At 55.0% G+C, this 65,299-nt stretch overlaps 1 protein-coding gene across 1 annotated transcript; it reads right to left on the bottom strand.

Annotated features, from left to right (window-relative positions):
• Window positions 1–4,765: 4,765 nt before the first annotated feature.
• On the bottom strand, window positions 4,766–62,900 carry LOC133342103 (rho guanine nucleotide exchange factor 28-like). Its single transcript, XM_061551077.1, has 7 exons — window positions 62,883–62,900; window positions 19,012–19,056; window positions 17,783–17,930; window positions 9,470–9,796; window positions 8,852–9,005; window positions 7,017–7,203; window positions 4,766–4,930 (listed from the first exon to the last, which is right to left on the bottom strand). Exons 2-7 carry the CDS (start codon window positions 19,042–19,044, stop codon window positions 4,766–4,768), a joined length of 1,014 nt encoding a protein of 337 aa, XP_061407061.1. The 5' UTR covers window positions 19,045–19,056; window positions 62,883–62,900.
• Between the last annotated feature and the right edge of the window lie 2,399 nt (window positions 62,901–65,299).

Here is a 65,299-nt window from a genome sequence, read left to right as displayed (position 1 = left end):
GGGCGGCGCGGGCGGCGCGACGCGACGCGACGCGGCGCGGCGCGGCGCGGCGCGGCGCGGCGCGGCGCGGCGCGGCGCGGCGCGGCACGGCACGGCACGGCACGGCACGGCACGGCACGGCACGGCACGGCACGGCACGGCACGGCGCGGCGCGCGCGCGGCGCGGCGCGGCGCGGCGCGACGCGACGCGACGCGACGCGACGCGACGCGACGCGGCGAGGCGCGGCGCGGCGCGCGCGACGCGACGCGACGCGACGCGACGCGACGCGACGCGACGCGACGCGACGCGACGCGGACGCGACACGACACGACACGACACGGCACGGCGCGACGCGACGCGACGCGACGCGACGCGACGCGACGCGACACGACACGACACGGCACGGCACGACCGACACGACACGACACGACACGACACGACACGACACGACACGACACGACACGACACGACACGACACGACACGACACGACGCGACGCGACACGACACGACACGACACGGCACGACACGGCACGACACGGCACGACACGGCACGACGCCGGCAAGGAACGCCGACACGACCGCGGCCGCGTGGCAGCAGCCTATAGCGCCTGCCATTCACGCCGGTCGCCCGGCCAGGCACCGTCCGGGCTCCAGGCTGTTGGCGACACGGCTCCGGCGACCGTGCTAGTCACCGTGCCGGCGACCGTTGGGGTGCGGTTGGAACCGTCGGCGGCCCAACGGCGTACGGATGATGTTCGCTGGGTGTTCACGCGCTCGCTCACAGCACGCACCCCGCTGCGTGTAAGCCACCCCGCTGTGCCACCAACACACGCTCGCTCGCACACACCCACACACACACACACGCTCCCACACACCCACACACGCTCCCACACACCCACACACGCTCCCACACACGCTCCCACACACCCACACACGCTCCCACACACGCTGCCACACACTCCCACGCACTTCCACACACGTTCCCACACACTCCCACACCACCCACACACACTCCCCACACCCACACACGCTCCCACACACCCACACACGCTCCCACACACCCACACACGCTCCCACACACCCACACACGCTCCCACACACGCCTGCCACACACTCCCACGCACTTCCACACACGTTCCCACACACTCCACACACACCACACACACTCCCACACACCCACACACGCTCCCACACACCCACACACGCTCCCACACACCCACACACGCTCCCACACACGCTGCCCACACACTCCCACGCACTTCCACACACGTTCCCACACACTCCCACACACCCACACACACTCCCACACACCCACACACGCTCCCACACACCCACACACGCTCCCACATACCCACACACTCTCCCACACACTCCCACGCATGCGCGCCACCACCGTCACGCGCGTCCGGACGTTCACAGAAAGCGAGGAGCGTGGGGAGCGTGGCGACGCGGAGCGGCACGACGTCACCTTGAGCAGCACGGACGCTCCCCGGCGCGCTGAGCCCCGGCGTCTGGAAGAGGAGGAACCTCCTCCTCCGCCCTCCGCTGCTTGTCGTGCATCACCACCCGCCAGGTTCATCGCTCGATCGCGCCGGCAAAACCTCGCCACCCCCCCAACTCCCCATGTGAGCGAAACCGGCGCTCGCTCCCGACCGGGGCAAAGCGTCGCTACCGCACGGTCCGGGCGAGCCGGGCGAGCCGGGCGGCGGCGGTCGCGACTCCGCGTCCCTCCGCTCCGTCTCCCGACAAGGCGACGACGCTGACGACGCTGACGACGCTGACGACGCTGACGATGTAAACTCGTGTCAAGCGGCATCTCCCAACCGCTCCCCGGCACGTTGCCAAACTCCCCCGGCAAAGAGGAACCGCCGCCGACGATGATCAGATGGCACGGCGAGCGGCGCTGGCGGCGGCGTGGTGGTGGTGGTGGTGGTGGCGGTGGTGGTGGTTGTTCTGGTGGTGGTGGTGGTGGCGGTGAGGAGAAGAGAAAGACCCCGGAGAGCCGCACGGGAGGCGGCGCTCGCGCCGACGGCGTCTGTGACCTGAGCCGGGCGACGTTTAAAAACTCCAACACCTCACTCACCCGCTCACTCGCTCACTCACTCGCTCGCTCTCTCACTCACTCTGTTATTTACTCGCTCGCTCACTCGCTTGCTCACTCACTCACTCGCTCACTCACTCACTCGCTCTCTCACTCACTCACTCACTCGCTCTCTCACTCACTCACTCGCTTACTCGCCACCCACTCACTCGCTCGCTCACTCTCTCACTCGCTTACTCGCCCACCCACTCACTCGCTCGCTCACTCTCTCACTCGCTCGCTCACTCGCTCTCTCTCTCACTCACTCACTCTCTTACTCTATACCCGTTCACACTCTCACCGCCTCACTCTCTCTCTCTCGCTCACTCCGCCTAAGCAGCGGCGGTAGCGGTCGCGACGCTTCCTGCTCAATGGAGGCATTCACAACAGCTGGGCTGGGGCGGTGGCGGGTGGTGGTGGCGGTGGCGGCCCCGCAACTCGTCTCCCTCCCACACGAACCCAACCGCCCTCTCCCCCGAGCTCCCCCCCACCCCCCACCCCCCAACCCCCTCTCGCTCACAAGACGGCCCTTCACAAATCCTGCTGTTGCTGCTGCCGCGGCGAGGAAGCGGCCACGCGGCTCTGAGTGACAGGGGGGGGGGGGGGGGGGTTGGGGTGAACGTTGGAGGGTGACGGACGCTGGCGGGGCCCCCCCACCGGCCCCCCCCCCCACTCTGCGCGTCGCCCGATGGGCTCACCCACTTGAGCGGCTTTGGCGCGACGCGGGAGACACTTTAGTGGCGGAGCTCGATTCTCGCTCCCTCCCTGACGGCACGGCGACGACGACGACGACAACGCGGCTTCGAGTGCCTGACGCCCACCCACCCGCACGCACCGCCTTCCCGCACCACCATCCAGCACCACCATCCCGCACCACCATCCCGCACCACCATCCAGCACCACCATCCCGCACCACCATCCCGCACCACCATCCCCCACCACCATCCCCCACCACCATCCCCCACCACCATCCCGCACCACCATCCCCCACCACCTTCCCCCACCACCATCCCGCACCACCATCCCGCACCACCATCCCGCACCACCATCCCCCACCACCATCCCGCACCACCACCCCGCACCACCACCCCGCACCACCACCCCGCACCACCATCCCGCACCACCATCCCGCACCACCATCCCGCACCACCATCCCGCACCACCATCCCGCACCACCATCCCGCACCACCCACCACCATCCCGCACCACCATCCCGCACCACCATCCCGCACCACCATCCCGCACCCCATCCCCCCCCACCATCCCGCACCACCATCCCCCCCACCATCCCGCACCACCATCCAGCACCACCATCCCGCCACCACCATCCCCACCACCATCCCCCACCACCATCCCGCACCACCATCCCCCACCACCATCCCGCACCACCATCCCCCACCACCATCCCACACCCACCATCCCCCACCACCATCCCGCACCACCATCCAGCACCACCATCCCCCCACCACCAATCCCCGCACCACCATCCCCCACAACCATCCCGCACCACCATCCCGCACCACCATCCCCCACCACCATCCCGCACCACCACCCCGCACCACCACCCCGCACCACCATCCCGCACCATCCCGCACCACCATCCCGCACCACCATCCCGCACCATCCCGCACCACCATCCCGCACCACCCACCACCATCCCGCAACCACCATCCCGCACCACCATCCCGCACCACCATCCCACACCACCATCCCCCACCACCATCCCGCACCACCATCCCCCCACCACCATCCCGCACCACCATCCAGCACCACCATCCCGCACCACCATCCCCCACCACCATCCCACACCATCCCCCACCACCATCCCGCACCACCATCCCCCACCACCATCCCGCACCACCATCCAGCACCACCATCCCCCACCACCATCCCGCACCACCATCCAGCACCACCATCCCGCACCACCATCCCGCACCACCATCCCCCACCACCATCCCCCACCACCATCCGCACCACCATCCCCCACCACCATCCCGCACCACCATCCCCCACCACCATCCCGCACCACCATCCAGCACCACCATCCCCCACCACCATCCCCCACCACCATCCCGCACCACCATCCCCCACCACCATCCCGCACCACCATCCCCCACCACCATCCCGCACCACCATCCAGCACCACCATCCAGCACCACCATCCCGCACCACCATCCCGCACCACCATCCCCCACCACCATCCCCCACCACCATCCCGCACCACCATCCCCCACCACCATCCCCCACCACCATCCCGCACCACCATCCCCCACCACCATCCCGCACCACCATCCCGCACCACCATCCCCCACCACCATCCCCCACCACCATCCCGCACCACCATCCCCCACCACCATCCCGCACCACCATCCCCCACCACCATCCCGCACCACCATCCAGCACCACCATCCAGCACCACCATCCCGCACCACCATCCCGCACCACCATCCCCCACCACCATCCCGCACCACCATCCGGCACCACCATCCGGCACCACCATCCGGCACCACTTTTGGGCACCACCATCCGCCACCACTTTCTGGCACCACCTTCCGGATGACGCGGGTTTACAAAATCCGCCGGCTTCTGCCCACCGGGTCAGTCGCTCCCACTCCTCGCCCGCCCGCCCAGCAGGCCGGGCAATGGCTATTTATTTATTTATCATTCCGCTCGTTCGCCCAGAGAGAGAGCCTCGCGACGAGCCTCAAGACTCTCGTTCGGCAGACGAGGTGACATGGCGCTGCACGAGGCGGTGAGCGGCACAGGCGCACGCAGGCGCTGGCGCACGCAGGCAGACGGAGCCGTCGTTGACGCAGAGAGGGGCCTTGCCCGTGACACCTGGCAGCTCGGCAGCAATGCTGATGAGGCGCTGCGTGGCGAAACCAGTTTTGCCGGCACCGGATCAATGCCGCCGAAGTGACGCACTCCCCCAGCTGGGTCGCCCGGCTGATGGGATGCGTCCAATATTGAAGTTGAGTGTTTGTTTGTGCCGAGAGACGGGACCGGAGCCAAGGGGGTGGAGCGCCGACTCACCATTGATTATTTATTTATTTAGGTGAACTTCACTTCGTCGTTCTGCAGACTCGCTGCTCTGCCAGCACGGTTGGGAACTCCGGCCCAATGAAACCTGACCCACCCCCCACACCCCCCCTCACCCTCCCCCCCCCCCAGGGGGCTCACCCCCCCTCCCCTCCAGCGGGGGTAGCGTGGACGGGCCGAACGTGCGGCAACGCGGTGCCCGATCAGCGTGGCCGCCTACATCGAGACGAGCCGCTCCGTGCGTGCGTGCGTCGCTTATTTACCGTTGTTTGTTTGTTGTTGTTGTTTGTTGTTGTTTCGTTTAAAGATCATCTACCCGGGACGGCCGCGGACGAGACTCCCAGAGCCTCTCTCGTCCAGGAGGGGTTCCTGCCAGGCTTTCACAACAGGGGGCGATGTTGCTGATGTGTGTGTGGGTCTGTGTGTGTGGGTCTGTGTGTGTGGGTCTGTGTGGGTCAGTGTTGGTCTGTGGGTGTCTGTGTTGTCAGTGTTTTATCTGTGTGTGTGTGTGGGTCTGTGTGTGTGGGTCACTGTTTGTCTGTGTGTGTGGGTCTGTGTGGGTCAGTGTGGGTCTGTGTGGGTGTCTGTGTGGGTCACTGTTTGTCTGTGGGTGTGTGTGGGTCTGTGTGGGTCAGTGTTGGTCTGTGGGTGTCTGTGTTGTCAGTGTTTTCTCTGTGTGTGTGTGGGTCTATGTGGGTCATTGTTTGTCTGTGTGTGTGTGGGTCTGTGTAGGTCACTGTTTGTCTGTGTGTCTGTGTGGGTCAGTGTTTTTTCTGCGTGTTGGTCTGTGTTGGTGGGTGCCGGGGAGCGGTTGTGCGCTGCGGTACGAACCCGGCGACCCGAGTTTGATTCCCGCTCACGGCCAACAAAACCGGTGACGATTATCTGCACCGGCCCTGGGCCTCCCCTAGGTTGGCTCAGTCTCAAATGAGTGTGGTGTGTAAAGGCCGCCGGGCGTGGTGCTGGCTACGACCCACCGCCCTCTCGTATGCCGTGCCGGACTTCACCGGTGCTGCTACTCTACACGGGGGGATCTTTGTCACCAACTCATTCGCTCACCCACTCACTCACCTGCTCGCTCACTCACTCGCTCACCCGCTCACTCACTCACTCACCCACCCACTCACTCGCTCACCCACTCACTCACTCGTTCACTCATTCACTAACTCGCTCACCCATTCATTCACTCACCCACCCACTCACTCACTCACTCGCTCACCCACTCACTCACTCACCCGCCCCCTTTGTTTCAACTGCCACGACGGGTGCTACCGGCACCATCAGCCACCGGTGGTGGCAGAGTGAGACAGGGAGAGCGCGAGAGAGGGAGGGAGTGAGAGAGGGAGGGAGAGCGCGAGGGAGAACGGCTATATTTGGCACAATGTGGGCGACAAACACAGACCGAGACGTCTCCATCAGCTGGCACACGAGACGCGGAGACACGCGGTGCCAGCGGAGGGCAGCGTCAATCCCTCGGCGATAGCCGCCACTCGTTACTCCCCGCGCGCCAAACACCACCACCACCACCAGCAGCAGCAGCAGCAGCGTGGGGGCTGGAGCCACCACCACCACCACCGCCACCACCACCTCCACCACCACCACCACCGCCGCCATCGCAAGACACTGCCACCACCTCCGGCACCACCACCACCACCGCCGCCACCACCACCGCCGCCACCACTACCAACACCGCTACCACCACCACCACCGCCGCCACCACCGCCACACTCGTACTACGCCAGCTCTCAGCGCTCCGGGCCGCACAGTCTCCCCTCCACCGTTCCGTATTTGCGCCCGGCGACGGCGCGAGTGACCCCACAGCCGCCGGCGGCGGCACCACGACGGGGGGGGGTGGGGGCTGGGGGGTGTGGGGGGGTGGGGGCTGGGGGGTGTGGGGGGGTGGGAGGTGCTGTCACCTGCTGGGCCGTGCGCCGTGCCAGCACGTCGGCCAAGCGCCGGATGTCGGCCTCGGGCCCTCGCTGGGTCCCCCTGCGGCCGCCCTTCCTGCTGCTCAGCATCGCCACGTCCAGGTGGGGGTGAAAGGTCACCCAGGAGCCCTTTCCCAGGGCATGCTGGGAGCGTGGAACCCACGCGGCCTCGCAGCTGGGGGGGGGTGGGTGGGGGTGGTGAGTGGGGTGGTGAGTGGGGGGGTGAGTGGGGGGGTGGGTGGGGGTGGGTGGGGGTGGTGAGTGGGGGGGGTGAGTGGGGGGGTGGGGGCGGTGGGACTGCCGGCGGGTGTGAACACCCCGAGTGGACAGACCCCAGCATGTCAGGACGGTGGGGCGGGTGGCGACTTGCAGGGATACTGGAAGGGCTAAACAGACTGTCGGGGCGAGTGCTGTTAGCGAGCACTTATGAAGGCCGGCACGGCAGGCGAGGGGGTGGGTGGCCTGCACCACGCCCGGCCGCCTTTGTCTCCCCGGTGGCGGTGTTTGCACACCGCACCTGGTACTCATTTGAGGCCGAGTCGACCTAGGGGAGGCCCAGATGTTGGTGCCCGTGAGCGGGAGTCGAACTCGGCTCCGTGTGTGACCGGGAAGCAATCGGAAACCCTGGACAACGCGCGCAGGAATTCTGGGGGGTTGGTAGGGCGGGAGGTCACTGCCCCCGCCCAGCCCCGACCATCGGACACCACCCTGCCCCCCCCCCCCTCTGCTGCCCTGCCACATTGCGGTAACAAAAGGAATCGCTGTACCCGCACGTCTCCTCCGCGTTCCATCAACCCCCGCACACTCGCACAGACAAAGTGCACGTCTGTCTGTGCGTGAGATGACATCACCACCACTACCGCCATCATCATCGTCATCGTCGTCACCACCATCATCATCGTCACCGCCACCACTACCATCATTGTCACCACCACCATCACCATCATCATCACCATCATCATCATCGTCGTCACCACCACCATCATCGTCACCACCACCATCATCGTCACCACCACCACCATCATCACCATCATCATCACCATCATCATCATCACCATCATCATCATCGTCGTCACCACCATCATCATCATCGTCACCACCACCATCATCGTTACCACCACCACCACCATCATCACCATCATCATCACCATCATCATCATCACCATCATCATCATCGTCATCACCACCATCATCATCATCGTCACCAACACCATCATCGTCACCACCACCATCATCGTCACCACCATCACCACTACCATCATCGTCACCACCACCACCATCATCGTCGTCGTCGTCACCACCACGACCCATCATCGTCACCATCACCACCGTCATCATCATCATCGTCGCCACTACCACCACCATCATCATCACCATCATATCATCGTCAACACGATCATCACCACCACCACCATCATCATCGTCGACCACCACCATCATCACCACCAACACCACCACCATCATCAACACCGCCACCAACACCACCACCATCACCACCACTGTCATTACTACCACCACTACGCCCCCCCCCCAGCCCTTGTCAATTCCGTCCGGCGACGATGACCCCTTCACCGCCACCCCTGACCCCCACAGCGCCCCCCCACCCCCTCCCCCCCAACACGCCGGATGGATCAGAGTCTCCCCCACGGCGTGCGCGGGTTCGCGATGGCGCTCGCTTGAGCGAGCGTCACCGTGCCGCTCGCTAACGGGTTTGTCGAGGGGGGAAAGGTGTCCCGGCACAAGCCGGACGCACACGGCTCGCCCACGCCCTGCCGCCGGGAATCTACCCCGGCGGTTTGTCACCGGTGACGATTGCCGCTCACCGCTCGGCAGCGCCGGGGGGGCGTTCGCCGGCGGCGTCCCCGTTGGGGTCGCGACCCCCCGCCGTGTCCCCGGCGAGGGTGGCGGCTGGGAAGGCGGCGCGCAGGCAGGAGAGCACGCACGGCAGGGAGAGGCGGCGCGCGGTGGCCAGCAGCGCTGCCCGCACAGACACACACACACACATAGAAACACAGACACACACAAACACACACACATATAGAAACACACACAAAGATCCCCCGCCGTGTGGACTCAACAGGCTGTAGGGGCAAGCACCTATGAAGGTCGGAATGGCAGACAAGGGGGGGTGAGTAGCCAGCACAACGCCCGCACCAGGTTCTCATCTGAGGCTGAGTCGACCTAGGGTAGGCACAGAAACGGTTCAGATAATCATCACCGGTGTTGGCCGTGAGCAGGAATGGAACTGGGGCTTCTGGGTTCGTAACGCAGCGTAGCGCTAACCACTAAACCACCGCTCCCCACAGCACAACACACACGCACACACATCAACACATCACACACCCCCTCTGCCTGTCGCCCCAAACGTCAATAATCCTGCACTGACCCACACCACCGATCTCCGACCCTCACCACCGCCGCCACCGCCGCCGCCGCCTCACCGTGCCGCTTCTCGTCGGGCAGCGCCAGCTCCCCGCTGGCGCGCAGGTGCTGCAGGGCGGCCGCCACGGCCGGGTCGAGGCGCGCCAGCTGCTCCGCGTCCAGCCCCGCCAGCAGCGGCGAGTCGAGCCGCTCGCCCGGCCAGCGCGCCAGCTGAGCCGCCACGGCGCACGCCAGGTCGCGCGCAAACGCGAAGCGCGCCGTCGCCGCCGCCGGCGCCGCCGGCTGAGGGCACCCCGAGGCGCCGGCCCCGGTCAGTCGGCTGGGGCCGGCGGCGCCTCGCGGCCACGCCCACAGGGAGAGGCCCACGTACTCGCAGCGGTCGTGGCCTGCGGGCGGCAACGCGGGCCGCCAGGGCCCGGCACCACGGTGAGGACGGTGACGGGGCACGGCGACGGTAAACTTTGAAGGCGATGACGGGGAGCGACCGGCATCCGCATCCCAATGCGGTTGAAAGGGCACCCCCGGTGACAGCTGTCCCTGTGCGGCAGTCAGCCGCTAGGAGGCAACGATAGCTCTGCTGTGGAGCCTGCGGGGGTAACCCCAGCGGCAGGTGTCCCTGCAGGGAACAAGGTGAGCGGGCGCCGGTCTGCCGGTTGCTGCGCGCGGCGATCCCTCGCAGGCAGAGAGACCGAGGCAGCGAGGTACGGAGACGGGCAGGCAGAGGGACAAACAGAGACACGCAGAGAGACAAACGGAGACACGCACAGAGACAAACAGAGACACGCAGAGAGAGGCAGGCAGAGACACGCAGAGAGACAAACGGAGACACGCACAGAGACAACAGAGACACGCAGAGAGAGGCAGGCAGAGACACGCAGAGAGACAAACGGAGACACGCAGAGAGACAAACAGAGACACGCAGAGAGACAAACAGAGACACGCAGAGAGACAAACGGAGACACGCACAGAGACGGAGATACAGAGAGAGAGAGACAGGCAGACAGGCAGAGAAAGACAGAGACAAAGATCCCCCGTACAGGGTTCACGGGCCGCTGGGGCAAGTGCTGTTAGCGAGCACCTATGAAGGCCGGCACGGCACACGAGGGGGTGGGTTTGCAGCACGACCCCCGGCCGCCTTTGTCTCCCCAGTGGCGATGTTTACACACCGTACCAGCTACTCATTTGAGGCCGAGTCGACCTAGGGGCGAGGCCAGGAACAGTTCAAATAATTGTCACCAGTGTTGGCCGTGAACGGGAATCGGGACTCGGGTCGCCGGGTTCGCAGTCCGGGGCGCTCACCCTGACACCGCCAACAAAGTAAGAAACAGAGGCACAGGTAGATCAGCCGGAATAGAAACGGGGGGCACGCAGGCGGGGGGCACGCAGGCGGGGGGCACGCAGGCGGGGGGCACGCAGGCGGGGGGCGTGGGCTGGCGAGGAGGCCGCACGGGGAGGGGCGCCACCTGCGGCCTTTGTTTGCATTATGACTGCAGGTATTGTGGTCTATGCAAACATGACTCCTTGTAAAAAAAGGTGTCAGTGTTGTTGCCAGATAGAAGGGTACAAAACAATTATTATCTATGGGTAGTGTTGAGTCTATGGGTAGTGTTGAGTCTATGGGCAGTGTTGAGTCTGTGGGCAGTGTTGAGTCTATGGGTAGTGTTGAGTCTATGGGTAGTGTTGAGTCTATGGGTAGTGTTGAGTCTATGGGCAGTGTTGAGTCTGTGGGCAGTGACAGTCTATGGGCAGTGTTGAGTCTATGGGTAGTTGTTAGTCTATGGGCAGTGTTGAGTCTATGGGTAGTTGTTAGTCTATGGGTAGTTGTTAGTCTATGGGTAGTGTTGAGTCTATGGGTAGTTGTTAGTCTATGGGTAGTTGTTAGTCAATGGGTAGTTGTTAGTCTATGGGCAGTGTTGAGTCTATAGGTAGTTGTTAGTCTATGGGTAGTTGTTAGTCTATGGTAGTGTTGAGTCTATGGGTAGTTGTTAGTCTATGGGTAGTTGTTAGTCTATGGGCAGTGTTGAGTCTATGGGTAGTTGTTAGTCTATGGGTAGTTGTTAGTCTATGGGCAGTGTTGAGTCTATGGGTAGTTGTTAGTCTATGGGCAGTGTTAGTCTATGGGCAGTGTTGAGTCTATGGGTAGTTGTTAGTCTATGGGTAGTGTTGAGTCTATGGGTAGTTGTTAGTCTATGGGCAGTGTTGAGTCTATGGGTAGTGTAGTCTATGGGCAGTGTTAGTCTATGGGCAGTGTTAGTCTATGGGCAGTGTGAGTCTATGGGTAGTGTAGTCTATGGGCAGTGTTGAGTCTATGGGTAGTTGTTAGTCTATGGGCAGTGTTGAGTCTATGGGTAGTTGTTAGTCTATGGGCAGTGTGAGTCTATGGGTAGTTGTTAGTCTATGGGCAGTGTTGAGTCTATGGGTAGTTGTTAGTCTATGGCAGTGTTGAGTCTATGGGTAGTTGTTAGTCTATGGGCAGTGTTGAGTCTATGGGTAGTTGTTAGTCTATGGGCAGTGTTAGTCTATGGGCAGTGTTAGTCTATGGGCAGTGTTAGTCTATGGGCAGTACGCACTAAATGTTGAACTTCTTTCGCACCGTACGTAGCCAACCGTGCCAATCGGAGGTGCAGTGCAGGCCGCCGTGAGACCCGGTCACGGTTTTTATTTGATTTCAGTCAACATCTCAGTCTGGTCCATAACCTCATGTGGAGTTCAGGCTCCGTCCCAGGCTCTGGGTTTCTCGACACACACACACAGATAGAGTGAACTAACGCTCCTAAAACTTCTGGCCAACGCGGAAGAGTAGGCCACATGACCCTCTAGCGGGGATGCCCAGAGCTGCCACTCTCTCGCGACGCCGTGAAAACCATCTCGCTCTGCGTCTCCACTGGAGCTGTGAACCTGAACCATCTCACTCTGTGTCTCCACTGGAGCTGTGTAACCTGAACCATCTCACTCTGTGTCTCCACTGGAGCTGTGTAACCTGAACCATCTCACTCTGTGTCTCCACTGGAGCTGTGTAACCTGAACCATCTCACTCTGCGTCTCCACTGGAGCTGTGTAACCTGAACCATCTCACTCTGTGTCTCCACTGGAGCTGTGTAACCTGAACCATCTCACTCTGTGTCTCCACTGGAGCTGTGAACCTGAACCATCTCACTCTGTGTCTCCACTGGAGCTGTGTAACCTGAACCATCTCACTCTGTGTCTCCACTGGAGCTGTGTAACCTGAACCATCTCACTCTGTGTCTCCACTGGAGCTGTGTAACCTGAACCATCTCGCTCTGCGTCTCCACTGGAGCTGTGTAACCTGAACCATCTCACTCTGTGTCTCCACTGGAGCTGTGAACCTGAACCATCTCACTCTGTGTCTCCACTGGAGCTGTGTAACCTGAACCATCTCACTCTGTGTCTCCACTGGAGCTGTGTAACCTGAACCATCTCACTCTGCGTCTCCACTGGAGCTGTGTAACCTGAACCATCTCACTCTGTGTCTCCACTGGAGCTGTGTAACCTGAACCATCTCACTCTGTGTCTCCACTGGAGCTGGACAACCTGAACCATCTCACTCTGTGTCTCCACTGGAGCTGTGTAACCTGAACCATCTCACTCTGTGTCTCCACTGGAGCTGTGTAACCTGAACCACCTCACTCTGTGTCTCCACTGGAGCTGGTGACCTGAACCATCTCACTCTGTGTCTCCACTGGAGCTGTGGAACCTGAACCATCTCACTATGTGTCTCCACTGGAGCTGTGTGACCTGAACCATCTCACTCTGTGTCTCCACTGGAGCTGTGTGACCTGAACCATCTCACTCTGTGTCTCCACTGGAGCTGGACAACCTGAACCATCTCACTCTGTGTCTCCACTGGAGCTGGTGAACCTGAACCATCTCACTCTGTGTCTCCACTGGAGCTGTGTAACCTGAACCATCTCACTCTGTGTCTGCACTGGAGCTGGACAACCTGAACCATCTCACTCTGTGTCTCAACTGGAGCTGTGTAACCTGAACCATCTCACTCTGTGTCTCCACTGGAGCTGTGTAACCTGAACCATCTCACTCTGTGTCTCCACTGGAGCTGTGAACCTGAACCATCTCACTCTGTGTCTCCACTGGAGCTGGTGACCTGAACCATCTCACTCTGTGTCTCCACTGGAGCTGTGTGACCTGAACCATCTCACTCTGCGTCTCCACTGGAGCTGTGTAACCTGAACCACCTCACTCTGTGTCTCCACTGGAGCTGGTGAACCTGAACCATCTCACTCTGTGTCTCCACTGGAGCTGTGTAAGCTGAACCATCTCACTCTGTGTCTCCACTGGAGCTGTGGAACCTGAACCATCTCACTCTGTGTCTCCACTGGAGCTGTGTAACCTGAACCATCTCACTCTGTGTCTCCACTGGAGCTGTGTAACCTGAACCACCTCACTCTGTGTCTCCACTGGAGCTGGTGAACCTGAACCATCTCACTCTGTGTCTCCACTGGAGCTGTGTGACCTGAACCATCTCACTCTGTGTCTCCACTGGAGCTGTGTAACCTGAACCACCTCACTCTGTGTCTCCACTGGAGCTGGTGAACCTGAACCATCTCACTCTGTGTCTCCACTGGAGCTGTGTAACCTGAACCATCTCACTCTGTGTCTCCACTGGAGCTGTGTAACCTGAACCATCTCACTCTGTGTCTCCACTGGAGCTGTGTAACCTGAACCATCTCACTCTGTGTCTCAACTGGAGCTGTGTAACCTGAACCATCTCACTCTGCGTCTCCACTGGAGCTGGACAACCTGAACCATCTCACTCTGTGTCTCCACTGGAGCTGTGTAACCTGAACCATCTCACTCTGTGTCTCCACTGGAGCTGTGTAACCTGAACCATCTCACTCTGTGTCTCAACTGGAGCTGTGTAACCTGAACCATCTCACTCTGTGTCTCCACTGGAGCTGTGTGACCTGAACCACCTCACTCTGTGTCTCAACTGGAGCTGGACAACCTGAACCATCTCACTCTGTGTCTCCACTGGAGCTGGACAACCTGAACCATCTCACTCTGTGTCTCAACTGGAGCTGTGTAACCTGAACCATCTCACTCTGTGTCTCAACTGGAGCTAGACAACCGGAACCATCTCGCTCTGCGTCTCCACTGGAGCTGGACAACCTGAACCATCTCACTCTGTGTCTCAACTGGAGCTGTGTAACCTGAACCATCTCACTCTGTGTCTCAACTGGAGCTAGACAACCGGAACCATCTCGCTCTGCGTCTCCACTGGAGCTGGACAACCTGAACCATCTCGCTCTGCGTGCTTTCATCGTCGTCACCGATTCCGTAATTGGTCGTCTCCGGCTTCCCGGGCGGCACGGCCACTTGACCTGCAGCGCCGTAACGGAGATCATCGAGGAAGCCGGCGTTTCCTTCCTCGTGCCGGCGTGGCCAGCCGGCGCGTGGCTCGCCTGAATTACCGCGTGGCTCGCTTCCCACGCTAGGAGCACAGACCGCCGCCAAAGCCAGCAAGCGCATTGTGTATGAGTGTCTGTGTTAGTGTGTGCGTTTGTGTGTGTGTTCGTGTGTGTTCGTGTGTGCGTTAGTGTGTGTTAGTGTGTGCGTTTGTGTGTGTGAGAGTGTGTGTTCGTGTGTGCGTTAGTGTGTGTTAGTGTGTGTGAGAGTGTGTGAGAGTGTGTGAGTGTGTGTGCATGAGAGTGTGTGAGTGTATGAAGGACACACTACTGGGCAGTTGGAGGCAGTTGCCCTAGAACAACAACAGAGGGCAGAGGAGCGACGCTCACAACAACATGCGAAACGCCAGGCGGGTAAAATAAAAAAAGTTTGCAGTTGGTGTGGATCTCCCGGTCATCTCGATCAGTCAACCCACGGCACCTGGGACTGTCCCGTGACCCCGTCAGCGAGCCTTCGACACTTCCCGTGGCCTCAAGGTGCACATGGCCTGGCACAGGCGCCGTGGTGACGTCTTAGGGGCGAATGGCCGTCGTCGTGTGTGCGTGCGTGTTGTACGCATGTAGTGCGCGTGTAGTACGCGTGTTGTACGCATGTAGTACGCGTGTTGTACGCATGCTGTACGCGTGTTGTACGCGTGTTGTACGCGTGTTGTACGCATGTAGTACGCGTGCTGTATGCGTGTTGTACGCATGTAGTACGCGTGTTGTACGCGTATTGTACGCATGTAGTACGTGTGTTGTACGCGTGTTGTACGCATGTAGTACGCGTATTGTACGCGAGTTGTACGCATGTAGTACGTGTGTTGTACGCGTGTTGTACGCATGTAGTACGCGTGTTGTGCACGTGCTGTACGCGTGCTGTACGCGTGCTGTACGCATGTAGTACGCGTGTTGTACGCGTATTGTACGCGAGTTGTACGCGTGTAGTACGCGTGTTGTACGCGTATTGTACGCGTATTGTACGCGTGTTGTGCGCGTGTTGTACGCGTGTTGTGCGTGTGTTGTGCGCGTGTTGTACGCGTGTTGTGCGCGTGTTGTACGCGTGTTGTACGCGTGTTGTGCGCGTGTTGTAAGCGTGCTGTACGCGTGTTGTACGCGTGTTGTGCGCGTGTAGTAAGCGTGTTGTGCGCGTGTTGTGCGCGTGTTGTACGCGTGCTGTGCGCGTGTTGTACGCGTGTTGTAAGCGTGCTGTAAGCGTGCTGTACGCGTGTTGTGCGCGTGTTGTAAGCGTGCTGTACGCGTGTTGTACGCGTGTTGTGCGCGTGTTGTAAGCGTGTTGTGCGCGTGTTGTACGCGTGTTGTGCGCGTGTTGTAAGCGTGCTGTACGCGTGTTGTACGCGTGTTGTGCGCGTGTTGTAAGCGTACTGTACGCGTGTTGTACGCGTGTTGTGCGCGTGTTGTAAGCGTGTTGTGCGCGTGTTGTACGCATGCTGTGCGCGTGTTGTAAGCGTGCTGTACGCGTGTTGTACGCGTGTTGTGCGCGTGTAGTAAGCGTGTTGTACGCGTGTAGTACGCGTGTTGTACGCGTGTTGTGCGCGTGTTGTACGCGTGTTGTACGCGTGTTGTAAGCGTGTTGTACGCATGTAGTACGCGTGTTGTACGCGTGTTGTACGCGTGTTGTGCGCGTGTAGTACGCGTGTTGTACGCGTGTTGTAAGCGTGTTGTACGCATGTAGTACGCGTGTTGTACGCGTGCTGTGCGCGTGTTGTACGCGTGTTGTACGCGTGTTGTGCGCGTGTTGTAAGCGTGTTGTGCGCGTGTTGTGCGCGTGTTGTAAGCGTGTTGTACGCGTGTTGTAAGCGTGTTGTACGCGTGTTGTAAGCGTGTTGTACGCGTGTAGTACGCGTGTTGTGCGCGTGTTGTGCGCGTGTTGTACGCATGTTGTACGCGTGTTGTAAGCGTGTTGTACGCGTGTTGTGCGCGTGTTGTGCGCGTGTTGTAAGCGTGTTGTACGCATGTAGTACGCGTGTTGTACGCGTGTTGTACGCGTGTTGTGCGCGTGTAGTACGCGTGTTGTACGCGTGTTGTAAGCGTGTTGTACGCATGTAGTACGCGTGTTGTACGCGTGCTGTGCGCGTGTTGTAAGCGTGTTGTACGCGTGTTGTACGCGTGTTGTGCGCGTGTTGTAAGCGTGTTGTACGCGTGTTGTGCGCGTGTTGTAAGCGTGTTGTACGCGTGTTGTAAGCGTGTTGTACGCGTGTTGTAAGCGTGTTGTACGCGTGTAGTACGCGTGTTGTGCGCGTGTTGTGCGCGTGTTGTACGCGTGTTGTACGCGTGTTGTAAGCGTGTTGTACGCGTGTTGTGCGCGTGTTGTGCGCGTGTTGTAAGCGTGTTGTACGCGTGTTGTACGCGTGTTGTAAGCGTGTTGTACGCGTGTTGTGCGCGTGTTGTACGCGTGTTGTAAGCGTGTTGTACGCGTGTTGTACGCGTGTTGTGCGCGTGTTGTGCGCGTGTTGTACGCATGTTGTGCGCGTGTTGTACGCGTGTTGTAAGCGTGTTGTAAGCGTGTTGTACGCGTGTTGTGCGCGTGTTGTGCGCGTGTTGTAAGCGTGTTGTACACATGTTGTACGCGTGTTGTGCGCGTGTTGTGCGCGTGTTGTACGCGTGTTGTAAGCGTGTTGTACGTGTGTTGTACGCATGTTGTACGCGTGTTGTAAGCGTGTTGTACGCATGTTGTAAGCGTGTTGTACGCGTGCTGTACGCGTGTTGTAAGCGTGTTGTACGCGTGCTGTACGCGTGCTGTACGCGTGCTGTACGCGTGTTGTACGCGTGTTGTACGCATGTTGTACGCGTGCTGTACGCGTGTTGTACGCGTGTTGTAAGCGTGTTGTACGCGTGTTGTACGCGTGCTGTACGCGTGTTGTACGCGTGTTGTACGCGTGTTGTACGCGTGCTGTGCGCGTGTTGTACGTGCGTGTTGCGTGCTACCTGGTGTGAACCCCTGCAGCGTGCAGCCGTTGAGGCGAGTGGCGGGCGCCACGTGGCGGCTGGCCGTGCCGTCGAACACCAGGAAGAAGTCGGCGTCGCCCGGCGGCAGCGTCCCCTCGGCGCACGTCACGAGGACCCGCGCGCCGCCCTGCGGGCAACGGGCACACGGAGCGGCCACCGCCCCGTCAAGACGACCGCTCGCGACGCCCACGGTGCGGGCGCGCGCACGGAGCGAGCCGTGCGTGGCGTCCCGTCGCGCGTGTGGTGGTGTCGTGGGGAGCGGTCGGCGCTACGAACCTGGTGGCCCCGCTTCCCTTCCCGCTCGAGGCTCGCCGACTCCGGTGGCGATCGTCTGAACTGGTCCTGGGCCTCCCCTAGGTCGACTCGGCCTCAAACGAGTACGCGGTGCGGTGCGTAATGAACATCGCGACAGGGGAGACAAAGGCGGCAGGGCGTGGTGCTGGCCACCCACCGCCTCGTGCGGAGTGCCGCCCTTCATAGGCGCTACTCGCTAACAGCACTTGCCCTCACAGTCCGTCGAGGCTACATGGGGGAACTTTGCCTCTGTTGTCCGTGTGTGCGTGCGCGCGTTGGGGTGCGACCAGGGGGGTCCCGACGTAGTCCACGGGAAGGGAGAAGGTCATGAACACGAAACGAAAACTTAGAAGTGGGCGAAAAGGTGTTGCAAGGGGGTACGCGTGGGATCACACGGAGAGACGGGCCCACGTGATTGGAGAACACACGGCAGGTCCGTGGCATGGCACTGAGCTTCATCCAGCAGTGGAGAGCCCACGGTGGTGGTGATGATGATGATGATGATGACAGCGCGGTGGTGGAGAGCAGCGAGTGGAGAAGTATTGTAATTCCCACCGCACCTGAAAGCGGCGGCCCTCACTGTCAACTTTTCTCTTTTTTTTTGCAGTCGCCACGGCAGAAATGACTCGAGAAGGGTTCGCGGCACGGATGCAGAGCCAGAGAGCATTAGAATGGTGCTGCCACCGTGTGGCGGAAGGAGGAATTACATCTTTAAAGTTTTATGATGTATGTATTCTGACAGAGCTGGCGAGCCATAAATAACACATTATAAGACCAAAGCTGCAGGCCGTATGAAATCTGACCGCGGGCCGTGATTGGCCCGCGGGTCGGACTTTGGACATGCCTGGTGTAGAGGCACCATTGCCGCCACTCGGCACGCGCGAGGACCGGCGGTCGCTGTCTGGGGTACTCACGTAGAGGGGCGACTCTTTGGGGCTGAAGTCCATGCTGCCCGAATCCTGCAACAAAAATAACAAAAGACACGAATCATCGTCGACTCGTGATTGTTGTTGTAACGGATTCCTCCATCACGAAGACTGATTCTGTCGAACTTCTTTCGCTCTGTACGGAGCGGAACCGTCGCTAATCGCAGGTGCGGGAGAAGGCCAAAAAAATGAACACAGCAGTTCTAAAGAAACCACTTTTCAATATCGGGAGGAGAGAGCCTTCCAGACAGCCGCAGAAGCGCATCTGAAAGCGCCGCGCGATGCCGATGCGGTGACTACGCGCGATGCCAAAAGCCGCCGCCACTGTCGCCGCGAGGTTGACCGCGAGTTTTCGCGAAGATGGTCGACGAGATCGGGGCTTGGCCTGGGCGCCATCGTTCTCACGGAGGCGCGGGGCGGTCACCGCGGAGGGAGGCGCCAATGATCGCCGGCTGCGTGTGTATGCGTGCGGTCCCCAAGTGACGAATTCGGAAACAATTTGGCAAATTTGGCGGACGGCGATGCCGGCACATGCGGCGGAATGGTCCGGCTGCTCGTTCCGAGTGACGCCACTGTGAAGCAGGTGGCGCGAATTGTTGACGGTTGGTGCGCACGCAACCGCAGTATTAACCAGGGGCGGACTGCCAAATTCGAACCGAGCACCTCTGTAACGAGCGGCGAACATGCTACAGCTGGGCAGTCGCGTCACCGCCCCTATCATCATCACCGCCCTTATCATCATCATCGTCGGCCAACATCATCATCATCACCGCCCCTATCATCATCGTCATCACCACCCCTATCATCATCATCGTCGGCCAACATCATCATCATCACCGCCCCTATCATCATCATCGTCGGCCATCATCATCATCGTCGTCGGCTGTCCATTAATGCATCTGACCACAGACACTCACAAACACAGAGACGCGGAAGCAAACACACACAAAGATCCCCCGCGTAGCCTCAACAGACTGTTGGGGCAAGGGCTGTGAGCGAGTAGCAGCACTAATGAAGACCGGCACTGTGGCACACGCGGGGTTGAGTGGCCAACACCACGCCCGGTCACCTTTGTCTCCCCAGTGCCGATGTTTTTACACACCGCACCAGGTTATTCATTTGAGGCTGAGGAGACCTAGGGGAGGCTCTGGACCGGCTCTGATAATCGCCGCTGGTGTTGGTGGCAGTGAGCGGGAATCGAACTCGGGTCGCCGGGTTCGTAGCGCAGCGTGCTAATCGCTAACCGCTGCACCACCGCTCCCCACAAATGCCACATACACAGACACAAAGATCCCCCGTACAGCCTTCAACGGACTGTGCTGTTACCAAGCAACGACGAAGGCCGGCATGGCACATGGGGGGAGGTGGGTGCCCCCCCCCCACCTTTGTCTCCCCAGTGCCGATGGTCACACACTGCACCAGGTACTCGTGAAGGCTGAGTCGACCTAGGGGAGGCCCGGGACGAGTTCCAATATTTCGCCATTGGTGTTGGTCACGAGCAGGAGCCGAAGTCGGGTCACCAGGTGGTTTGTAGCGCAGTGCGATAACCGTTACACCACCGCTCCCCAGACACACACACAGCCAGAAAACACGAAGTGGTCATGACGTCACCACAACAACTGTGCCAGGCTAGGTTCACTTTGAGGAAGCGCATCATCTTCTGGCGGTGAGGTGTGGGAATCTGCGAGTCCCCGGCTGCTGTGGGCTCGCCTCCCTGTCAATGGTGGTGGTGGTGGCTTGTGTCCCCACAGAATAATTATCAGTGGATGCAGGCAAAGCAGATGAGTCGGATGCCTTCTATGACCTCCCGTCCCTGGTGCTGGCTAGAGCGGCCCCTCGAGATAGAGTCATCCTGGTGAGTGACTCTAGTGCCCGAGTGGGTCACGGCGCAGGCACCTGGGTCGGAGTGACTGGAAGACACGGGCCAGGTCAGCTCAATGACAGCGGCAGGAGGCCGCAACACTTCTGTGCAGCCCGTGGACTCGTGGCCACCAACACGCCGTTCCAGCATCACAAGCCCGCAACACACACCACACAGACACTGACAGACAAACACTGACTCATATACACACACGGTAACACACACACACACCAACAAACACTGACCCACTCTGACCCCCACACACACGGTGACCTACACACACACACACCAACAAACACTGACCCACACAGACCCACACACACACAGATACCCACAGACAGACACTGACCCAATCTGACCCCCACACACACACGGTGACCTACACACACACCAACAAACACTGACCCACACAGACCCACACACACACAGAGATACCCACAGACAAACACTGACCCATATACACACCCACGGTGACCTACACACACACACCAACAAACACTGACCCACACTGACCCACACACACACACACAGATACCCACAGACAAACACTGACCTACACAGACCCACACACACACAGATACCCACAGACAAACACTGACCCACACTGACACACACACACAGATACCCACAGACAAACACTGACCTACACAGACCCACACACACACAGATACCCACAGACAAACACTGACCCACACTGACCCACACACACACAGAGATACCCACAGACAGACACTGACCCACACAGACCCACACACACACAGATACCCACAGACAAACACTGACCCATACACACACACGGTGACACACACACCAACAAACACTGACCCACACAGACCCACACACACCAACAAACACTGACCCACATTGACACACACACAACTTCTCACAACATCACGCACACAAAGTTAATTCTGTACATCCTATCAGAATACGAGAACATGGTCTCAATTGGAGGAAGCGTTTTCCCCTCCAGCGGGACGGCTGCGACATCACGATAAGGGCCGCCGTTATGGGCGCGCAGCCTTTTCGAGGAATCAGTGATAAAGCCACGAATGTAAGAAAGGGCAAGAGAGCAAGAGGAAGAGAAGGAAATGGAGAGAGAGAGCGACACCGAGTGAGACAAGAAGAGAGGAAGGGAGCGAGAGAGAAGAGGGACAACACGAGAGTGCGTGAGAGATGCGGGGGGAGCAAGAGAGAACGAGTGTGTGTGAGAGAGAGAATGGGTAAGTGATTGTTAAAGAGAGAGACACAGCGAGAGAGAGACTACGAGAGACTGAGCGAGAGCGAGTGAGAGAACGAGTGTGTGTGAGAGAGAATGGGTAAGTGATTGTTAAAGAGAGAGACACAGCGAGAGAGAGACTACGAGAGACTGAGCGAGAGCGAGTGAGAGAACGAGTGTGTGTGTGAGAGAATGGGTAAGTGATTGTAAAAGAGAGAGACACAGCGAGACAGAGACTACGAGAGACACTGAGAGAGACTGAGAGACAGTGAGAGAGACCGACAAAGACTGACGAAATGATGAACGAAGCAAAGTGCCGACTACACCGAGCATCTTCTTGTTTCCTCTGATCGTAAAAAAAGAGAGAGACTGAGAGAGAGAGCAAGTGAGAGACCGAGAGAGATCGAGAGCAATTGAGATTGGGAGAGACCGAGAGCGAGTGAGAGCTAGAGAGACCGAGAGAGACCGAGAGCGAGTGAGAGCTAGAGAGACTGGGAGAGGGCAAGAGAGAGCAAGAGAGGGCGAGTGAGAGTGAGCCACTCACACGCGGCGGCTGTGAAAGGTGACACCAGCTGGGTCACCTTGGAGCTCAGGCGCCTCGCGTTACGCACCACCACCACCACCAGCACCACCACCACCACCACCAGCACCACCACCACCACCAGCACCACCACCAGCACCACCACCACCACCAGCACCACCACCACCACCAGCACCACCACCACCACCAGCACCACCACCACCAGCACCAGCACCACCACCACCAGCACCACCAGCACCACCACCACCAGCACCACCACCAGCACCACCACCACCACCACCACCAGCACCACCACCACCACCAGCACCACCACCACCACCAGCACCACCACCAGCACCACCACCAGCACCACCACCACCACCAGCACCACCACCACCACCAGCACCACCACCACCACCACCAGCACCACCACCACCACCACCAGCACCACCACCACCACCAGCACCACCACCAGCACCACCACCAGCACCACCACCACCACCGCCACCGCCGCCGCCGTCGCCACCGCCACCGCTGCCACCACCACCTCACCGCCACCACCACCTCTCACCACCACCACCTCTCACCACCACCACCTCTCACCACCACCTCACCGCCACCACCACCTCTCACCACCACCACCTCTCACCACCACCACCTCTCACCACCACCACCTCTCACCACCACCTCACCGCCACCACCACCTCTCACCACCACCACCTCTCACCACCACCTCACCGCCACCACCACCTCTCACCACCACCACCTCTCACCACCACCACCTCTCACCACCGCCACGCTTCATTTCACCGCGCGCCACACTGCGGGTTTAATTTTGGCGACATCAACGTTGGTTACCGTGCTCATTCATCATCATCACTATATATATAAAAGGGAAAAGTCTGTTCAAAATGTTTAGCGTACTTCCCGACATGCAACAAACTGGAAATTTGCCATGTGGGTACTTTCCAGACTGTACACCATGAAAACATTATAAAAATACACTTGTGTTTTTTTGAGGGGATGGGGGCGCAATAATGCATTTATTTTGCACGGCAAGTGAGCGGTGACGTCACATCTGTGTCGTGGTTAGTGCCACGCTACGAACCCGGCGACCCGAGTTCGATTCCCGCTCGCGGCTACCACCGGTGACGATTATTTGAACCGGTTCTGGACCTCCCCTAGGTCAACTCAGCCTCAAACGACCGACTGGACATATTTTGCACAGCAAGTGAGCGGTGACGTCACATCTGTGATGTCACCCGCATGCGGCAGCGTCACGCGGTGTGCCTGCTGACGTCACGCACCCCTCCCCCTCCCACCCTCCGCGTCGGTGTATTAGTCCAAGATGAGAATCCAAGTCCCGGGCGAAGCCGCCGAAGTGAAGCTCGTTGCAGATAACGGGAACACAAAGAGGGGGAGGGGTGGGTGGGGGGTTGGGAGGGAGGGGGTAGGAATATGACCTCATCAGATGTCGCAGTACAGCAACTGGGATCACGAACCCATCTGTGTGGAGCTGTGTGGGTGAGTGGCATCTGGAATCTCTGATTCTCTCCTCCGTGAACCTCACCCCACCCTCACCACACCCTCACCTCAACCTCACCCCAAACTCACCCCCCCCTCACCCCAACTGACCTCCGAGCTATCCGCCCTCCACCAGAGAACAACTCGCACCAGAGGCTCCGCACAGCTACAGCTCATTGGTGGAGCCCCTGTTGGATGGAGGGCTCCCCCCCCCCCCCTCCACGTCTTGCAGTCACTAATGTGCCCACGCCAAACACATTTATAGAATTTTTATTTGACCAGGTAAGGCCCACTCTTTCTCGGAAGCGACCTGGCCACAAATGATAGCCCAGCGAAGCGGCTTATGATCATCATCATCATCATCACGTGGAAATCTATCGCAGCCAAATACTCTCAACGCACGATGATTCTAAATGCGGAGGGAGGACCCGGAGAAAAATCCACGCGACCACGGGGAGAGAGCGAGAGAGACGTGCCATTTCGGTGCAAACATTTGCCGCGAGCTCATAGCGGAAGATTAATGAAAGTCAACTAGTACGGCAGCAGCCCTTTTGCCCACTTTAACAAGTGTTTCTTGCTGCGGTTGTCCCACCTGATGACGGATGCTTGTGTTGCGCCCGAAACGTCGTGATTTAATTAAATTTCTACCCACGTAACTTTACCGAAAGAACCAAAGAGTATGGATCCCTGCAGTCACGAAAACTTCAAATCTAGAGTGGCTATTCTTCAACTCAAACCTGGTTTTTGTGAGAAGGGCAGTGATATTTAGAAATGTACCCATTTTCAAAGAGAAAACGTGGGAATAAATGTCATTCCCTCACGTAAAGACGTGGTTGCTGAAGCAAAGACAGTGGAGAATGATAGGAATTTTGTATTTAACAATGTAAAAGTAGCACTTAGTAGTCGGGGAGAAAAATCGTGTTACTTGGGGTAACTGTCAACATTGGTTAATCCCTGTCATAAATAAAATCTTACCTATAAAAGACATTCTTTGTCTGTCTGTCTGTGTCTGTGTGTGTGGACGCAACTTGTGAAGGATTTGGCTCGCAAACCGTGGGGTTTGCACGGGACTAGGCCTCACCACGGCAATGTTAAGTACTATTTTCTTGCTTCTTTCGCTAAACTCACGTAGATAGAAAACTAATATTTAAAAAATCAGTTCGGAAATATTAAAATATTTTTTGCGTGTAGACAACTAATATTTCCAAATTAAGTTGGTAAATATTTAAATAATGTGTGTGTAAGGCCTTGTGTGAGTCGATATGTCTGTGTGTCAGTCGGTCTGTTAGTCAATTTTTTTTGTCGTGGTTTAGTGGTAATTTATTGAGAAGAGATGGATAAATGTGGTACAGGAGTACGTGGAGCTGAGTGGACTTGTCGATGACTGGTACCAGCGGTGTCAAGATCGACCTCTGTGGAGGAGGCTCGTGAAGGACGCTACTGGGCAGTTGGAGGCAGTCGCCCTCCAACAACAACGGAGGGCGGAGGAGCGATGCTCACAACAACGAGCGGAGCGCCGGGTGGCTAAAGCACAGCAAGTTGGCACAGTAGGGGGCACAGGATGTGCATCAGCCAGTCATCTCAGTCGACCCGTGACATCTGGGTCTGCCCCGTGACCTCCTGCCAGCGGGCGTTCGACACTTCACTTGGCCTCAAGGTGCACATGGCCTGGCACAAGCGTCGTGGTGACGTCACCGCCACTTAGTGGTGAATGGCGGTTGTTGTTGTTAGTCAATATGTGTGTGTGGTGTGTGTGTAGACAATATTTAAAAATCAAGTTAGTACATTTTAAAATGTGTGTGTCTAAGTCCATGTGTGTGAGTTGATGAGCGTGTCTGCGTCGATATGTGTGTGTAAGTCGATGTGTCTGTGTGTGGGTCCATGTGTTTGTGTAAGTCAACGTGTGTGTGTGTGAGTCCGTGTATGTGTGTCCATTAGTGTGTGTGCGTCGATATGCGTGTGTAAGTCGATATGTGTGTAAGTCGCTGTACGTGTGTGTACGTCGATGTTTGTGTGCGTAAGTCGATGTGTGTGTGTTAGTCAATATTTATGTGTGTGTGTGTTAGTCGATGTGTGTGTGTAAGTCGATGTGTGTGCGTGGGTCCATGTGTGTAAGTCGATGTGTTTGTGTGTGTGGGTCGATGTCTGTGTGTGTGTAAGTCGATGTGTGTGTGTGTGTCTTTTTCACCTGGGCAACGCCGGGTACTTCCCGCTAGTCTAACCTATAACAGGCAATTTGTATTGAGTAAACAGTCATGGTAATAAATGTTTAAAAGGAGCTGTAAATCTGCGTGCTACCTTCCGCAGTGTCCACACGAAAGAGAATCCCCCCTCACCCCCACCGAACGCACGCGAGTTGGTAGGGTCGAGCATGCGCTATGTAAGAAATAAATAACCCAAAACAGCACTAAATCGCTAATTAAACTACTTAAAAGGTGACGGACGCAAAATCGGAATAGCGCTGGCTCAGCACGGGGCTTATGGCATGCTACCTGGCTACTTTTTTTTTTATATATGAACCCCACGGTTTGCGAGCCAAATCCTTCACAAGTTTCGGCCACACAGACACACAGACAAAGAATTACATTTATAGGTAAAAGAAATAGTAGTAAAAAGTGTACTGTATAATATTATAGTGTATAGTATAGTATTGTAGTGTGTAGTAGTGTAGTGTGTATAGTAATGTATTGTGGAGATCTACATGATTTAAAAGTGCATAGCTCCAGTGGCTTCCTAATATTGGTAAGGAAGAGCGTTCCAGACGGCCGCAGAAGCGCATCTGAAAGTGCCGCGTCGATGCGGCGACCGCACCGTCACTGTTCACGCAGATTCCCAAGGAACTACAGCCGAGCGGGAAGGCAGCAGCAAGCAGCAGCAGCAGCCGCCACCATCGACCAACAAATCGCCCAAGTTCTGCCGTCCTCGACATATACCAAAGCGTTTTCAGTGAGTGTGCACGTGGGAGGAAACCGGAGCACCCGGAGAGACGCTCCACGCGTGCGAGGCGGGGTGGGGGGGGGGCAACGCTCGATCCCCACGCAGATGGAGAAGGTGGAGTCGGCACTTTGCCGCGGCGCCTACTCCCTGCGAGCCCGGGCGCGACCTCCTCCGTCGACGATCCACCAACCTCCCCGGCGGTTGCTTTGTAAGAGGAATTGACGCGCTCGTAATCGGAGCCCCGGGTGCCAATTGAAGCCCACGTTTGTCATCGATTTATTTAATCTGATATATCCCAGAGGGCCTCACTGAGTCTCAAGGCACCCTTTTCAGGACGGTCCTGCCAAGTTTGTGCAGTAGAGAGCGATGTTGCTGCTGCTGCTGCTGTTATCCCAAATGAATCATTTGTCGGTGGCGTTTCAGCATTGAGACATTTGGGTCAATATCAGTTACACTGTGTGTGTGTGTTTAGCTATGGGAAGAAAGCCATGCAGAACAAGGGGAAGAACACACAAACACCGCTCACACTATCGCTGACAGATAGAACTGCTCAAACCCAAGCAATGAAAACTTTGGTACTGTCATTGTCTTTGTGCTGTTCGTCTTGTGGCGTAGTTCTCTCGTTTAACACCGGTGGGGAGACTAGGCCCTGAAGAAGGCTGTAGTCTTTGGTGTAGGCCAATCAGGTTCCAAAAACAATGCAAATATGATTACAAGAGCATGTCTGTTTGCGTGGTTTTTGGCACGAGTACTGTGTGTGGTGAATGCACGCGCTTGATGCCTTGCCAATCGGTGTATCATCGATTTGGGTGTTTGAACATGTTAACACAGCTCCTGTTTTCTTATTGCCAGAAAACCTCGTCTTAGTTTTTCATTCACACTCACTCACTCACACCGTCACTCACTCACACCGTCACTCACTCACCATCACTCACTCACGCCATCACGCAATCACCATCACTCACTCACCATCACTCACTCACACCATCACGCAATCACCATCACTCACTCACCATCACTCACTCACCATCACTCACTCACACCGTCACTCACACCGTCACTCACTCACACCGTCACTCACTCAAGCACTCCCTCACACTTTCACTCACTCACTCTGCAGAATGGTGAGGGGTGGCAGGAGAGGACACAGAAAGCCCCCCCCCCCCCCGAGTCGGGAATCGAACCCAGGTCGCCGGATTAGAAGGGCAGTCATTATCATTATTAGAAGGGCAGTCATCGAACAGATCTGGAATGATATTCTTGGTTCTTTCGGTAAAGTTACGTAGAAGGGAAACAATAAAATAATAAAAATAAAACATAATAAAATAAAATTCTCACGACGTTTCGGCCACAACGCAAGCAGCCGTCTTCAGGTGAAGAAACAGAGCTGTCGGAAAGACAGCGTCTTTCCCTTCTACGTCACTCTACCGAAAGAACCAAGAATATGAATCCCTGCAGTCACGAAAGCTTTCAATCGAACAGATCTGGAATGCCGACGACCCCGCAAAAGCAGCGCGCGGGAGAGAGAGACGGAGACTCGCGACTCCACGGAGAGACGGATAGAGGAGCGGCGCGGATGAGAGGAACACGAGCGGGGGGGGCACTCAGAGGAGGGAGCGGGGGGCCAGGGGGCCAGAGGGCTGGGGGCAGGGGGTTGGGGGGGGGAGCAAGGGTATCACAGGCTCGCAAGAGACACGACCGCCTAGGGGGCAGCCTTGGTCCAACAGCGGATAGATCACGGCCATCGACGACAGCGACGTCACCGTCGCATCGGCTTTGCGTGCGAGCGGCGTGGATTGGGGCATCGCGAAGAGGGCGAGGGGGGAGGAGGCGGCGGCCTTCATCCAGCATCATCACCACGGTGGCTAGGAGATGTCAACTGCTTCGCCTGGTACACAGGAGGTCGTGGGTTCCACCATCATCACCACGGTGGCTAGGAGATGTCAACTCCCTCGCCTGGTACACAGGAGGTCGTGGGTTCCACCATCATCACCACGGTGGCTAGGAGATGTTAACTCCCTCGCCTGGTACACAGGAGATCGCGGGCTCGATCCCAAGCCTTGACGCCTGCTGTACATTTGGAGTTTGCGTGTCTCCCTCTCTCCCCCTGGTCGCGTGGATGTGGAGGTTATTCCCTCCACATTTAGAATCAACGTCAGCACGCGTTTAGAATATTTGGCTGCTGCTATAAATTTCCACACGATGATGATCATGATGATGAGCCACTTGGTTGAGCAATCATTTGCGATAGCCAAGTCGCTTCTGAAAAAAGATCTACATAGCTCAGCGGGGCCTTACCTGTCAAATTAAATAGCTTAGAGTTTAAGATAGACCGTGGATGATGATGATGATGGTCGGTCACTCTCTCACCCTCCCCCACCCGTCCCTCCCGTCGTCTCCCTATTGTCCCATGGCCGTCACGCCAGGAACCTAATCCCCGGGGCTCGCTGAATGGAGAGCGGCGGCGGTAGTGGTGGTGGCATCTCTCGTTACCGAAGCACAGCAACAGCAGGGGACGGATGGAGGGGGCGGGGGGCGATGACGGAGTGGGGGGGGGTTAAGTGGCGGCTGCGCCAAGGCAAAAGCAAAGGTAATCCCAGGCCTGGAGCCCCAAGTGGCTCAAGGGTGCGGGGAAGGGGGGGGAGTCACAGAGGCACGATGGGGAAAAAAAACTGTCCACGAAATATCAGCTTCAATTCAAACCCTAATAACCACCGACGGTAACGGTAGCAGACACTGGCCGTGGTTCAACCGCCCGCTGAGGGCTTGCGGCCTTGCGTGTATAGGAGCTCTCGCCAGGACTCCTCATCCAGACCACCGACTCCACAGGACGGCCTCTGTTGCCACGCTGTGGCTCAGAACCGCCGACTCAAAGAGACCTGATGAGAAATACGCGGCCATTGCCGCTGCACTCTGCCAATGGCCGCACTCTACCGATCGAGTCCGAACGTGGGCAAAACCGGTCGGCAGCCGTGCCCGTGCATCACCGCTCAACGGGTGGCATGGCCCTCGATTTCTCAACGTGTTCAGTTTTGCGCTCCGGCACGACGGCACACCCCGCACGTTCAGTTATTTTGTGCTGGTGGTCTGGACAAGGCCCGAGCGCTTTTCGTTACGAGGCGCATTGTGGCAACACCCACCCAGCCAGCCACCCACACGCCCAGCCACCCAGCCACCCAGCCAGCCACCCACACGCCCAGCCACCCATCCACCCACCCAGCCAGCCAGCCAGCCACCCAGTCAGCCAGCCACCCACCCACCAAGCCACCCGCCCAGCCACCCGCCCAGCCACCCACCCGCCCAGCCAGCCACCCAGCCACCCACCAACCCGCCCAACCACCCAAACACCCATCCACCCACCCGGCCACTCAGGCACCTACCCACCCTGCCACTCACCCAGCCAGCCATGCATCCATTCAGCCAGCGACCCACCCAGCCATCCACCCAGTTACTCAGGCACCCACCCACCCAGCCACCCAGCCACCCACCCACTCAGCCAGCCAACCACTCACCCACCCACCCAGTCAGCCAGCCAGTCAGTCAGTCAGCCAGCCAGCCACCCAGCCAGTCACTCAGCCAGCCAGTCACTCAGCCACCCACCCAGCCAGCCTGGACGAAACGGAACTCAATCCGTATGTGTGTGTGTGGTGGGAGGGGGGCAGGAACAGCAGAGAGAGGGGAGTGTGGTTGTTGGTGGTGGTCAGGTTGGGGGAGGGAGGGAGGGAGGGGAGTGTGGATTAGAGAGAGAAACAGAGAATGGAGGCACGGCGGGGTGGGAGGGGAGACGCCCTGACCCTGTTTCACCAGCTACAGTCCCGCCACGGGACATTGAACAACGCGACCACAACAAGTAGTCTCTCGGTTAACGGTGAAATCGGTTAACGGTGAAATCGGTTAACGGTGAAATCGGTTAACGGTGACATCAGTTAACGGTGAAACCGTTTTCGGTTTCTCGGTTAACCGTTTCTCGATGAACGTTTCGTCTCCCATAGAGGAGCCCACGGTTTCCGACTGACGTTAACGTTTAGAATGACGGTGCGTTGACGTTATCGCACGCGGGCGGCAATCGGGACCAATTAATTTATTATTTAACTACGGTTTTCATGAATATGAATCCTACAATATTTTACATCAATTTATCAACACTGAGTGTTTAAATGTTACAGACTACGTTTTCAGGGTCAAAAAGGTCAACTTCCGATCAATGGCGCAGCCAGGATTTTCAGGTATTTGACCCAAGATGAGGATCTAGTCAGGGTCTCCTCTAGGTCGACTCGGCCTGAAATGTGTGATCGGCATCACGCTCGCTGAAGGTGAATGCCTTCAGGGAAGTCACGTACTGTAAATGCAACTGCGCACAATTCTCTGTCACTTATAACCGCTTTGCCGCTACTTATTGCCAATTATAGACTCAGATTATTGTCCTATCATCTCATAGAGTCCCTGGCACATAATAATAAGCTACACAGTAGCAGTAGGGGTCGCAAAATGCAGATGTATTACTAATAAACCCTAATGATCCGATCGAAATTAGGGATTTCGATCGGATCATTGGGGGGGGCACGTGCCCCCCCCCCCCCCCCCCCCCCCCGATCGTCTTGAAATGGATTAATGCTTCCAACGCGTCATCCCCACGTTGGGTTGACGGTTATTTTGGTCGACGGTCGTTTTCGTGGAAAGGATCAAAAACGAAGTTAACCGTGGGAGAACTACAGCACGTGGATACAAAATAGAAAATATCACAACCTCGCAGAAACGAAACGGAAACCCGTCCGGGTAGGTTGTGGGAAACGCGAGATTGTTGCTGCTGCTGCTGCGGTCCAGGTGGGGATCGTGGCGATCATCGCCTGTGAGACCCCCGAGACAAACGCAGGGGTCACGCACGCGCCAGCCGTGTGCCAACCCGCGCCATCTCTCGGTGCGGGGGGCTTCACTAGATCATCATTCCAGGCCGAGTCGACCTAGAGGAGACCCTGACTAGATCCTCAACTTGGGTCAAGTCGACCAAAGCGGAGGCCCTCTCTGGATTCCAATTTCTGACTGAGTCAACCTAGGGGAGTCCCGTGACTACAACCTCATTTCAGGCTGAGTTGACGGAGGGTGGGAGGACCACCTCTAAACCCTCATCTCCCGCGTGGGTGTTCTCGTTCATGAGCTCGGTGGCAAGGAAGAAAGAAGCAAGCTGGGAGCACCAGGTGGAAAAGGGAGTCGCCATTCCTAGGGGATGACTGGTCCAAAGACAAACATCCCCAGTATAGCCTTTAACAGATTGTTGGGGCAAGTGCTGATAGCGAGTAGTACCACCTATGAAGGCCGGCATGGCACACGAGGGGCTGGGTGGCCAACACCACGCCCGGCCGCCTTTGTCTCCCCAATGGCGATGTTTACACACCGCACCAGGTACTCATTTGAGGCACAGTTCAGATAATCGTCACTGGTGTTGGCCATAAGCGGGAATCGAACTCGGGTCGCCGGGTTCGTAGCGCAGCGTGTCAACTGCTACACTACCGCTCGCTCCAGACCTTACGCACACACACACACAACTTCATAGCCGGGCCGGGGGTGGCTACGCGCGTGGCTGCCTGTAATTCAGCACAGCGGAAGCAGCAGCGAGGGTTGGTGGTTCGCAGAAATGTTGCGAGACGCCAGGAGACTAATCTCCATCTGTCCCTTCTGGATGGGGATACAGTGCTGCTCCCTCTCTGGGTTCTCCGGACTCCTCCCACGTGCATAAACACTCGTTAACTCTTCTTGGTTCTTTCGGTAAAGTCACGTAGAAGGGAAATAATAAAATGATAAAAATAAAACACAAGCAGCAAACACAGGTCTGTCGGAAAGACAGCGTCTGAACGGAAGGGCAGCGTCTGAACGGCAGACCTGTTCTTCACCTGAGGACGGCTGCTTGCGTTGTGGCCGAAACGTCGTGAGAATTGTATTTTATTATGTAAAATTTTTATTATTTTATTATTTCCCTTCTACGTGACTTTACCGAAAGAACCAAGAAGATGAATCCCTGCAGTCACGAAAGCTTTCAATCGAAACTCGTTAACTCGTCTGAGAACATCTTGATATATATAGAACACTGCTAGTGCTGGCGGCCGCTGCTACACGCCAGCCTCATCACCACCTGGCGGCTGCTGCTGCCTCCCCGCTCGTCTGCGCTTGCTCAGCGATTGCGAGAGATGCGATCGGCACGAACGAGTCGAATAGAACCCGTCTTAACGGCCACCCCTGTTAACGATGGGCTTTCAAAGAGCCCAATGTGCAGTGTATAGTAGTGCAGTGTTTAGCAGTGTATAGTGTATAGTAGCGTAGTGTATAGTGTAGAGTAGCATAGTGTAGTGTAGAGTAGTGTACTGCAGTGTAGTGTACAGTAGAGTAGTGTATAGTGTATAATAGCGTAGTGTATAGTGTAGAGTAGTGTAGTGCATAGTGGTGTACTGCAGTGTAGTCTAGAGTCGCGTAGTGTATAGTAGCGTAGTGTACTGCAGTGTAGTGTACAGTAGTGTAGTGTATAGTGTAGAGTAGTGTAGTGTATAGTGTAGAGTAGCATAGTGTAGTGTAGAGTAGTGTAGTGCATAGTAGTGTACTGCAGTGTAGTGTACAGTAGAGTAGTGTATAGTGTATAATAGCGTAGTGTATAGTGTAGAGTAGCATAGTGTATAGTAGTGTAGTGCATAGTGTAGAGTAGCGTAGTGTATAGTGTAGAGTAGCGTAGTGTATAGTGTAAAGTAGCGTAGTGTATAGTGTAGAGTATTGTAGTGTATAGTGTAGAGTAGCGTAGTGTAGTGTAGAGTAGTGTAGTGCATAGTAGTGTACTGCAGTGTAGTGTACAGTAGTGTAGTGTATAGTGTAGAGTAGCGTAGTGTATAGTGTATAGTAGCGTAGTGTATAGTGTAAAGTAGTGTAGTGCATAGTGTAGAGTAGCGTAGTGTATAGTGTAGAGTAGCGTAGTGTATAGTGTAAAGTAGCGTAGTGTATAGTGTAGAGTATTGTAGTGTATAGTGTAGAGTAGCGTAGTGTAGTGTAGAGTAGTGTAGTGCATAGTAGTGTACTGCAGTGTAGTGTACAGTAGTGTAGTGTATAGCAGTGTACAGTAGCGTAGTGTATAGTGTAGAGTAGTGTAGTGTACAGTAGTGTACAGCAGTGTAGTGTATAGTGTAGAGTAGCGTAGTGTATAGTATAGAGTAGTGTAGTGTACAGTAGTGTAGTGTACAGTAGTGTAGTGTATAGTGTAGTGTATAGTAGTGTAGTGTATAGCAGTGTATAGTAGCGTAGTGTATAGTGTAGTATACAGTAGTGTAGTGTATAGTAGAGTACTGCAATGTAGTGTATAGTAGTGTAGTGTATAGTGTAGAGTAGTGTAGTGTACAGTAGTGTAGTGTACAGTAGTGTACTGCAGTGTAGTGTATAGTGGAGTGTCAACGTTGAGGCGGCGTGTGGCCGGAGTAGTGCGGAGCGAACTGCGGCTAGAGAACTGCCGACTCTCGCTGCGCAGTCGAAGCGATGAACGTAGAGCGACTGGAAAACGAGGCACCGCTACTCACCGCCGACGTTAGCCGCGTCGGGAATCAAACTCGGCTCACCGGGTCCATCGCGCAGCGAACTCCGAGGGACGCCATCGCTTCAAGTAAGCGACGGCGATGATGCAAACGAGGCCCCGCGAATCCCGGCGACAGTCCCAGGGGCTGGCGGCAGACGAGAGGCTGCGACGTCCACGCTCCGAACCAACGGGGGAACGCGCGCGTCCCGAATTCGCCTCCGTAGCCTCACGCGGACACGCAAGCCTCAGCTTCCCGCGACATGATTTTCGCGCTGGTAACCCACGCCGGCAACCTCGCCGCTCACCGTCTCGCGAAAACAAGCGAGAGTAGCACGAGGCCTGCAGCCTCACGGAGCGATAACGCCACACTTCCCACGGTGCTGCCCGCGGGCCGATCTGATTGCGTCGACGTTGGGACCGCCGCTCTTGCCGGGCACCTGGGCCACCTGCAGTGCCGACGATAACGAGCGGCGGGCTAAACCGCGCACCGATCGGTGGCAGCGGCCGCACACTGACCGTTAAAAGCCCTGCGGCCACGGTTACAGTAAATGTTTAAAAAAATAGAAAAACGAACAATAGGTGTCTCCCCTTTTCTTGCAATAAAACAGGAGCTGTGTTAAGGTGTTCAACACACCCAAGTAGACGCCTTTTTGCAAGTCGTCAAGTCTGCATTAACCACACGTACTTGTGGCAAAACATGCAAACAAGCATGCTCTGATGATACACGCATTGTCCTTCAAACCCATTGGCCTGCACCAGAGACAGCCTCCTTAGAGGTCTTGTCTCACCCCCGGCGTGAGGCCAGAGAATGCAAAAAGGCGAACAATAACAAAGGCAATTCAAGCATCACAACACCCACAGAGCTCGGGGTCAAGCGGTTACATCTATGGGGACCTTTTTTGCCAGCATCCAAAATGGGATTTCCACTCTGGGTTTGTGTTCTCGCATGCGACGACGGTGGCGGCAGCAGCAGCAGCAACGTAGTCCAGGAGCTGGACGCTAACGCGAAGGTCACGACAAGAAGGGCCCCCCGACAGAGAGAGTTTGTGGAGTTGTTGCTGTTCCTCCTCCTCCGCTGTTCAAGGCGCACAGACTACAGGTTGCACGGACACAATCGCACGACTGTGGCTCGTGTCTTTAATATATCTCTGCGCATCTCAATGGGTCTCAACGTATCTCTCTCTGTACATCTCTATGGGTCTACCATGTGGTTCACAATTCACGGCCACAACCGCACTACCATGGCTCATGCCTTTTCTTTTTCCATTCATGGAGGATGTGCAACATTGACCTGCTCCATGTTCAGACGCCAGTGGCCCTGACGAGCATTGCCGAAGCACGGGGGATGCGATGACGTTTGGGTCTTGAATGAGGCGCATTTACATCGGGTGTTCTAGATTTGAAGCTTTCGTGACTGCAAGGATTCATACTCTTTGGTTTTTTCGGTAAAGTCACGTAGGTAGAAAATACACCAGCGATAGTTCTCTCGCTGTGGTTGTCCCCACCTGACGACGGACGCTTGTGTTGCGCACGAAACATCGTCATTTAATTTAGATGTTTTCATTTATTTTATTAGATTTTTTTACCTACGTGACTTTACCGAAAAAACCAAAGAGTTTATTTCGGGTGCTTAAATAGTCCACTGCATCGGCCACGATCTATCGACTGCTGGGCAAAGGCCTTGTTCATCCCCCCGCGCCGCCTGCCGTGACGCACACCCCCTTGCCACAGCCCACGCACTTCTCTCTCACGGGTTGAATTTGGTCGTTTTGTGTGCCGTACGCTCTCGGATCCACGTCGAGCAGCGCGCTAACCGCTCGTGCCACCGCTCCGCCAGGCATAACATGAACTCATCCAAATTAAGTCACAAAATATATTGGCATTTTCAAATAGTTTGTTTAAATCGATTAGGTGTGGTTTATTGGAAGAAAAAACTAGTTCTTTATGGGGAATGATGGACGTGTATACAGTCTTCCAAACGTGTATACTAGTCACTTCATGATTTGTTGAATATACGCTTGGAGAAGGTAGTGGATGAGTGATCATTCTAATCAAAAACAAGCTGCACACCGCTCACACCGCTCACACACCACACACACACACCCACCGCACACACACCGCACACACACACCCCACACACCCCACACACACCGCACACACACCGCACACACCACAAACACACACCACACACACACATCGCACACACACACACCGCACACACACCACACACACACCGCACACACACCGCACACACCACACACACACCGCACACACACACACCACCACACACACACCGCACACACACTGTACCGACATCACAACCTCAACACACTCTATGCACCCTGTACAAACACAACAGCCTCAACACACACACCGTACACACACACCGCACACACACACACCACACCGCACACACACACCACACACACACCACACACACACACACCACACACACCACACAAACGCACACTGTGCAAACATCATAGCCTAAAACTCACTGTACACACAAACTGTACAGACATCACAGCCTCAACACACTGCTGTGTACAGACACACACACATCACAACCACTCACAACATACACACCACATTACAACCTTATCTAAACCACACACGGATGCAACCTTACGATAACAAAGACAAAGACCCCCCGTATAGCCTTGGCATACTGTTCGGGCAAGTGCTGTTCGCGAGGGGGTAGTGGCCATCACCACGCCCGACCACCTTTGTCTCCCCAGTGCTAGCGATGTGTTTCACACAACGCGCCAGGCACTCATTTGAGGTCGAGTCAACCTAGGGGAGGCCCAGGACCGGTTCAGATGTCCGCCACTGATGTTGGCTGTGAGCGGGAAATCGCCGGGTTCGTAGCGCAGTACGGCCGGCCGTGGTGACACGGTGACACGGCTGGCCGTGTCACGGCTGGCCACACACGCAGCAGTGCTGCTGCCTCATACGATAACCACGAAGCCAAAGATACCCCCCACTGCATCGCCTGAACAGACTATTGGGGGGCACAGACACACACACACAGACAGACACACACACAGACATACACACACACAGACACACACACATAGACACACACACAGATACACAGACACACACACAGACAGACACACAGACACCAGACACACACACATAGACACCAGACACACACACACAGACACAGATACACAGACACACACACAGACACACACACACAGACACACACACAGACACACAGACACACACACAGACCCACACACACACAACCCATCACACCCAGCCCCGGGCTCTAAGCTCCTCTCGCATGATGGGGCGAGCGGGCGTCCAGCAGAGCTGTGGTGTTGTGGGGGAGCCCAGCAGAGCTGTGGTGTTGTGGGGGAGCTCAGCAGAGCTGTGGTGTTGTGGGGGAGCTCAGCAGAGCTGTGCTGTTGTGGGGGAGCTCAGCAGAGCTGTGGTGTTGTGGGGGAGCTCAGCAGAGCTGTGCTGTTGTGGGGGAGCTCAGCAGAGCCGTGGTGTTGTGGGGGAGCTCAGCAGAGCTGTGGTGTTGTGGGGGAGCTCAGCAGAGCTGTGGTGTTGTGGGGGAGCTCAGCAGAGCTGTGCTGTTGTGGGGGAGCTCAGCAGAGCTGTGCTGTTGTGGGGGAGCTCAGCAGAGCTGTGGTGTTGTGGGGGAGCTCAGCAGAGCTGTGGTGTTGTGGGGGAGCTCAGCAGAGCTGTGGTGTTGTGGGGGAGCTCAGCAGAGCTGTGGTGTTGTGGGGGAGCCCAGCAGAGCTGTGGTGTTGTGGAGGAGCTCAGCAGAGGTGTGGTGTTGTGGGGGAGCTCAGCAGAGCTGTGCTGTTGTGGGGGAGCTCAGCAGAGCTGTGGTGTTGTGGGGGAGCCCAGCAGAGCTGTGGTGTTGTGGGGGAGCTCAGCAGAGCTGTGGTGTTGTGGGGGAGCTCAGCAGAGCTGTGCTGTTGTGGGGGAGCTCAGCAGAGCTGTGGTGTTGTGGGGGAGCTCAGCAGAGCTGTGCTGTTGTGGGGGAGCTCAGCAGAGCCGTGGTGTTGTGGGGGAGCTCAGCAGAGCTGTGGTGTTGTGGGGGAGCTCAGCAGAGCTGTGGTGTTGTGGGGGAGCTCAGCAGAGCTGTGGTGTTGTGGGGGAGCTCAGCAGAGCTGTGGTGTTGTGGGGGAGCTCAGCAGAGCTGTGCTGTTGTGGGGGAGCTCAGCAGAGCTGTGCTGTTGTGGGGGAGCTCAGCAGAGCTGTGGTGTTGTGGGGGAGCTCAGCAGAGCTGTGGTGTTGTGGGGGAGCTCAGCAGAGCTGTGGTGTTGTGGGGGAGCTCAGGAGAGCTGTGGTGTTGTGGGGGAGCTCAGCAGATCTGTGGTGTTGTGGGGGAGCTCAGCAGAGCTGTGCTGTTGTGGGGGAGCTCAGCAGAGCTGTGCTGTTGTGGGGGAGCTCAGCAGAGCTGTGGTGTTGTGGGGGAGCTCAGCAGAGCTGTGGTGTTGTGGGGGAGCTCAGCAGAGCTGTGGTGTTGTGGGGAGCTCAGCAGAGCTGTGCTGTTGTGGGGGAGCTCAGCAGAGCTGTGGTGTTGTGGGGGAGCTCAGCAGAGCTGTGGTGTTGTGGGGGAGCTCAGCAGAGCTGTGGGGTTGTGGGGGAGCTCAGCAGAGCTGTGGTGTTGTGGGGGAGCCCAGCAGAGCTGTGGGGTTGTGGGGGAGCCCAGCACCACCGCGAGACACCCGATTCACCACCGAGTCAGAGTGAAAGCCGTGGTAAGGGCTCAGCCAGAAAGCCCCCCCCCCCCCCATAGCACCACAGTCACACCCGCTGGTGCCGCCGGCGTGGCCACTGGGCGACAGGTCAAGAGGTTAACAGCTGTGGACACGCTCAGCGCTTCTAGATGAACACGGGAGGGCCCCCCGTCCATAGTCCACGGGTCACTAGTGGAAAATTGGGTATCGCCCAAAGGTGGCTATTTTTTTTAAAATCCTTTATATTAAGTTCGCTTGCTTGCTTGCTTAGGACCGTGCAAATCTTTCGGTCGTTTTTTTAACTCACTTCCCGTGATCCAATCGAGCTGACATTTTGCACACAGACTCGTTGTGCGTGACAATGAATTTTCGTGAAAAATTTTTTCCAAAATTTTACACTGTTTAGGGAATTTTTTTAAAATATTTAATTACCAATTGCTTAATGCTGGCACACAATCATCTGACCCATAGGTGGCAGCCATCTCAAGCCAGAGGACGAGAGGACTCTAGCCGCCCCGATGCCACGAATATAAAGGATTTATAGTGAAAAACTTTGTTTTTACGGGTTAATTTTTTTAAACTCAAGAGACGTCGTCCCGATGTGATTGCGGGCAGTCCCTCGGCTTACGGACCCGGTGTTACGTTCACGAGAGCCGTGCGCCAAGTGGATTTGTTCGTGTCTCGGAAATCAATATTTAATTGTGCATACGGTCGGTGTTGTCAGGTGTGTAGCGGTTCAACAATAAAGGGGAAGCAATGTTGAACTCGTAAAGAAGAGGGAAATGTTGTACATTTGCATGTCATACTGTCAGAAATACTCTACAGTGAATAGAAATAAAGGAACATGAAAAACCAATCCGTTTTATTTTCACTCATCTGGAATCGAACGCTTCACTATCGTTGTGCATCACGCGGGATATGCGGGGCCTCACCACGTCTCGCGGAGGATCGCTCCACTGAACAGAATAGTCCCGCGGTTCAGTTCGTAAGCACGATCGAACGAATGTCTGTAAGTGTAGATGTTCGTAAATGTGGTTGTTCGTAAGTGCAGATGTTCGTTTGTATCTCGAGGACTGCCTGTATCCAGCTATATTGTAACACAAGCAATCGTCTTCAATCGAAGACGATTGCTTGTGTTGCGATCGAAACGTCGTGATATTTTTTTAAATTTTTCTATCTACGTGGCTTTACCGAAAGACCCATAGAATATGTATTCCTGCAGTCACGAAAGCTTTAAGTCAAGATGTACACAGCTAATACGGAGTTAATTGATGAGCCTCACTTCTTCACACGGTTGTCTCATAATTCACTGATATTGACCATGTCAAGAAGTTGGAACCGGTACTGGGCTATGTGCATGCATTCAGCAAAACAAAGATCCCCCATCATGGGACCTCCTTTGCCAGATGCAAACAAAAAAACAATAATAATAATATATGCATTGTCCTTGAAACTGATTGGTCCATACCAGAGACAGCTTTCTTTTGAGCCTCGTCTCAAACGGTGTTAGACCAGAGGACGCCAAAAGGCGCCTTTTGGCGTCCTCTGGTGTGGACCAATCAGTTTCAAGGACAATGCATATATTATCAGAGTATGTTTTGTTGTTTTCATTCTGACCACAAGTGTTGTAGTTAATGCAGACATGATTCCTTGTATAAAAGGTTTCAGTTTGGTGTTTTAACAACTTAACACCTCTTCTTGGTTCTTTCGGTAAAGTCACCAAGAAGATGAATCCCTGCAGTCACGAAAGCTTTAAATCGAAACTTAACACCTGTTTTGTTGCCAGAAAAAAGGGGAAAAACCTATTCTTATGAAGATCCCCCATACAGCCTTAAACAGGGTGTTGGGGTTAATGTTAGCCAGCACCTATGAAGGCCGGCACGGCACACAAGGGGGTGGGTGGTCTCCCAGTGGCCATGTTTACACACCGCACAAGGTACTCATTTGAGACTGAGTCGACCTAAGGGAGGCGCAGTTCACATATTTGCCAATGGTGTTGACCATGAGCAGGAATCGAACTCGGGTCGCCGGGCTCGTAGGGCAACGAGCTAACCGCTACACCACCACTCCCACGCACACACGCACACATGCACACACGCACACACGCACAGATTTACCCTCACAACAAAGACACGCACGTGCAAACACTCCCACTCTCTCCGAAGCCAGAGCGGGTGACCCTGGGAGACAAGATGCCTGATGGTTCATACCGCACGGACAGGTAAACAAACCCCACCACAACAGCCCCCACACACCGCGTGTGCTTTGGGGCTGTGGCCCGCTGCGTGTTGCCACGTGCACGGTCTCCGTTGTTTCGCTCCTCGTGCCAGGAGCTTCTTGGGGAGGGGAACTGATTTGAATGGCTCACTTCCTTTGCAGACGCCAGCAGCAGCAACAGCAACAGCAGTAGCAGCAGCAACAGCAGTAGCAGCAAAAGCAGCAGTAGCAAAAGCAGCACCATCAGTAGCAACACTAGCAACAGCAGCAACAGCAGTAGCAACAGCAGTAGCAGCAGCAGCCACAGAACCACCAGCTGGCTCCGACACACGCTACATAACCGAAAAGGCGAGCCGCTGCTCCATGCAGTTCTTGTGAGAAGCTCCCGGCACGAAACGTTGGAACACCTGGAAGCACGTGGCAGAGCGGCGCGGCACAAACCGCGACAAGTCGGCACTGCCCCAAAAAGTCTCACCGATGAAGCTTCCGCTCATTACAGAACTCCTCTTATCCGCGAATCCTATTATGTACTGCCCGCAAAAAAACTCTCTTGTTAACCGTGGCTCCCATTTCTTCTCATTATCCACGATTATCCGCGAGTTTGCCCGCAATGCACAATGACGTTCCGCGTATTGGAGGAGTCTTATGAATCCGATAAGCCGTAGGGGTTATCGGCAGTTCGGCCCCGCGAATGAGAGCGGCAAAATCGCAGGTAACCCCGCAGATTACAGGAATACTGGAATGTTATTATCATCACAATCGTTTAACCTAGGAAAACCTCACCGAGCCTCGTGATTCTTTTTTCGAGAGCCTCCTGCGAGGTTTTTCCCAGTCAGGGGGGTGACGACCAGCCGCTGTGTGGACTCAAACCGAGCATCTTGGGTCGTCATTTTCTTCAAATTCAGCAAATGTGCACCATGGTGGCGGGTACACAACGGTCCGTCCACCCTTCCAAATGACCTCACAGGATCTACAGTCCGCTGCCCAAGTGGACGGGAGATGCATGCATGTTCCTGCATCGCTTGGCGAGCGTTCTCTCGGCGGGAATTCGCCACGACGAGCAATTCGAAATTGTTCATAAAAACGAGCAAAATGTTCGCTTGTCGAGCGGAGAACGACCGACGAGCAGTCTGCAGATGTTTGTTTAGCAGCCCTGCTGTCCTGCGGGAACCCGCCGGCTTAGGGTGGGTGGCAGGAGGTATGGGTGTGGGGAGCGGTGGTGTGGTGCACAGGCACCGTGGTGACATTCACCGTCACTTAAGTAGTGAACGGCGGGTGTTGGTATTGGTGTATTGGTGTATTGGTATTGGTGTATTGGTATATTGGTGTATTGGTATATTGGTGTATTGGTGTGTATTGACATCAGGGATGTCACTGTATGGTGCCGGCCCAGAAGGGCCATGCCGCTCGGTATTCCTACATCGTGGACAGCACCGTGTGGGTGACTGTGTGTGATACCAGCCCTAGTGGGGCTTGGCGAGCACTGGGATAGTGCGGGCACCACGCACAGCATGTGGTGGGGGCTCCCACGAGGGGGAGGGGGTGAGCGTCAGCCCAGGGGCAGGGTTGCCCCGGGCCGTGGCACTCTGGTTGACCCGTAGACACGTGATCCGGAGTGTCCACACAGGGGACCCAGATGGGTGGGTTAGTGGGTGATCACGTGTCCGGGGAGAGCTCTTGAGAAGGATCGAGAGGGAACGAGAATGCTTGAGAAGGCGGGCGGGGCCGAGGGCAGCGCGGCCTCGACCGTAGGGGGATATAAGGCGGGTCCCTGAAAAGGACCGGGGTCGCTGCATTCGACAAGCTGGAAGCTCAACACCTACAAGCTGGAAGCTCAACATCTACAAGCTGGAAGCTACACGTCTACAAGCTGGTAGCTCCACGTCTACAAGCTGGAAGCTCAACATCTACAAGCTGGAAGCTCAACGTCTACAAGCTGGAAGCTCCACATCTACAAGCTGGAAGCTCCACATCTACAAGCGGGAAGCTCCACATCTACAAGCTGGAAGCTCCACATCTACAAGCTGGAAGCTCCACATCTACAAGCGGGAAGCTCAATATCTACAAGCTGGAAGCTCAACATCTACAAGCTGGAAGCTCCACATCTACAAGCTGGAAGCTCCACATCTACAAGCTGGAAGCTCAACATCTACAAGCTGGAAGCTCAACGTCTACAAGCTGGAAGCTCTACATCTACAAGCTGGAAGCTCCACGTCTACAAGCTGGAAGCTCCACGTCTATAAGCTGGAAGCTCAACATCTAAAAGCTGGAAGCTCCACGTCTACAAGCTGGAAGCTCCACATCTACAAGCTGGAAGATCTACATCTACAAGCTGGAAGCTCCACGTCTACAAGCTGGAAGCTCCACATCTACAAGCTGGAAGCTCAACATCTACAAGCTGGAAGCTCCACATCTACAAGCTGGAAGATCTACATCTACAAGCTGGAAGCTCCACGTCTACAAGCTGGAAGCTCCACATCTACAAGCTGGAAGCTCAACATCTACAAGCTGGAAGCTCAACATCTACAAGCTGGAAGCTCAACGTCTACAAGCTGGAAGCTCCACGTCTATAAGCTGGAAGCTCAACATCTAAAAGCTGGAAGCTCCACGTCTACAAGCTGGAAGCTCCACATCTACAAGCTGGAAGATCTACATCTACAAGCTGGAAGCTCCACGTCTACAAGCTGGAAGCTCCACGTCTACAAGCTGGAAGCTCAACATCTACAAGCTGGAAGCTCAACATCTACAAGCGGGAAGCTCAATATCTACAAGCTGGAAGCTCAACATCTACAAGCTGGAAGCTCAACATCTACAAGCTGGAAACTCAACGTCTACAAGCTGGAAGCTCAACATCTACAAGCTGGAAGCTCCACATCTACAAGCTGGAAGCTCAACACCTACAAGCTGGAAGCTCAATATCTACAAGCTGGAAACTCAACGTCTACAAGCTGGAAGCTCAACATCTACAAGCTGGAAGCTCAATATCTACAAGCTGTAAACTCAACACCTACAAGCTGGAAGCTCAACACCTACAAGCTGGAAGCTCAACATCTACAAGCTGGAAGCTCAACATCTACACGCTGGAAGCTCCACGTCTACAAGCTGGAAGCTCAACGTCTACAAGCTGGAAGCTCAACATCTACAAGCTGGAAGCTCAACATCTACAAGCTGGAAGCTCAACATCTACAAGCTGGAAGCTCAACATCTACAAGCTGGAAGCTCAACGTCTACAAGCTGGAAGCTCAACGTCTACAAGCTGGAAGCTCAACATCTACAAGCTGGAAGCTCACCGTCTACAAGCTGAAAGCTCCACGTCTACAAGCTGGAAGCTCAACGTCTACAAGCTGGAAGCTCAACACCTACAAGCTGGAAGCTCAACACCTACAAGCTGGAAGCTCAACGTCTACAAGCTGGAAGCTCTACATCTACAAGCTGGAAGCTCAACATCTGGAAGCTGGAAGCTCTACATCTACAAGCGGGAAGCTCAACGTCTACAAGCTGGAAGCTCTACATCTACAAGCGGGAAGCTCAATATCTACAAGCTGGAAGCTCCACGTCTCAAGCTGAAGCTCTTCGTCCTACGAGGCAACCACATGGTTGGAAACCCGAGTGAGGGTCCGACCCTTCGTAGCAGTAACTCCTCTGTATAGAGTAGTTAGCTGGGTGGTCACCACCCTAGGCTGTATCGAGTAAAGGGGCCATTACCCCTTTGTGTTACGGTGTTACAATAAATGTGTTGCCTCTAAAAGAAACAACGTCTGTGACTCAGTTGGATTCGCTACAGGTGTATTGTTATTGGTGTATTGGTATTGGTGTATTGGTATTGGTGTATTGGTGTATTGGTATTGGTGTATTGGTATTGGTGTATTGTTATTGGTGTAGCGGTTAGCGCACTGCGCGACCAACCCGTGATTGATTCCCGCTCACGGCCAACAACAGTGACGATTATCTGAACCGGTCCTGGGCCTCCTCTAGGTCGACTCAGCCTCAAATGAGGACCTGGTGCGGTGTGTAAACATCGCCACTGGGGAGACAAAGGTGGCTGGGCGTGGTGCTGGGCACCCACCCCCTCGTGTGCCGTGCCGGCCTTTATAGGTGCTCGCTAACATCAGCACTTGACCCACCAGTCCGTTAAAGGCTATATGGGGCATCTTGCACTGTGGCCCTTCATGTGTGGTATTACATTTTACCACCCGGCTCAAAAGAATTCCATCATCAAAACACTACACCAGGGGTCCTCAAACTTTTTAAACAGAGGGCCAGTTCACTGTCCCTCAGACCGTTGGAGGGCCGGACTATAGTTAAAAAAAAACTATGAACAAATTCCTATGCACACTGCATATATCTTATTTTGAAGTGAAGAAACAAAACGGGAACAAATAAAATATTTAAAATGAAGAACAAGTAAAAGTTAAATCAACAAACTTGCCAGTATTTCAATGGGAACTATGGGCCTGCTTTTGGCTAATGAGATGGTCAATGTCCGGTTCCATATTTGTCACTGCTAGTCGTAACAAGTGATGCAAGTGTGCATCCATTAGTCTAGATCTGGTTGGAGATTTCAAATGTTTCATTCTGGAAAAAGTCTGTTCACAGACATAAGTGCTGCCAAAGATGGTTGCCATTTTGAGTGCATGGTTCCTGAGATGAGGATATGTCTCAGAGGGGAGAGATGCATAGAAATTATGAAGGCTGCTTGACTTGAATGCGTCTTTCAGAGAGTCACAATTCTGCAGTTCAGCCAGTTCCATTTGGTAAATTGTATCCACATTTTCAATGTCAATAGAAAATGGGTTACGGAAAAGCTGTATGTCCTGTTCATGGAGATGAAGCTCTTTAAATCCAAATTGGAACTCCTTTTGCAATTTTTCCAGTGAATCCACACGTTTTGTTTGGGAATGCAACCAATGGTTTTTCCGCTAACATATTTTGAGTTGTGGGGAGATGGCAGAAGTTTTCCTCCTTCACTTGTTTGATGAGGAGGCCTAATTTTACTTCAAATGCTTTGACATGTGATTGCATATCACAGATGAGCTTCACCTTTCCTTGAAGTTGCACATTGAAACTGTTGAGTAGCTCTGTTACATCTGTCAGAAAGGCAAGGTGCCATTTCCATTCTGCATCATTGAGCTCTGGTACTTCTTTGTTTTTTTAAAGCAGAAAAGCTGTAATCTGTGGAAGTCATAGAAACGTTTCAAAACTCTCCCTCGACTCAGCCAACGGACTTCTGTGTGATACAGAACATCTTCATAGTCAACATTTAGCTCAGACAGAAATGCCTGAAATTGTCTGTGGTTTAGTGCATGAGCTCTAATGAAGTTAACACAAGATACCACAAATTTCATAACCGAGTCCCACTTCAGTGATTTACTCCACAGCGCTTGTTGGTGGATGAGGCAGTGTATGGCTATTGGTTGAGAATGGTTATGTTTGTCCATCTCTTGGTTAATGCGAGCAATTACTCCTTTCTTAGACCCCACCATGCTAGGAGCACCATCAGTTGTCACACTGACTAGTTTAGCCCAGTTCAGCTCCAAACCATTCACAGTTTGGCAAACCTTTTCATAGATATCCTCTCTTCTTGGTTCTTTCGGTAAAGTCACGTAGAAGGGAAGTAATAAAATAATAAAAATAAAACATAATAAAATAATTCTCACGACGTTTCGGCCACAACGCAAGCAGCCGTCCTCACGTGAAAACCAGGTCTGTCGGGGAGACAGCGTCTGAATGAAACAGCACACGAGCTTGGAGCATATATAAGCTGGGTTGGAAACGGGGGAAAGAGCGCCTTGACAAAATAATTTGCATATCAAGAGGAATTTAGCATATTTATGGGAAATGCAGGAATGTTATTAGTACTACATATGCAGCACGGGCATATGTAGTACTAATCACATTCCTGCATTTCCCATAAATATGCTAAATTCCTCTTGATATGCAAATTCTTTTGTCAAGGCGCTCTTTCCCCCGCTTCCAACCCAGCTTATATATGCTCCAAGCTCGTGTGCTGTTTCATTCAGACGCTGTCTCCCCAACAGACCTGGTTTTCACCTGAGGATGGCTGCTTGCGTTGTGGCCGAAACGTCGTGAGAATTATTTTATTACTTCCCTTCTATGTGACTTTACCGAAAGAACCAAGAAGATGAATCCCTGCAGTCACGAAAGCTTTAAATCGAAAGATATCCTCTCATGTAGTTGTTCCTTTGATACTTTGCAGTGCAGCAAGCTCTTCTGTGACTTCGAAATAGTCATTCGTCGCACGAATAAAAAATTTGAAGTTGTGCAGAATCACGAACATCATTGCTTTCGTCGAGGGCCAAGGAAAAATAGGAAAGTTTTTTTGTGGAGTTTTGCAAATGCTGATGCAAATTGTCTCCCATTTCTTCAATCCTCCGTGTAATTGTAGGTCCTAAAATACTCACTGTACTAAATAAATCGGCCTTCTCTGGACACATCTCTTTGGCAACAGAAAGAAGGCATTCTTTAACAAATTCTCCCTCCACGAATGGTCTGCCAGTGCACGCTATTAGCTTGGCAACTTGAAAACTTGCTCGCAGTGATGAAATATTTAGCTGCTTCTGCTTCACAAAAGTATTTTGCTGAGTTGTTAATGTATTTTTCAGTTTTAATATTTTATCTTTTCTCACTTCTCCGACCAAACAAGCATATTTATCTTTATGTTGAGTTTCATAGTGTCGACGTAAATTATATTCTTTGAACACAGACACTATATTCTGGCATATCAGACACACAGCTCTTTCATTGTACTGCATGAAAAAGTAATCATAAGTCCACTGTTCTTTGAATATCCGACACTCCGAGTCAATTTTTCTCTTTCTTGACATCATTGTTTCCTAGGGAGTCAAAATTGCTATTAGTAAAATACCAATATATATACAGCGCTACAAAAAAAATATACCAGCAATAACTTTGCCCACACAGAGACATACAGACTCCACTGCCCATCAATGCAGTCTGATTGGGGGAAACTCCGCCCCCTCTCCCTCTTCCACCAATGACCGTCCTTCTCATGTAGAAAAAAAATAACAGGCAGGCAGCGGCGGCAAAAACACCCGGCGGGCCGGATAAATGTCCTCGGCGGGCCGCATGTGGCCCGCGGGCCGTAGTTTGAGGACCCCTGCACTACACCATAGGGCTCATTGCATCTCTGACCAACACCACCTGGCCAGTAAATTAAAACATGTACATCTGGCCCTCAAGATGAACGGTTACTCTGACCGTACAATCCGCCAAGCTGTTTCTCCCACCATACAGAAACAACCACCTGAAACTCCGATCAAAATCATCATGTTGCCATACATAGCAGGCGTTACCAAAAATATTTCCAAAATTCTAAACAAACACAAGATCCAGGTCCGGTTCAATACAGTACACAAAATCCGTGATCTGATCCCATCCATAAAGGATGTCATTCTGGACTTACAGTACCCCGGTGTTTACAAATTTAGTTGTACCTGCGGTGACTGCTATATCGGGGAGACGAAAAGACATATTTCTGACCGAATTCGTGAGCACAAATCAGATTTGAAACACGGCAGAACGAATTATTTGGCCGTAGCTGATCATTGCTTCAACACAGCGGGTTTTCATGATATTGTTTTCTCCGATACCAAAGTACTCTGCAAACCCCCCGGATACTACCAAAGATTTGTCCATGAAGCCATCCAGATATACAAACATAGACACAACTTCAGCCGAGAGGATGGTTTTAAATTAAGCAATCATTGGAAAGATGTCATCAGCCAAGTCAAACTTTAGCTGCCTTATAATTGTACAGCCATTTCCATTTCTTCAAGTTGTTTTCTATTCCCAGCTTGATTCGCCCCTTTTTTAACCAAGTTAAACCAAGTTAAACTTTAGCAGCCTTATAGTTTATTGCAGTATACTGCAAGGTAACCAGTTTGTCAGCTTAAATACTGGCTCCTGGTCATGTGTCTAACTTTTTTCAACCACTTGCCAACGCCTGCACTCGGCGCTCTCTCCCTCCCCCTAACCCCCTGCAGCATAACAACAGGCGGGTTAACTTAGCCCCCCCCCCACGGCCCATCCTGGCTCCTCCCCCCCCTTCACCTGTATATAGTCTCGTGTCTCTTAGAGCTCTCTTCACTTGATACAGTAATTTTGCTGTGACGGTTCCACCTGAAGACGGAAGCTTGTGTTGCCTCCGAAACGTCGTGATTTTATTTATTTTCCTGTTTTTCACCCACATGACTTTACCGACAAAAATAAAGAGTATGGACCCTTGCAGTCACGAAAACTTCAAATCTAGAATTAATGCCCTCTACGTGGAGGAATTTCACTTATCTGTTAGAGTTTTATTTCTTAGAGTTGTATTTCTTTATATTAAAATTATATGGTAATGTGCATCTCACGTAAAAAAAAAGTTGTTCAAGAGTGGAAACTTTGGGGGCGGAAAAGAAGCTCAGCGGTTCGCTGAACGATCTCTCGCTCGTTCAGCGAGACGCGCCTGTGGTAGTGATTTGTTATCGGTTAAAGCGCACCGCAGGTGTGCCGTGGTGGCTAGGAGATGTTAACTCCCTCGCCTGGTACACATGAGGTCGTGGGTTACATTTCGACCCTGATGGCTGCTGTATATTTGGAGTTTGCGTGTCTCTTTCTCTCTCATCATCACGGTGGTTATGAGATGTTAACTCCCTCGCCTGGTCTACAGGAGGTCGTGGTTCTATTTCGACCCTGACGCCTGCTGCTGTATATTTGTAGTTTGCGTGTCTCTCTCGCCGTGGTCGCGTGGATTTTTCTCCAGGTCCTCCGGTTTTTCCCTCCACATTTAGAATCAACCAAGGCCGTAATTATAATATATATTGGAGGGGACACAATTGTGATGCTATGTAAATAAAAACAACAATTTGCTAAACCTTGGCCACAATGTCTGGACTTGTCTTCATATAAATCAGTGTAGATTTCTGTTGATATGATTGTGGTTATGGTTGTACTTTATGAATCCCTAATCTCTGCCATTACATACAATGAAATAAGAAAATAGTAAAAAAGTTAAAACAGAGCAATGTAGTACAATACACTAATAGACATTTTTGTAAAAAATTAATGAAAAGTCCATCCCATGTGTTAGTGCATTTTTAAATATTGTAGGCAGGAAATGAGTTTTCAAACTTAGATATTTTCCTGGGTTGGGACCCCCAGACCCCTGGAAGATTTGGTCCCCCCCAATGTTGACTCCATGGCTACGGCCTTGGATTCAACATCACGCGTTTAGAGTGTTTGACTGCTATAAGTGTCCACGTGATGATGAGGATGATGTGAGCCCACTTCGCTGAGCTGTAATTCGTGATGGCCAGCTGGCTTCTGAAGAAGAGCTCAGTAGCAGCTCAGTGGGGCCTCACCTGGTCAAATAAGGAAAACTGAAAAGTACTTTATAAAAAACACGCTTTAATGAAATGTACCCTACTGGTAATGGAAGAACTCCACGACTCCAGGAAGTGGCCCCGAAGCTTGCCACAACGTAAGGGGCCGTGGTGATTCACAGCCAACGTCAGCTGAGCGTGGACAATTAGACCCAAGCTGAAACATAACATATAAAAAAGAATGTTTAAAAATATATATTTTTTCTTTTTTATGATAGAATATGGTATTGTCATCAGTACGACATAAGTATACCAAGTTTGCAGTCGATACCACATTGGGGAGTGGGTTAAAATTGAGTTACAAGATTTGAGGATACGACAACAACAGACAGAGTGAGTTAAATATAAAAGCGTGTAATAGTTTATCATAGTGTGTTGTAGTTGTAACTGGTGTAATAGTTTATAACAGGTCCCTGCGGGGTGGGCTGGTAGGAACGAATAACCAAAGAATATAAACATAATGTATTATTACACTTGTTTATCCAGGAAAGCCTCACTGAGTCTAAATGTTTTTGTAGGGTCCTGCCAAGTGTTTGCAGTAGGGGGCGATGTTGCTACACCTAATCGGACATCGGACGGACGATATAATCTATTGTAGGCTGGTTCACTTCGTTCCTACCAGTAATAGGTTGTTGTAGTTGTAACTAGTGTAATAGTTTAATAATAATAATACAAAGACAAAGATCCCCCGTGCAGCCTGCGACAGACTGGAGGGGCAAGTGCTGTTAGCGAGCACCTATGAAGGCCGGCACGGCACACGAGGGGTGGGTGGCCAGCACCACGCCCGGCCGCCTTTGTCTCCCCAGTGGCGATGTTTACTCACCACTGCCCCTTACACACTCTCTTACACACTCACCACTCTCTCACCACACTCTCTCACACACTCGCCACACTCTCTCTCACACTCACCCCACTCTCACCATTCTCTCACCACTCTCTCTTACACACTCACCACTCTCACACTCACCACTCTCTCTCACACTCACCACTCTCTCTCACACTCACCACTCTCTCACACACACAACACTCTCTCTCACACACAACACTCACCACTCTCTCTCACACTCACCACTCTCTCACACACACAACACTCACCACTCTCGCTCTCACCCCTCTCTCACTCACTCACCACTCACTCTCAGTCACAAACTCACCACTCACTCACTCACCCCACTCACCACTCACCCCACCCACTCAGTCACAAACTCACCCCTCTCTCTCTCTCACTCACCACTCACTCACCACTCACTCTCAGTCACAAACTCACCACTCACTCACCCCACTCACCACTCACCCCACCCACTCAGTCACAAACTGGCCCCACTGTCACAAACTCACCCCTCTCTCTCACTCACTCACCACTCACTCACCACTCACTCTCAGTCACAAACTCACCACTCACTCACCCCACTCACCCCCACCCACTCAGTCACAAACTCACCCCACTGTCACAAACTCACCCCTCTCTCACTCACTCACCCCACTCACCACTCACCCCACTCACCACTCACCCCACCCACTCAGTCACAAACTCACCACTCACCCCACTCACCACTCACCCCACCCACTCAGTCACAAACTCACCACTCACTCACCCCACTCACCACTCACCCCACCCACTCAGTCACAAACTCACCACTCACCCCACTCACCACTCACCCCACCCACTCAGTCACAAACTCACCACTCACCCCACTCACCACTCACCCCACCCACTCAGTCACAAACTCACCACTCACTCACCCCACTCACCACTCACCCCACCCCACTCAGTCACAAACTCACCACTCACTCACCCCACTCACCACTCACCCCACCCACTCAGTCACAAACTCACCCCTCTCTCTCACTCACTCACCACTCACTCTCAGTCACAAACTCACCACTCACTCACCACTCACCCACTCACCACTCACCCCACCCACTCAGTCACAAACTCACCCCACTCAGTCACAAACTCACCCCTCTCTCTCACTCACTCACCACTCACTCACCACTCACTCTCAGTCACAAACTCACCACTCACTCACCACTCACTCACCCCACTCACCACTCACCCCACCCACTCAGTCACAAACTCACCACTCACCCCACCCACTCAGTCACAAACTCACCCCTCTCTCTCACTCACTCACCACTCACTCTCAGTCACAAACTCACCACTCACTCACCACTCACTCACCACTCACCCCACTCACCACTCACCCCACCCACTCAGTCACAAACTCACCCCTCTCACTCACTCACTCACCACTCACTCTCAGTCACAAACTCACCACTCACTCACCACTCACTCACCCCACTCACCACTCAGTCACAAACTCACCCCTCTCTCTCACTCACCCCACTCACCACTCACCCCACCCACTCAGTCACAAACTCACCACTCACTCACCCCACTCACCACTCACCCCACCCACTCAGTCACAAACTCACCCCTCTCTCTCACTCACCCCACTCACCACTCACCCCACCCACTCAGTCACAAACTCACCACTCACTCACCCCACTCACCACTCACCCCACCCACTCAGTCACAAACTCACCCCTCTCTCTCACTCACCCCACTCACCACTCACCCCACCCACTCAGTCACAAACTCACCACTCACTCACCCCACTCACCACTCACCCCACCCACTCAGTCACAAACTCACCACTCACTCACCCCACTCACCACTCACCCCACCCACTCAGTCACAAACTCACCACTCACTCACCCCACTCACCACTCACCCCACCCACTCAGTCACAAACTCACCACTCACCCCACTCACCACTCACCCCACCCACTCAGTCACAAACTCACCACTCACCCCACTCACCACTCACCCCACCCACTCAGTCACAAACTCACCACTCACTCACCCCACTCACCACTCACCCCACCCACTCAGTCACAAACTCACCCCGCTGTCCCCACACGTGGCAGCAGCAGGAGACCGCGTGGCCTTCTCAACACACACAAAGGGGCCGTGACCCACGTGGCTTGCAGCCTGCTGACGTCACTACTGTACTCTACAGTGTGTCACATACAGTGTCACTACTGTACTATACCGTGTGTCACATACAGTGTCACTACTGTACTATACAGTGTCACATACAGTGGCACTACTGTACTAAACAGTGTGTCACATACAGTGTCACTACTGTACTACAAAGTGTGTAACATAGTGTCACTACTGTACTATACAGTGTGTCAAATGCAGTGTCACTACTGTACTCTACAGTGTGTCACATACAGTGTCACTACTGTACTCTACAGTGTGTCACATACAGTGTCACTACTGTACTATACAGTGTGTCACATACCGTGTCACTACTGTACTGTACATTGTGTCACATACAGTGTCACGACTGTACTCTATAGTGTGGTGTGTTACTGTGTGTGGTGTTACTGTGTGTGTGTGTTACTGTGTGTGTGTTACTGTGTGTGTGTTACTTGTCCGGTAAAACAACCTCCTACCTCCTCGCGGTGCCGGACGGGCAACACTGTCGTGGGCAGTGCTGTGGGGGGAGGGCCAATGCCCATTGGCCTCTCCCCTCATGGCGTCTGTGACCACCACAGTGGCCAAACGGGGGCTCTGGACGGGTGCGAGGGGCTGGTAGCCCCTCCACCTTCAATTAACCACCACTAAACTACGAATTAAACATAAACCTGTAACTAATAAGCTTGTGCCGGAGGCCCTGGGGGGTCAGGCTTTTATGACGTCTCCTGGCCAAACCCCATTTGGCGGAGCCAGGAGATTGAATTTTCACCCTCGGGGCTCCTCCAGAAACAACAAAAAACCATTGCGGATGGCCACGTGGAATGTTCGAACGCTCACTGCGGAGGAGAGGCTGCCACTCCTCTGTCGGGAGCTGGACCGGTACCGCCTGGATCTCTGTGGCATTCAGGAGGTCCGGTGGACCGGTTCTGGCTCCTGCCACCATGAGGGGTGGACAGTCCTCTACTCGGGGCAGGAGACTACCAAACAACAGGGAGTGGCTCTTCTTCTGAACAAAAGAATGAAGGGGACGTGGGAGCGTGGCGGTGAGGTGTGGGAAGCTGTAAGCCCCAGGATACTTTGGGCTCGCCTTCCCATCAACCAGAGGCGAGGAGTGGTGGTCGTGGTTACTTATGCCCCCACCGAAGACGAACATCCGTGGAGGGATGCAAGCAAAGCCGATGAGTCAGACGCTTTCTATGACCTCCTGTCACAAGTGCTGGCTAAAGTGGCCACTCGGGACAGAGTCATCTTGTTGGGTGACTTCAATGCCCGAGTTGGTCATGATGCTGGCACCTGGTCTGGAGTGATTGGAAGGCATGGGCCAGATCAGCTCAATAATAACGGTAGGAGGCTGCTAGATTTTTGTGCAGCCCATGGGCTTGTAATTACCAACACGCTCTTCCGGCATCGGCGCATCCACACAACATCATGGATACATGCCGGGTCCAAGCAAGAACATCTGCTGGACTACATAGTGACGGACCAGTGAATGCGAGCCCATGTCCTTGACACCAGGACCTACTGTGGAGCTGATCTGCCCTCTGACCATCGACTAGCCATCTGTAAGATGCGCCTGCCTTTCTTCCACTCCGGTGGTGGGTGTACACCCAGGATCCCATTCCAACCAAAAGTGGCCTGGTCTCAGTTAGCTGATGAAAGTTGCAAGCGAGAATTTCATCATCGCTTGCAGCTGGGGTTGGCATCGTTCCCCCACTCCACCTGATGTCGAGGGTAAATGGGCGAGGTTTAAGACTGTGACTCATGCAGCTGCAATAGCTGCTTTGGGTACGCGGTCCAGACCTCCCCAGAAACCCTGGCTGACAGAGGAGGTGTTCAGGTTAATTGAGAAAAAGCGACAGGCCCACTCTCATCGCCTACAGCATCCCACGTCAGAGAATGAGGAGGTTTACCGCAGCCTTCGCTCGGAAGTTCGGAGAGCCGTAAGGCGCTGTAAGGATGGGTGGTGGTCGCGGGTTGCTGAGGAGATGGAGTCTGCCTCAGTGGCCCGTGATCACAAATCACTATTTAACTCCATCAAAAAAGTAACCTGCAGCGCCACACCTATTACCATCATTAGAGGAAAAAACGGTGATCCAATCTCCGACCCCCAGGAACAGGTTTGCAGATTTGCTGAGCATTTCTGTGAGGTCCTGGGGTAGGGAAATTCTCTCAGCCAGGAAAACATCATGGCACAAAGTGGTGATAACCCTGCTGAGGCTGCGGTGCCTCAAATATTGGAAGAGGTCACCCCCTGTGAGTGGCTGGCTGAGGTGCCAGCTGTTGAGGAAGTACTGAGGGCGATCCGGAGTCTGAGACCAGGGACGGCTCCGGGCAGAGATGATCTCCCAAGCGAAATGCTGAGGGAGGGTGGCGTTTGTGCACAGACTGCCCTATATGACATCATAACAACAGTCTGGACCACTGGACGGGTTCCGCAGGACTGGAAGGATGCCCTGGTGGTCCCCCTCTTTAAGAAGGGGGACCGTACCGACTGTAACAACTACAGGGGCATCTCCTCCTCAGTGTGCCAGGTAAGGTCCTGGCAAGGATTATTCAACATCGCCTTGCTAGGCACGGTGAGGAGAGGCTTGCGGAGCCCCAATGCGGTTTCAGGAAAGGGCAGGTCCTGCACAGATGCCATATTTTCTGTCCGTCTGCTACAGCAGAGGTGTAGGGAATTCCAAAAAGACCTACATCTCTGCTTTATTGACCTGGTCAAGGCCTATGATACCATCAGTAGGACTGGGCTCTGGGTTGTTCTTCGTGCTTTCGGAGTCCCTGACCCTCTGCTCACGATCATTAAGGACCTTCATGATGGTGAGCGGGCCCGGGTAAAACTACGTGGCCGGGAGTCGGAGCCTTTCCCTGTACACCTTGGGGTGCGACAGGGATGTCCTCTGGCTCCCACATTATTTAACATCTATTTTGACCGCGTAGTTCGTGAAGCCTTCAATAGCTGTACCGGGGGAATTTCCATTTGGTACAGATATAATGGGAGGCTGATCGATGCCCGGGTGCGATCAAAGGATGGCTCCCTATTGGTCAACCACGTTATGTATGCCGATGATTTGGTAATAGCTGCTCATTCAGAAGAGGAGCTGGAGACGCTACTGCTGAGACTGGAGCGTGCCACTAAGAGGTGGGGCCTTACCATCAGCCCCACCAAAACTAAGCACCTGCCTGGGTATTTTGTACCATCGGACACTCCACCCCCACAACTCCCAATTGGTGATGGGGCAGTTGTGGAGAGAGTGGAGAGTTTCCCATACCTGGGCAGTGTGCTAATGATTGGCTCCGGTTTAACAGCAGAGGTCTCACTCCGAATCAGTCGAGCGGCAATATCTTTTCATCGGTTGCGTAACGCTGTGTGGAAGCTACCTGGTCTGTCGCTCCGCACGAAGCTTCAGGTCTTCTCGGCCACGGTCATTCCCTCCCTTCTCTACGCTTGCGAAACGTGGACCCCCCCTAATGGAGCATCTTCGCCGGTTGGAAACATTTAGGCTGGCCTGCCTACGATCCATCCTGGGTTTAACCAGGCTGGATTGTGTGAGGAGCTCACAAGTCCTTGAAAGATCTGGGCAAAGTCCCATCAGTGAGCTCCTCCGGCAGGCAAGGCTGCGTTGGCTGGGTCATGTAGCCCGCATGCCCAGCCACCGCATGCCTAAACAGCTTTTGTTCGGCCGGATCGAGGGGGCTAAACGGGCGCGGCACGGGCTAGAGAAGAGATGGAGTGATGTGGTACAGGAGGACGTGGAGCTGAGTGGACTTGCCGATGACCTGGTACCAGCGGTGTCAAGATCGGCCTCAGTGGAGGAGGCTCGTGAAGGACGCTACTGGGCAGTTGGAGGCAGTCGCCCTCCAACAACAACGGAGGGCGGAGGAGCGACGCTCACAACAACGAGCGGAGCGCCGGGTGGCTAAAGCACAGCAAGTTGGTACAGTAGGGGGCACAGGTGGCGCATCAGCCAGTCATCTCGGTATCTCGGTCAGTCGACCCGTGGCACCTGCTGGGTCTGCCCCGTGACTTCCTGCCAGCGGGCGTTCGACACTTCACGTGGCCTCAAGGTGCACATGGCCTGGCACAAGCTCGTGGTGACGTCACCGCCACTTAGTGGCAAATGGCGGTTGTTGTTGTTGTGTGTTACTGTGTGTGTCACTGTGTGTGTTACTGTGTGTGTGTGTTATTGTGTGTCACTGTGTGTGTTACTGTGTGTGGTGTTACTGCTGCAATGATACACAAACACAAAGATCCCACGTATAGCCTGCGAGACTGTAGGGGCAAGTGCTGTTAGCGCGAACCCATGAAGGCCGACACGGCACACGAGGGGGTGGGTGGCCAGCGCCACGCCCGGCCGCCTTTGTCTCCCTAGTGGCGATGTTTATGCATCGCACCAGGTACTCATTTGAGGCTGAGTCGACCTAGGAGAGGCCCAGAACCGGTTCAGATAATCGTCACCAGTGTTGACCGTAGCGTAGTGCGCTAACCGTTGTACTACCGCTCCCTACATGCAACACATAACACCACACACACAACACACATGACACAATATACACACACTACACACACACTACACAAAACACACACACACACTACACACACACTACACACACGACACCACACACACTACACACACTACACACACACCACACACACAACACACACACACAATTTCCCACACAACACACGCAACACTACACACACACACACTACACACAACACATTATAAAACACTACACACACAACACACGCCACACACACTATACACACACTACACGCCACACATAACACCGCTTATCCCGCTCCCCTCTCATCCCACGGACACCCCACCACTCACCACTCACCCTGCACACTCACCCTCCACTCACCACTCACCACACACTCACCACTCACCCTGCCCACTCACCACTCACCATCCACTCACCACTCACCACACACTCACCACTCACCCTGCACACTCACCACTCACCCCGCCCACTCACCACTCACCCTGCACACTCACCCTCCACTCACCACTCACCACACACTCACCACTCACCACACACTCACCACTCACCCTGCCCACTCACCACTCACCCTGCACACTCACCCTGCACACTCACCCTCCACTCACCACTCACCACACACTCACCACTCACCACACACTCACCACTCACCCTGCCCACTCACCACTCACCCTGCACACTCACCACTCACCCTGCACACTCACCCTCCACTCACCACACACTCACCACTCACCCTCCACTCACCACTCACCACACACTCACCCTCCACTCACCACTCACCCTGCCCACTCACCACTCACCACACACTCACCACTCACCCTGCACCCTCACCCTCCGCTCACCACTCACCCTGCACACTCACCACTCACCACACACTCACCACTCACCCTGCACCCTCACCCTCCGCTCACCACTCACCCCGCCCACTCACCCTCCGCTCACCACTCACCCCGCCCACTCACCACTCACCCTGCACATTCACCACTCACCCCGCCCACTCACCACTCACCCTGCACACTCACCACTCACCCTGCACACTCACCACTCACCCTGCACACTCACCACTCACCCGCCCACTCACCACTCACCCTGCACACTCACCCTCCACTCACCACACACTCACCACTCACCCTCCACTCACCACTCACCACACACTCACCACTCACCCTGCACACTCACCACTCACCCTGCCCACTCACCACTCACCCTGCACACTCACCCTCCACTCACCACTCACCCTCCACTCACCACTCACCACACACTCACCACACACTCACCACTCACCCTGCACACTCACCACTCACCACTCACCCCGCCCACTCACCACTCACCCTCCACTCACCACTCACCACACACTCACCACTCACCACACACTCACCACTCACCACTCACCCCGCCCACTCACCACTCACCCTCCACTCACCACACACTCACCACTCACCCTGCACACTCACCACTCACCCCTCCACTCACCACTCACCCTGCACACTCACCACTCACCCTGCACACTCACCACTCACCCTGCACTCACCACACACTCACCACTCACCCCACCCACTCACCACTCAACCCTCCGCTAACCACTCACCCTGCACACTCACCACTCACCCTGCACACTCACCCTGCACACTCACCCTGCACACTCACCACTCACCACTCACCCTGCACACTCACCCTCCACTCACCACACACTCACCACTCACCCCACCCACTCACCACTCACCCTGCACACTCACCACTCACCCTGCACACTCACCACTCACCCTGCACACTCACCATTCACCCCACCCACTCACCACTCACCCTGCATACTCACCACTCACCCCCACCCACTCACCACTCACCCTGCACACTAACCACTCACCCCACCCACTCACCACTCACCCTGCACACTCACCACTACCCTGCACACTCCCACTCACCCTGCACACTCACCACTCACCCTGCACACTCACCACTCACCCTGCACACTCACCCTCCACTCACCACTCACCACACACTCACCACTCACCCCGCCCACTCACCACCACTCACCCCGCCCACTCACCCTGCACACTCACCCTCCACTCACCACTCACCACACACTCACCACTCACCACACACTCACCACTCACCCCTGCACACTCACCACTCCCCCTGCAACACTCACCCTCCACTCAACCACTCACCACACACCTCACCACTCACCCTGCACACTCACCACTCACCCTGCACACTCAACCCTCCACTCACCACTCACCACACACTCACCACTCCCCTGCACACTCACCCTCCACTCACCACACACCTCACCACTCACCCTCCACTCACCACTCACCACACACTCACCACTCACCCTGCCCACTCACCCTCCACTCACCACTTCACCACACACTCACCACTTCACCCTGCTCACTCCACCCTGCACACTCACCCTCCACTCACCACACACTCACCACTCACCCTGCCCACTCACCACACACTCACCACTCACCCTGCACTCACCACACACTCACCACTCACCCCCACCCACTCACCACTCACCCTCCGCTAACCACTCACCCTGCACACTCACCAACTCACCCTGCACACATCACCACTTCACCACTCACCCTGCACACTCACCCTCCACTCACCACACACTCACCACTCACCCCCACCCACTCACCACTCACCCTGCACACTCCACCACTCACCCTGCACACTCACCCTCCACTCACCACTCACTCACCACACACTCACCACTCACCCCAACACTCACCACTCACCCTCCGCTCACCACTCACCCTGCACACTCACCACTCACCGTGCACACTCACCACTCACCTGCACCATCTCACCACTCACCCTGCCACGCACCACTCACCCTGCACACTCACCACTCACCCCCACCCACTCACCACTCACCCTCCACTCACCACTCACCACACACTCACCACCTCACCCCACCCACTCACCCCTCCGCTAAACCACTCACCCTGCACACTCACCACTCACCCCTGCACACTCACCACTCACCCTGCACACTCAACCACTCCACCCTGCACACTCACCCTCCACTCACCACTCACCCTGCAACACTCACCCTCCACTCACCACACACTCACCACTCACCCCACCCACTCACCACTCACCCTCCACTCACCACTCACCCTGCACACTCACCCCTCCACTCACCACTCACCACACACTCACCACTCACCCAACCACTCACACACTCACCCCCGCCCACTCACCACGTACCCTGCACACTTACCACTCACCCGCACACTCACCCTACACCTCACCACTACACCACACACTCACCACTCACCACACACTCACCACTCCACCCTGCTAACTCAACCACTCACCCCTGCACACTCACCACTCACCCTGCACACTCACCACTCACTCACCACTCACCCTCCACTCCACCACTCACCCCGCCCACTCACCACTCACCCTGCCACTCACCCTCCGCTCACCCCACATCACCCTGCACACTCACCACTCACCCTGCACACTCACCCTCCACTCACCACTCACCACACACTCACCCTGCCCACTCACCACTCACCCTGCCCACCACCCTCCACTCCACTCACCACACACTCACCACTCACCCTGCACACCACACTCACCCTGCACACTCACCCTCCACTCACCATCACCACACACTCACCCTGCACACTCACCACTCACCCTGCCCACTCACCACTCACCCTGTGTACTCACCACTCACCCTGTGTACTCACCACTCACCCTGCACACTCACCACTCACCTGCCCACTTACCACTCACCCTGCACACTCACCCTGCACACTCACCACTCACCCTCCGCTCACCCTGCACACTCACATCACCCTGCACATCACACTCACCACTCACCACTCACCCTGCACACTCACCACTCACCCTGCACACCACCACTCACCCTCCACTCACCACTCACACACCACACCACTCACCACTCACCCTGCACACTCACCACTCACCCCGCCCACTCACCCTCCACTCACACACACCCTGCACACTCACCACTCACCACACACTCACCACTCACCCTGTGCACTCACCACTCACCCTGTACACTCACCACTCACCCCACTCACCACTCACCACACACTCACCACTCACCCTGCACTCACATCACCCTGCACACTCACCACTCACCCTCCACTCACCACTCACACACACTCACCACTCACCCTGCACACTCACCACTCACCCTGCACACTCACCACTCACCCTGCACACTCACCACTCACCCTGCACACTCACCCTCCACTCACCACTCACCCTGCACACTCACCACTCACCCTGCCACTCACCACTCACCCTCCACTCACCACTCACCACACACTCACACTCACCCCGCCCACTCACCACTCACCTGCACACTCACACTCACCCTGCACACTCACCACTCACCCTGCCACTACCACTCACCCTCCGCTCCCCACTCACCCTGCGCTCACCCCGCGAGGCTGCAGGGCGCGACACGTGGTGGTGTGGTGGGGCTCGTGCGGGAGTCGCCGCCCGGCACCCCACGCGCTTCTCCCGCAGCCGCCGCTGAGTCCCCCCCCCGTGGGGTCCCGTGGGGTCCCCTCGGCCCCCGCTCGCTCGACCCTGGCGGGACCCCCTTGGGGAAGAAGGGGGCCGCTGGGGAAGGAGGAGACGAGCCGCTGCTGCTGTTTGGTGATGGCGCAAAGCGGCGGCGTGGGGTGCAGGGTAGGCGGCGCTCGCGGGCGGTGGTGGTGGTGGGAGGTAGTGGGGGTGGTGGTGATGGTGGTGGGGGGATGGTAGTGGGGGTGGTGGTGATGGTGGTGGTGGGAGGTAGGGGGGTGGTGGTGGTGGTGATGGTGGTGGTGGGAGGTAGTGGGGGTGGTGGTGGTGGTGATGGTGGTGGTGGGAGGTAGTGGGGGTGGTGGTGATGGTGGTGGTGGGAGGTAGTGGGGGTGGTGGTGGTGATGGCGGTGGTGATGGGAGGTAGTGGGGGTGGTGGTGTGATGGTGATGGTGGTGGGAGGTAGTGGGGGTGGTGGTGGTGATGGCGGTGGTGATGGGAGGTAGTGGGGGTGGTGGTGATGGTGGTGATGGGAGGTAGGGTGGGTGGTGGTGGTGGTGATGTGGTGGGAGGTAGTGGGGGGTGGTGGTGATGGTGGTGATGATGGTGGTGGGGGGTGGGAGTAGGGGGGTGGTGGTGATGGTGGTGATGATGGGGTGGTGGTGGGAGGTAGTGGGGGTGGTGGTGATGGTGTGTGGGAGGTAGTGGGGGGGTGGTGGTGATGGCGGTGGTGATGGGAGGTAGTGGGGGTGGTGGTGATGGTGGTGATGGGAGGTAGTGGGGGTGGTGGTGGTGGTGATGGTGGTGGTGGTGGGAGGTAGTGGGGGTGGTGGTGATGGTGGTGATGATGGTGGTGGGAGGTAGTGGGGGTGGTGGTGGTGGTGGGAGGTAGTGGGGGTGGTGGTGGTGGTGATGATGGGGGGTGGTGGGAGGTAGTGGGGGTGGTGGTGGGAGGTGGTGATGGTGGTGATGATGGTGGTGGTGGGAGGTAGTGGGGGTGGTGGTGATGGGAGGTGGTGATGGTGGTGATGGATGGTGGTGTGATGGGAGGTAGTGGGGGTGGTGGTGATGGTGGTGATGGTATGTAGTGATGGTGGTGATGATGGGTGGTAGTGATGGTGGTGGTGATGGGAGATGGTGATGATGGTGGTGATGGTCATCACCACACACCATATCATTCAGTCATCTCCATCGCACCACCACCAACACTGATGGCGATGGCCCAGATGTTGGTGGCATTATGAAGGTGGATGATGACGCTGAACACCTGTTAAAGAGCTTCCTAGCTCATCGGATTCCTCCAACATCAATATTTCCGAGAATGATGGTGCTCATGGTTGAGGGCGTGTGATGGTGATGATTGGATGGTGATGATGATGATGGTGGTGTTTGATGGTAGTGATGGAGGCATGGGGTGGGGATGAATGATGACCATATTGGTCGTGGTGATTGGTGCTGATGATGATCAATGGGTGGATGATGTGCTCCAATGCAGATGATGGCACGATTGTGAATGGCCGTTGGTGGTGATTGTGGGTGTTAGTGGTTGTGGTTTGGGCGATAATGTTCATGTATCGGTGCTGATTGTGGTGGTTGCTGTTGATCGAGGGGCGATTGATGTGGCCATGGGCTCGTGCATAGGAACTGCATCTGCCAGCTGATCTTGACCATTCTTCACCATTCTGGTCAGTGCGGGTTGGTGAAGGCGGGTCGCGTGGAGTATGGTCACAGTATAAGACAATGTAGTTTAGCGCTACTGCCCTCTGCTGACATTATAAACCTACTACATTGACTCAGCCAGGCAAGCATAGCACCTGGGTCAAAAACTCAACTATTTTACATCATAAAGGCTCTTTTGTTTGTTAAATCGCGTAAATATGAATTGTGTTTCAGGTGAGGCCCACGAAGTTGTATCACTTTTTCAGAAGCTGCCACAAATGAGAGCCCGTGCAGGGGGCATCATCGTCATCATCACGTGGACATCTATAGGAGCAGCCAGAAACTCCAAACGCGTGACATTCATTGTAAATGTGGAGGGATTAAACTCGTTTTAAACAAAGTTTTCATTAACAACTTCGTTGAACTCGCGGTCTTGAGAAGTGCGTCAATGGCGCCCAAACAACCGCGTGGCGCCGGCTTCGTGTGCGAGGCGTCCACACAAAATGAGAATTACTTAAAGTAGCGAATTCATTGATTTAATCGATGCCGATTTCGTTACAGGCACGCATTGTCACGGGATCTGAGTCCGTGTGGAAAATGTGGAATTGATTGGGCAACGGGAAGTGGATGAAGTTTTGATGACAAGATTTGACCACGACACGCAGAGGAA

Source organism: Lethenteron reissneri, chromosome 1 (genome assembly GCF_015708825.2).
Source record: "Lethenteron reissneri isolate LAM-NWPU_2019-01 chromosome 1, ASM1570882v1, whole genome shotgun sequence".
Taxonomy (NCBI): domain Eukaryota; kingdom Metazoa; phylum Chordata; class Hyperoartia; order Petromyzontiformes; family Petromyzontidae; genus Lethenteron; species Lethenteron reissneri.
The sequence above is the reverse complement of the archived record's forward strand: the minus strand, read 5'-3'. Positions and strand labels throughout refer to the sequence as shown.

Excerpts from the sequence above, each read along its gene's own strand:
- LOC133342103 (XM_061551077.1), bottom strand. The coding sequence starts at position 19,044 with ATGGACTTCAGCCCCAAAGAGTCGCCCCTCTAC. Across the intron at positions 17,931-19,011 it reads CCAAAGAGTCGCCCCTCTAC|GGCGGCGCGCGGGTCCTCGT; the intron begins GTGAGTACCCCA and ends CGTTGCCCGCAG. Across the intron at positions 9,006-9,469 it reads GCCCGACGAGAAGCGGCACG|CGCTGCTGGCCACCGCGCGC; the intron begins GTGAGGCGGCGG and ends CTGTGCGGGCAG.